The sequence below is a fragment of the Dipodomys merriami genome, unplaced genomic scaffold, assembly GCF_024711535.1.
Source record: "Dipodomys merriami isolate MVZ:Mamm:240054 unplaced genomic scaffold, mDipMer1.0.p SCAF_4, whole genome shotgun sequence".
NCBI classification, from domain to species: Eukaryota; Metazoa; Chordata; class Mammalia; order Rodentia; family Heteromyidae; genus Dipodomys; species Dipodomys merriami.
The window spans coordinates 38664363-38736451 of record NW_027205603.1 but is presented as its reverse complement, the minus strand read 5'-3'; the positions used below and the strand labels follow the sequence as shown (position 1 = coordinate 38736451).

The following is a 72089-nucleotide window of genomic DNA, read 5'->3' as shown; positions in this document are numbered from 1 at the left end:
AAGAACAAAATGTCATAGTGAAGTTTTTATGGAGAAATGTAGGTTATGACATAATTATTATAATTAATGTTAAAATTGAGCTATAATTCATCATGATTGACCATAGTACTTCTAGGTTGTGATAGATTTACTCCCAGGAATGGGCAGATAGCTGTGGTTGGATGTTGTTGTGAGTGTGTGTGGTGTAGTGTATATTTTTTTTAGATCCATCTCTGAACTATGGTAGTGAAGCTTCTCTAGGGTTGTGTTTTCTCCTAGACAAGAATCTCAGAATAATGTCTTGCTTTGTGTACAATTTTTCCTATGTTTATTATGAGCACAACTCCTTGGAAAGTGAGGACTGTCTGTAAAGCAGCCCTATATTTTAAGCAATGAACTGCCAAAAGCTAGAGAGCAAGGACTGACATTCTGCTCTTTGTAGTAGGAGAAAGAGTGACTTTGTGTATCTACCCAGCAAGAAACACAGCTGTAAAAATCTTCTTCCAGTCTGTGGGCTTTCTATTTATCTTGTTAGCTTTCTATTTATCTTGTACTTTGCCATGTAGAAACTCTTCAGTATGATGCAACTGATTTATCCAGTCTTTCTTTGATTGGTTGTGATTCTGGATCTTTTCTTAGGCGGTTTCAACCTGTGCTAGGAGCTCTAGTGTTTCCCCTACCCCTTCCTGCAATGGGGTCTGGCCTTACCTTAAGGTCTTTGATTCATTTAGAATTGATTCTGGTGCAGGGATCTAGCTTCTCTTTCTACATAACCTTTACAATAACAATAAAAAAATTAAAAAAGAAAGCAGCACAGTTGTGGTTCTCATGGTTTACAACAGACAGCAGCCAGGATTCCACAACTCTTTTTGCCTCACCTTTGGACAGTAAGTTTCAACCTCTGTAGGAGACACACAAATATCCTCTAAATCCTTTCCAGTAAGCCCAGGCTTGAGGTTAACAGTGTGGGGATGTTGGATTCTCTGCTATTTTAAATAATTTCATGGAAAATCTAATGCAGTAAGACACTAGTTTAGCAAGGTTATTACCCTCATCAAATGATAGCATTTCTTTCCTATTATTTGCTACTGATTTCTTGCCCTTAAAACTCCTCTCCCTTCATTGACTGCAAATGATTCTTCAAAATGACACTTTGTGGTTGGGCAAAGATGGGATTGGAGAAAGCGTAATCCCTAATCAGGGTCTTGTCAGGGCTGATAGGAGTATGCATCTTTCTTCCTTCTTCTGCTTGCTGGAGCCTTAGACAAAGACAGACAGACACACGCATGCACATGTGCGTGTGCACGCACGTGCACACACACACACACACACACACACACACACACACACACATATACTTACACACATTTATAGGAAGGCCAGCATAAGAAACACCTCCTTAACTCCATCCTGGGAGTTTGTTTCACACAGAGACCTTGGGACTGGATGGAGTCTACTAGGAGCCTGCACACAGTTACAGCTCTGACAGCCATGTCTGCTCTTTGCAACCACATGGAGGCCTGATATACTTAATTCTTGGTCACTAACCAATTGTGGATGGCAGATACTTAAAACAGAACTCTAAGAATGCTCAGGTAGTGGCTCAGAGTCATTTGTAAGGTTGAGGAATGGATACAGATTTCTTGGACTGTGTGTGGTCCTGGCTTGAAACGAGAGACTGCTTGTTCAATGCTCTTCTCCTCTTTCTCGTCCAGGACAATGTTCAGGTAGCCAGGAGCATCTCCTAGTCTCCTTTTCAAATGAGAATCTATTTGGCTAAGTTGCAGGCAATGAGATATGAGCTATTTTATAGCTTGAACTGGTAGATAAGATCTTATAATGATAGTACAAAACCAGTTAGCCGTTTTCTGTTTTAGGATTTTGCTTTCCCCTTTGGATTATTAGTACTTCATTAACCTTTGACTCTGGAAGGATCTGGAAACATGACAGTTTCAGTCTTAAAAAGGGAATGAGGCTCCTCTGATCACATATAAATTATCAAGTAGCTGAGCAGGATTTGAACTCATGTTTTTTCTAACCTTGAGTTAAACTGTTATGATGGGTCTCAGGACTTTTCTTTGCTAGGGCTGTCAAGTGGGTTTTAAAGCTGATTTATTTTAAGGGTCTGGGAAAAGGGAATTGCCACTGGTTGAATGCTTAAGTTGTGGCTTTCTGCATACTTTTGACATGCATTTTTAGTTAATAGTTTATTTACATCTACAAGATAGAAGTTCTTATTTCTGTTTTTCTTACCCATTTTAAAGCTGACAGAACTGAGTCTGGAAGAGCTTAAGTGCTTTATTGATAGTCAAACTGCTCAAGCATAGGTTGTCCAGTCATTTTTTTAAATGCTCTTAACCATTCTTTTTCCTTTCCCACTTTTACAAACAAGATAACTCTTTTTAAAAATATAATTATATAACATGCCAGTGTATAGATGCATCTCAGTATATTCAGCTTCCTTCCCATTGTGCCACACAAACAATGCTTTAACTCTTTTTTTAAACTTCACTCTGATTTTTAGGAACTAGTACATGGCTTTCTATAGGTTATTTTCCAAAAGGTGGGTTTGGGCCAAAGGATTTGAATATATTTAATCATAAGCTACAGGTAGATAATATGTTTTTAAAATCTACTTGTGGTAAAATATACCCAATAAAATCTGTCAGATTATATTTTTATCAAGGTTGTTGACATTCAGTTTCTGTCTCTGGTATAGGAGGAGGGCTTGTTCACTTCCTCACTGGCACAGCAGATTGCTGTGTTTGTAGGCTTCATCAACTTGATAGATGGACATGGGTACCTGGCTGTTGCTTTAATCTGATTTCCTAAGCTCCTGGTGAGTGTGAGCTCCAAATCAACTGTTGGTTGGCCATTTATATTCTTTGCCAAAAATTTCTGTGTTTTGATCTGAAAGATTCAATGTCTTGAGTAAAAAGAATAAATTTCCATTTAGGATTTGGGCACTTGAACAAGTAGACAGCATATGAATGTGTAGTATAGGATTCAAATGGGACTTCTATGGCCTTCTCTTTATGCTTTGGAGATAATTTTGCTTATAAATTATCCTCTATCAGTAGGTGCTTTAAAAGTAAAGGAAAAATTGGTGAGACAAAGGACAAAGGGCGAACCAATGCAACAGGGATACTCACAAGACGATATGTTGGAAATGAACTTTACAACTTGTTGGGGGGGGCATTGGGGGAAGTAAATTTGGAGAAACATGAGGGAGGGAGTAATAATGTTTGACAAAAAATGTACTCATTACCTTATGTATGTAACTGTAACCCCTTTGTACATTATCTTGACAATAAAATTAAACTAAAAAAAATAAAGGAAGCTACCTTCCATGTAGGTTTGGGAACTTTAGAAAGAATAGACAAAAAAAACCCCAGGCAATTTTGAGTTGCCAGTGAGCCATTGTGTACAGTGTGTGGTCTGCATGAAGCTGATGCCATCTTCATTCTGGAATATTCTCCATTCTGCATTTCCAGATACTTTCTGTGTAGTATTGCTAAGAACCTTTCAGAGCTACACCAGCAGGTGATGGCTTTCTATTTTTGTAGATGTGAAGGCTTGGGTCCCCTTTGCCACAGGGAGATGGCTCTCCAGTAGCCAGAGCTGAAGCTGCTGTCTCTCCTTTTGCAGTCCTGCCTGCCTGAGGACTGCTAGAAGAGAATGCCCCTGTGAAGTTAAATGAACTGAGTTTTTAATGAAGTTCTGGTTGACAAACTAGAAGAAAATTGGGCCAAACTAAACAGTCATTCCCAGGAGATGTGCATGCCTTGCAAGACCAAAGCAGGGCCACTGCCTCCTCTTCTGCACATCTGTCTTGGGATTACAGATTCGGGTTTGTGAGGAGGGTCTTGTGTCTTTGGGAAGCCCCTTACTGCAGAGAAGAATTCCATGAGCCCACCAGTGAGGATTTTTGTTTGCGTGCCCTACCTGTGAACCACATTTTAAAATGCATTTTGAGGTTTGAGCTAATAATGTGAATGACATTCAGTGAGATTGCCAAATGCTGGTAATTTACTCTCATTTTCACATTAATGTGGGCCCACCTGTGATGAATTGGAAACTAAATAAGCACATCAGTTTTAATTAGATATTTCAGAGACTGGATTTAGTTAAACAGCAGTATTCATTCTTATCTATTAAATAGTGCAAGAGTTTAGCACATTCTTCAGAAAAAAGTTTACCTCCCTGCCTCCCACCATTTGTCCTTTGGTTTGTAAATATCTTTTCAGGGCCAAGGTTTGGAATTATATGGTGCCTAGGTTTGTGCAAATATAGAAGAAAAAATTTGCATTTCTGTCTTAAAACATAAACAGAGAGTATGTATTCAGTGATATTAATGAATTGTACTTTCTAACAATATATTTCTATTGTTAGGTTTCTCTTAGCTATTCATTAAAATAATACTATGATAAGAAATGTGAAATTGAGAACCTTTAAAAAGACAAATACTGCCAGGCATAGTGGTTATTACGTATAATCCTAGCTACTCAGGAGACTGATCTGAGACCAGTGGATCAAGGTTCAAAGCCAGCCCAGTCTGAAATGTCTTAGAGACCTTATCTCTAATTAACCAGCAAAGAACTAGGCAAGAGTTTTGGCTCAAATGGTAGAGCACCAGCTGTAAACAAGCAAGCTGAGCAAGAGTATGAGAAGCTCTGAGTTCAAACCATGGTACTGGCATCAAAATAAAATAAAAAGTGTTACAAAGTAATTAAATTGAAAAGACAAATCACATTGCTCTTGCCTGGAAGATGCCATGTTAGGGTACTGATGTACTGTGTTTCTCAAGCACTAGTCCTATAAATCAAGACCCAAGGATGTCACCAAGGGAAGCTGAGTGACTTTATAGCAGAGAAAGGGACCATTTTTCAAAATTAAAGACAAGATACTGTGGGCCTAATAAAGTCAAAATGTTCTCTGATATATTAGAGCCTGAGATCTAATGAAAGAACTGTATAAACATGAGAGCATCTTTGATTAATATTTATGAAGGACAAGTAATTAATAGTAGACAATGAGGTATTTAGAGTTGCAGTCTTTGCCTTGGCTTTAACATTACTTCTGAGGTTGGTCTGTGAATGCTGGGAGGGTAAGGCTGGGTCTCCCATCAGCTCATTCCCAGGGCTCTACACGCTATTATCCATGGGAGTATTTCATGGACATTTGTATCCCTCCTTGGACTGCAGGTACCCGGATCTGAAATATTCTCTCCCTGCAGATTTTCATCATCTGTATCCTGGCTTTCCTTTCACCATGAAGAATCATAGAAGCATTCTACATCATTTTCTCTTTGTTTATTTTTTCTTTTCTTTTCTGATACTGGGGTTTCAACTTGGGGCCTTGTACTTTACAAGAGTTCTATGTATCTTTAGAAAATCAAAGACACTTATAGTACATAGATTACAGTATTAATTAGTCTTTGAAAAAACACAGTACTGGGAAATTAATAAATATAATTTATTAATAGATTCCTAACTATTCATTAAAATAGTATTTTGGTGTATGCGTGTTTAATACTGGGACTTGAACTCAGCACCTGGGCACTGTCCATTAGCCTTTTTGCTTAAGGCTAGAACACTACCACTTGAGCCACAGCTCCACTTCTGGCTCTTTTTGGTGGCTAATTGGAGAAATGAATCTCATGGACTTTACTGCATGAGCTGAATTTGAACCACAATCCTTAGATTTCAGGCTCCTGAATAGCTGAGATTATAGGCATGAACCCCTGGCACCCAGCTTTAAGATAATATTTTTGTATTTGAAGACAAAATAATTTTTCAGATACATTGAAACACCTTAAATAAAGCATTAGAATATTATCATATGTTTTCTTTATTAAAGTATAGACACATTAAAACTGTGTTAGAACTACACATTTAGAAGTGTTCCTTCTTTTAGAAAAAAGTTATAGAATTTGCATCAGAACTTTTTTATATTTTTCTAAAGTTTTGACTAAGAAGTATATTTTATATTCAGCAAACATATTATGAAAATATAGAATTTCTTTAAATAGAACTCTTTTTGGCTGTATTTAAAATGTGATATAATTTCTCAGGAGTCTGTGTATGGAGAGAGCTTAGAGACCCTAAGGGGAGGGAAGGCGGTGGATTGAAGAAAGAAGATGGCTGTGTGCAGAAGGAGGCTTTGTGTTCTTGGCTAGTGGACTGCTTTGACACCTGCCCTGCCAGTTTCCAGATCTCCCTGGACCTTTCCTACAGTAGCCTATTTGATGGAAGAGAAGAGCGCGCATGCGCCGTTCCTGAAGCTTGAAATCAGGGCTGGGCCACTGTCCTTGAGCTTCTTTTGCTCAAGGCTAGCACTCTACCATTTGAGCCACAGTACCATTTCTGGCTTTTTCTGTTTATGTGGTACTGAGGAATCGAACCTAGGGCTTCATACAGGCTAGGCAAGCACTCTACCACTAAGCCACATTTCCAGCCCAATTTCTTAGGTCTTGAATGTTCACAAAGGCCCATGTGTCCAATCTTGCTACTGCTGGGAGAGGATGGGTCTTTTTAGAGGTGAACCCTGCTAATGGTGCAATCCTTGCAGGGGATTGTGGGACATCAGTATCTTGTCTCCCACACCCTAGCCCACGAGGTAAGGAGCTTTGTTCTCCTTGTACTTCTCCCTAGAGTGTGCTGCCTCTCCACAGGTCCCAAAGTGCCAGGGCCACCCAGTCATGGACAGAACCCTCTGATTCTGTGAGCCAAAAGAAAACTTTTCTCTTTACCAGTTGATTATCTCACGTATTTGTTATAGTCATGGGAAGTTGTCTAACAGAGGAACTTAAAAAAAATCTTTTCTACTTCCTAGAGGCTGCAATTTTGGGGGAGGGGGAGAAAAGGAAGTGGGGAGAAGAGGGAGGGACAAGCAGTCGGGAGGAATGAAGAAAATGAACCACTAAAACTTCATGAATGGGCCATGCCTCACCTCTTGAGTAAAGCCAAAGGCTAAAAACGCCAACAGGGGATTTCCAAGAATCTTGAAAGTCTATGGAGACCAGAGGAACAGGTAGCATCAGAAATAGAGGGAACCTGCCTTAGAATGAATGTTAGGGTGAGAGTATGAGGACTGCACTCATTCAGACATAAGAGGGACCCCTTGGTCCTCAAGAGGAGAAGAGTGTTTTGTGAGCGTCAATAAATTTGGTAGATTCCTATGCCAATGTTGCATACCATATGTTATATGAATTCAAAGAAGTATTTCTTGGCTCTCAGTGTGTTCTTTTGAGCTTTATTAATCTAAGAGTTTGATAAAATAACCACTGTTTGTATCTATTCAATAACATTATAAATCTTAACTTCCAAACTCATGGTTTGTAATCAGCTGTTAAAGTCCTTATCCATACTCCTCCACATTCTCTGTACCACCTGCATTCACTCCCCATCTTGTTTCTTTATCCCTGTGGTTTAGCTCTCACAGACAAGTGTACTTATCTCAATTATAACTGGGTATTTAGCTCAGGGAACTCTTAAGCAGCATAAAAACTAAAGGCTGTTTCAGAACTCTGATTAAGAGATGAAATAAAAGGAGAGGAGCAGAAAAGAGAGGAAGGATAGGGAAGGTAAAGGAGGGGACAGGAAGGTAGGAGAAGAGAATTTTTGCTGCAGATGTCCATGACATTTGTCTTGTGGTAAGCATGCTGTAGGACAGTATAGAAAGGGCAGTGACCAAGGTGAGAATTGGCAACTCTACATTATGGTTCCAGTTATGACCAAGACCATGTGGCCTCAATGAAGCATACACGCATTTTATTCATTGTGTTGCTGCTAAACTTTGACTATGTGCCATTACACTGGCCATGGGGGTTGCAAAGATGAATCGGAGTTAGTTTCTCTTTCTTCAAAGGGTTTATAGTTTAGTGAGAGCAAGATAAGCATTCATAGCACCATGTGACCTGTGCTGTGATGGAAGAGGACATACATTTCCAGGGAATTTTAGAAGAGGAAATGAATCATGCATTTTGCTTCAGGCCAGAGACAGAGCATGAATTCTGTGTTAACTTTCCTTTACTGTAGCAAATACTTGAGATCAATCAACTCGAAAGGAGGGAAGATTTATTTTGGCTCACAATTTTAGAGGTTTCAGCCCATGATCACTTGGCATTGTTAATTTGGGCATGGGGCAATATAGTATATCATACAACACCAGCACATTGCAGAGGAAATTTGTCTTCTCGTGGATGGATAGAGGGAGGAAGAGAAAGAGAGAAGGAAGAAGGAAGTGAGGGAGGGAGAGAGCAAAGGAGAGAGAGAGAGAGAAAATGTCCTTAAGAGAACATACATGGGTTGGGGTCCTAATGTCCCATTTATGGGCACAACCCAATGACCTACTAACTTTCTTCCACTAAGCCTCACCTCCTAAAGGCTCTACTATCTCCTGGGATGCTGTGGACTGAAGCCCAAGCCTTTATAATTGCAAGGTACTTAAAATTTCTCCATGTAAAATTTTGTCCATGTCCATTTAGCACTAAAAAAATGAGTAAAATTGAAGCACTGTGTTTTTTAAAATCTTATTTAGTTTAATACATTTAAATTTAATTATCCATATGGTCCATCTTGGTCAACATCACTCTAAAGTCTTGTCACTTCAAGTATGTGCTCAAAATCCAGCAGTGTATGCATCTCCTTGGAGTTTATCAGAACTGTAGAATCTTAGGCCCTACCCTTACTGAATTAGAATCTACACGTTGATAAGACTACAAGTAAGTGTGAGACCCTGAGTTCAAGCCCCATTACTGCCAAAAAGAAAGAGAAAAGAATACTGATATCTACGTTAAAAAACTAAAAATAGACTAAAACTAAAATGTCATTAATGACCAATTAAAGACTTAGTCATTAATTAATTAAAGTGCTGTAAATGTGGTTTATGGACCCGGAGTATCCATGCCATCTGGCCTGCTGTGATTCTGGCCTGCAGATTCTCAGGCCACCTTACCAAGGCTCCCAGGTTATAACTATTCACAGAAATGCTTAAGAAGAACTCTTGTAATGTTCTTGAACTATCTAAGAACAGGGTAGGGAATGTGAAATTTCAGGCAAGTGTATAGTTGGCTTACTTGAGATGAAATTTCAAGGTAAATCATCCAAAATATTAAAAAGTATATCCATTTTAAAACACTGAAACCCTACTTCTCAGAGATTGTGCTTTTGTTGCTTAGTGGTAGGGGATAGAGAACAAGATTTTGGAAGACTTTTCTAGATACAAATAATGTGCGTGCATTATATACATATATATAATGCAGCCAAGGTTGAGACTCATTGATATCGGTAACTGAGGTGGCATAAATATTTTATTAGTATCTAGAATTTGAGAGGCACTATAAGTGTTGCTCTGCAATACATCCTAAGAAAACAATGTAAATAGTTGTACTGCTTATGGAAAAATGTCTGTACATGTTCAATACAGATGTGGGTTTTTCTTCCCAACTATTTTTAATTAGCACTTCATTGAATCTACTGATGTAGAGAGCCAGCTATCCTTTAAGAGACTCAAGGGTCCCAGTGATTTAACTCAAGTCCCAGGGAACTGTGGTCAGTGTATCTAATATAGCCTCTAGCCTCTTTTTGTATGGCCTTTAAGTTAGAATGGGTTTTACAGTTTTGCTTTGTTTTTGAGTCAGTATCATGACTTGAATTTGAAGCCTTGTGTTTTCATTCAGCTTGCTTGTGCCCTCATGGCCAGCCTTCTACCATTTGAGCCATGCCTTCAGATGACAGTAGTTCTTTTTCTGGTTAATTGGAGATGAAGTCTCAAAGAATATCCCCTGTTGTCACTGTATTTGATTTTGGTACCCTGATATTATATATACATTTATTTGACTTAGGGAAGGGAAGGGGAACAACAGAATGGTGAGACAAAGGACAAGAGGGGACCAATGCCACGACAACATTCACAAGACAGTATGTTGGAAATGATCTGTACAACTTGGAGGGCTTTGTGGGGGAGGGGAAGTGGGAGATAATTGAGGGAAGGAGTAACTGTAATGCCTCTGTACATCATCGTGACAATTAAAAAAAAGAATTTTCTGCCCAGTCTGGTTTAAAACCACCCTCCTGAGTAGCTAGTATTACAGACACACGCCACTGTCACCTGGGCTAAGAATTTTTCTTTTTGTCTCTGTTTTGGCACTTGGACCCAGGGCCTGGGCACTGTCTCTGAGCTATTTTTGATCATGGCTAGCACTCTAAGACTTTCAGCCACAGCTCCACTACCAGATTTGAGTAGTTAATTGGAGATAAGAATCTCACAGGCACTTTTCTGCCCCAGCTGGCTTGAACCCCAACCCTCAGATCTCAGCCTCCTGAGTAGCTAAGATTACAGGCATGAGCCACTGGAGCCTGGCTCAAGAAATAATCTTTACAACTTGGGGGGGGGGTAGGGTGGCAGAAGAGGAGGAAAGGTATAGTAGGAGAAAAGGAGGGGGTAACAGTGTTTGACAAGAAATGTACTCATTACCTTGCTCATGTAACTGTAAACCCTCTGAACAGAATCTTTACAATAAAATAAACATTTTTTTTGAGTAAGTTTATTTGTTTTGGTCGGTCGTGGGGCTTGAACTCTGGGCTTGGGTACTGTCCCTCAGCTCTTCAGCTCAAGGTGAATGCTCTACTGCTTGAGCTACAGTGCCACTTCTGGATTTTGAATGGTTTATTGGAGATAAGAGTCTCACAGACTTTCCTTGCCTGGGCTGGCTTTGAACCATGATCCTCAGATCTCAGCCTCCTCAGTAGCTAGGATTACAGGCGTGAGCCACCAGCGCCCGGCTTGAATAAGTTTATTATTTTTATTTTTTATTTTTTTATTGTGAGAATACCATACAGAGGAGTTACAATTACATGGGCAAGATAATGAGTATATTTCTTATCAAGCATTGTTATTTCCTCTTTGTTTCTCCTTCCCCTTCCTTCCCATACCCCCCAACTCCCCCCACCTGATCCCCCCCCTCATCAAAGTTGTGAAGTTCGTTTTTCGACATAACGACTTGTACATCTCATTGTTGCAATGAATCCACCTGTATCCCTAGTTAAACGATTTGTTTTTTAAGTAGTCACTTTTCCTTTTGTGTGGTATTAAAGTTTGAATTCAGGACTGTGAACTTGCTAGGCAGGGTTTATTTTTATTTTTTAAATACAGTGAAAACAGGGGTTATACTATGGGGGAGGAACATACAAAGCAACAAAAAAATCACATGGTACATTATAAATGCATTACAAACAAGAGCAAGAAAGAAAAAAAACACTTGTGTCCCTATCTTGGCGTTCATTTCACTTAACATCATCTTATATGGTCATATGTACATAGCTTTTGGCCTTTTCTGCTTGTCCCAGACATATACTAGTTATTGCAAATAAGGGAAACCATGGGACCTATGTTTCTTTGGGCCTGGCTTACTTCACTTAATATAATTTTTTCCAAGTCTTTCCATTTCCTAACAAATGGGGCAATGTCATTCTTTCTGATGGAGGCATAGAATTCCATTGTGTTCCATTAATCTACTGAGGGGCATCTGGGATGGTTCCATATCTTAGCTATAGTAAATAATGCTGCAATGAATACAGTTGTGCTGGTAGCTTTAGTATGGTCTTGTTTATGATCATTTGGGTAAATGCACAAAAGTGGAATTGCTTGGTCATAGGGGAGCTCTATGTGGAGTCTTTTGAGGAACCTACATACTGCTTTCCCAAGTGGTTGAACAAGTTTATACTCCCACCAACAGTGCAGTAGGGTTCCCTTCTGGCCCCTCTAGCATCTGTTGTTGTTAGATTTCTTTATTATAGCTATTCTAACTGGTGTGAGGTGGTATCTCAATGTTGTTTTGATTTTCATTTCTTTTATGACTAGAGAAGTTGAACATTTCTTCATGTGTCTATTGGCCATCCTTCTTTCCTCTTCAGAGAAGTTTCTCTTTAAGTCTTTAGCCCACTTATTTATTGGGTAGTTGTTTCTTTGAAGATTTGTTGTTGGGGGATTTAATTTTTTGAGTTCAAGTTATATTTTAGATATGAGACCCTTGTCCATTGTATGGCTAGTGAAGGTCTTCTCCCAATCCGTGGGCTTTCTATTGATCTTGCTAGCTATGTCCTTTGCCATGCAGAAGCTCTGCAGTTTCATGCAATCCCATTTGTTCAACCTTTCTTTGATTTGTTGTGTTTCTGGGTCTCTATTAAGAAAATTTCGGGGGCTGGGAAGGTGGCTCAGTGGTAGAGTGCTTGCCTTGCATGCATGAGGCCCTGGGTTCGATTCCTCAGCACCACATAAGCAAAAAGAAAAAAGCCAGAAGTGGTGCTGTGGTTCAAGTGGTAGAGCAGTAGCCTTGAGCTGAAGTGCTGAGGGACAGCGCCCAGGCCCAGAGTTCAGGCCCCACGACCAGACCCCCTCCCCCCTCAAAAAGAGAACATTTCAGTGTGTGGCAAGGAGACCTAGGGTTTCTCCTATTCTTTTTTTTTTTTTTTTTTTTTTTTTGTCGGTCGTGGGGCTTGAACTCTGGGCCTGGGCGCTGTCCTTCAGCTCTTCAGCTCAAGGCGAGCACTCTACCACTTGAGCTACAGCGCCACTTCCGCTTTTCTGGTGGTTTATTGGAGATAGGAGTCTCACAGTCTTTCCTGCCCGGGCTGGCTTTGAACCACGATCCTCAGATCTCAGCTTCCTGAGTAGCTAGGATTACAGGCGTGAGCCACCAGCGCCCGGCTCTCTCCTATTTTTTCCTGTAACGTTTTCAGGATATCTGCTTTTACTTTGAGGTCTTTGATCCATTTGGAGTTGATTGTGGTGCAGGATGATATATAAGGATCCAACTTTCGTTTTTTACAGGTATTTAACCAATTTTACCAACACCATTTACTGAAGAGCCTGTCTTTTTTCCATTCTATTTTTTTACCTCCCTTATCAAAGATTAGGTGGCTGTAGGTCTGTGGGTTCATTTCTGGGTTTTCAATTCAATCCCATTGGTTCTGAGGTCTCTTTTTGTGCCAGTACCAAGCTGTTTTGATTGCTATGACTTTGTAGTAGAGTTTGAAATTTGGTATTGATATTCCTCCAGCAATCTTCTTTCTATTGAGGATCATTTTTGCTATTTGGGGTCTTTTATTGTTCCATATGAATTTTTGGATTGCTTCTTCTAGTTCATTGAAGAATGAGGTTAGAATATTGATGGGTATCACATTGAATTTGTAGATCGCCTTGGGAAGTATTGGCATTTTCACCATGTTAATCCTCCCAGTCCAGGAGCATGGGAGGCTAAGTTCTGCTTTGATTTCCTTTTTCAGGTTTTTAAAGTTTTCATCATAGAGGTCCTTCACTTCTTTAGTTAATTCCTAGGTATTTTGTTTTTGGGGGGCTATTACAAAGGGAGTTACTTTCCTGATTTCAGCTATGCTCTTCTCATTGTTGGCATACAGAAAAGCCATTGATTTTTGAGGGTTAATTTTATACCCTGCTATTTTGCCAAAGTTTCGAATCAGCTAGGCAGGGTTTATCACATGAGCCACACCCCTTTTGAGCTGGCTCCCTTTGCTGTTAGTTTGATTTTCATATAGAGTTTCACTTTTTTGCTGCTTTGAGACTGTAATCCTGTCACCTCTGCCTCCTGAGTGGCTGAGAGTAAGTGTGTGTGCCACCTTGCATGACCAATTTGTTACTCCTTTACTTATAATGTTACCTTTACTTATAATGGTTTATGATCTTAAATTATTGCTAGGTTATGTTTAGTGGTATTGGGGTTTAAACTCGGGATTCATTCATGCTTGCTGGATAGGCACTCTACCACTTGAGGTATACCTCCAGCCCTAGGGTGTGTGTGTGTGTGTGTGTGTGTGTGTGTGTGTGTGTGTGTGTATCATTTAATTTTAAGCTTTAGCAGTCACATGGATCTAAATTAGAGGAGAACAATCTTTTTTTCTATCAAAGACTTTGTCTTCAGCCTATCTTCTGGCATAGAATCCCAGGCTCAGCTTTTTTTCCTTAGTCTTAAGCTACATCACAGTTCCAGATAATATTGGTGATATGAGCATTTTTTAGTTGATTGTTTTGGGGGTCAAAGAAGTTGGTCCTTGGAAAACTCATATGCTTCACTTAAGAAAAGTGATGTAACAGTTTACCCTGAGTAGAATGTATTTTTTGTGGGCTTGTGAATGTGGCTTAGTGATAGAGTGCTTGCCTAGCATGCATAAAACCCTGGGTTCTATTCCTCAGTACCACATACACAGAAAAAGCCAGAAGTGGTGATGTGACTCAATTGGTAGAGTACTAGTCTTGAGCAAAAGAAGCTCAGGGACAGTGCCCAGGCCCTGAGTTCAAGCCCCAGGACTGGCCAAATATATATATAGATTTATGCTATAGATTATCTATGCTACCATAATGCTAGAAACAAAAAATTGCTAGCTTTTTAAGGAAAAAATATTTTTATTAACAAAGAGTATTTAATATCTAATGCAAGAAATTCATAGCAGGTAGTTTCTAATGTGATTCACTAGTTTCATGATGTCTTGAGAACTTTTTTATCTTTTGGGTTGAACGCTTTATCAGGAATATCTAATGGTTATCAGATGACTTGAGAAGTTCCAAGACTCATATACACATAACAATTCTCTCTGGTTTTCTGAATTTTTACATGTAGTTGTTTATTTCCATTCAGGGCTATAATTTCTTTTAGCTAAAAGAATGCTCTCTAGTATATTTAGTAGACTTTTACATTTACTAAGTACTATATATATACATATATATTACTTATGTTCTCCTTCAGTGTATATATATATATATATATATGTATCTATGTATCTATGTATCTATGTATCTATGTATCTATGTATCTATCTATCTATCTATCTATCTATCTATCTATCTATCTATCTATCTATCTATCTATCTATCTATCTATCTATCTATTGGTTCTGGTCGTGGGGCCTGAACTCTGGGCCTGAGTGCTGTCCCTCAGCTCTTCAGCTCAAGGGTAGCACTCTACCACTTGAGCCACAGCGCTGCTTCTGGCTTTTTTTTTCTGCTTATGTGGTGCTGAGGAATTGAATCCAGGGCTTCAAGCATGCAAGGCAAGTGCTCTACCACTGAACCACCTTCCCAGCCCCTTTAGTATATTTTTGTATCACCATTTTTGCTACTGATTAATCATATATTTTCATAATTTTGCTTAAAATGTTTATTTTACCTTCATTTATTGAACAATATTTTTGGAGCATAAAATTCTGGTTTGAAGGAATTTTCCTTTTCTTTAAATATCTCATTCTAGGGTGGGTGCCAGTGGCTCACACCTGTAATCATAGCTATTCAGGAGGATCTGAGGACTGTGATTCAAAGCCAGCCTGAGGAAGGAAAGTCTGTGAAACTCTTATCTCCAATAAAATACTAAAACACCAGAAGTGGCACTGTGGCTCAAGTGGTAGAATGCTAGCCTTGAGCAAAAGCAGCTCTGTGATCGTGCTCAGGCCCTGAGTTTAAGCCTTAGGATCAACACTAAACAAACAAAAGAAGCTGTCATTCCATTGTCATTTTGCTTTTGTAATTTCTGACTAAATGTCTATTGTAAGATTTAGTGTTAGCCTTATGCAGGATTTTCAAGAATTTTCTCCAACTCTTTTCAAGATCTTTCTCTTTCTCTTTGATGTTAAACATTTGGCTAGTATATAATTATATATGTTACTTTTATATGTATACTGTTTGAGGTCTACTGAGTTTCTTGATATCCTTAGAATATTCTAGCAATTATTTTTTCAAATATGTTGTCTGCTTATATCTCTTTCTTATCTTTGAACCACATATGCATTCATGTTAGAACATCTGAGTATGTCTCATATATTTATACTTTTCTCTGTTTATTTTTCCCTTACCTTTGCTTTAATTTACCTGTTTTCTATCACTTTGTCTTTGAGTATTTGAATCTTGTCTCCTGATACATTATGCCTTCCTTTAAAGTCAAAAAGTGAAATTTTAATTTCCAGTATTCTATTTTGGTACATTAATTTAAAATAATTCCAAACTCTTTTGATGTTACAGTTTGCATTCCTAAACCATGGATAACATTTCATCAATGTTATAAGGACTGACTTAATGTCCATGTACCGCTATGACAATTATTTTTACAAAACTAAATAAAAATGCAAGCGAGCCTCTTTAAAGGGTTTTAATTTTTTTTGTGTGTGCATGCTAATGCTGGAGCTTAAACTCAGGGCCTAGAAGCTGTCCCTAGTCTTTTCCCTCAAGGCTAGTGCTAAACCACTTGAGGTATACCTCTACTTCTGACTTTTTGGTGGTTAATTGAAGATAAGAATCTCATGGACTTTCTTTCCCTGACTGGTATTGATCTGTGATCCTCTGATTTCAGCCACTGAGTTGCTATGATTATAAGCAGAGCTTGACAGGATTTTAATTTTATAAATTGCTCTCAGTTTCCTATTAGTGAAAAGTCTCCTATGAAGTATCCAAATCAATACTATTGTTTCCATTATATATCTAACGAAACTGAAGTTGTGAATGCCAGAACAAATGTGACTTTTTCCTGAATGTAAACTTCTTGCTTTCATCTAATACTTCACGCTGCCTTATAGCACATGTGCTATCTGAGGGATTAGGTATAATTATGTCTAGTTACAATGAAAATACAGGGTCTGGGAAGGTGGCTCAGTGGTAGAGTGCTTGCCTTGCATGCATGAGGCCCTGGGTTGGATTTCTCAACACCATATAAGCAGAAAAAGCCAGAAGTGGCTCTGTGGCTCAAGTGCTAGAGCACTTGCCTTGAGCTGAAGAGCTGAGGGACATCACCCAAGCCCAGAGTTCAGGCCCCATGACCGACAAAAAAAATTACATTGTCTTCTAATGGTTATTATACAAACGTGACCGCAGAGCTGGAAGAAATCTCCTCAAGAGTTCATCTAAAGTAATTGTATAAAGGGGTTTCAACTGTTTTTATTTTGGTATCCTGTGTCTTGTATATATGTTTATCTGATTTGGGGAAGGGAATGGGAATAACAAAATGGTGAGACAAACGACAAAGGGTGAACCAACGCAACAGCAATACTCATAAGATACTATGTTGGATATGAACTGTAAACTTGGGGAAGAGAGGGAAAGTGGGATGAAAAACGAGGGAGAGGGTGACAATGTTCAACAAGAAATGTACTTATTACCTTACTTATGTAACTAACCCCTCTGTACATCACCTTTACAATAAAATAAAATTTAAAGAAAGGGGATTCAATCCAATGTCATTTCTTTCATAATTTCTACTACTTACAGAAAAAAAAATTAAAATTTCAGAAACAAAATAAAAAGATCACTGAATCCAAGCCCTCAAAATATTCTAATGTTTGAATCAGATATAACTGCTTAAAATTGTTGCTATCATTCTGGAGCTTGTAAGATAAGGAAACTTTTTAGCCATTTTTAATTTGTCTTTATCTAAAATTATTGGGTTCAGTTTTGAATATATTTTTAATACTATTTACTCCTGAGCAATATTAGGAACAAGTTTTCTCTGACAGTGTCCAATATTTAAAATTTTAGAAAACTATTGGTATTGGCTTCTCAACAAATCTGAACAAAAGCTACTTGAAATCTAACATTCAAAATAGACGGTGACATAGTTGCTTAATAAATTGCTTTGCAAAATAATGTGCTGCATACTCTAACTTTAGTTTTTACTCTAGCTTTATAATGTAATTGAACACTTTGTACCTATGCTTTGATATCTATTTATACTTATATTTTCTCTTATGTAATAAAATCAACACTGATATCAATAAACTAGAGAAAGGGTCTATTGATTCTTTTTATAAATTCAGTAACATTATCACCTAGCTATAAAGAATTCCTTACAGTGAGAGTCAACCCTTCAATATACATATAGATGATAATGTGAATAACATGCTTTACTTGCTGTATAGGGTAACACTTTATGTACAACATTAAAACAGCCCTCTCATTCTAGGCTTTGTACACTTTTGTGGAGTAAAAAAATTAGCATTGATAGTAGTAATAATCCATAAGCATTCATCTTTTTTCTAAGATGGCACTGATGTTGGCTAGTTATCTAAAAAATGGAAATTTGGTTAATTGATGACAAGAAAAGAAAGCATGTGAACAGCTATGATGAACTCATTACCACTGCTGGAGAGATGATCCAAAGAGAAAAGCCTATTGTGAAATACAACAATAATATCATCTTTGGATATATGATACACAATAGCCATACCATAATAACTTCCACTGGGGGCATTTACAATTGGTAAATAGAATGTTTATATATTTCATATGGGGATGAGGAAATGAAGACTTTTATTTTTGGCAGGATTAGTTGCTGTGAGATCCTTAATATCATGGCTACTCCTTGAAGCTAGGTATATATATATATATATCTTATATATACATATAAGAGATAACTGCTGTTGGCTTTGCCTGAGAAATCCGTCTTCATCTTGATCTTGAAGACATTCTCATGAAGTCTCTAAGGTACTTATGGAGTAAGATGTCAGACACAGGTTTGGTCTGAAAGCATAACATTAGGAAAACTTAAAGGCTGGGTGGTGAGAAGAGAATGAGGTATTGTCAGGATTTTACTTTCTCCATATGAACAGGGTACCCCAGGCTCATTTCCTACCTTGCTAAACCGTATCAGTTTCAACACAGTACTTGAAAGAAGCTGTGGATGGGGTATTTCAGCTCAAGGGCAGTTCCAAGTTTTTGGCAGGTTCTCAATAAAAGAGGAAATAATATTAGTTTATTTCATTTTGACTTTTCTTCTCCTTGCATGAGGTCTGTAAACTCCTAGGTTAGAACACCTGACCAAGAGGCAGGCACACAACATTCTGAGAGATGGTTTTCTTAAACATACTATATTCTTCTGTGACCCCAATCTAACCTACAGCTGAGTAGTAGGATGCTGGTTTCTACTGCTGATTGGTATGACAAAGCAGCCTGACAATTCTGCAAGCCAATATAACTAGCAAGTTTTGTTTTGAAGCCAAATTCCTAAATTATAGGAGGCCATAAACTATGGCGTCTACTGCTGTCATTTTCTACTTTTCCCTTTAATGTCTGTTCACCCTCTTTCTTCCCAAAGATCATGTCTTTACTCACTTCTTAAACATAACAATGAATTACCAGAAAAAAAGGTGCTATGGTTCATCTTAGACACAGCTTGGATGGTTGGTTTGGCTTTTGTTTTTAAAGTTTCAGAACAGAAAAACCAACTGAGAATCTACTACTTAACAATGGCTAAATCTAAATGAAAGCATGACAATTTCCACAGCAGATTTACCTTCCTAATTATGCTTAGCGAATGTTTCCACTGACTGATGGAAAGAGATAGCACCTGGGAGAATGCCAAATGGCAGAAAGAAGTATGATCTGAGATTAAGTATGTCCAAGGATAAAGTCCTGAGTAGATAAGAGGCAACACATTTTTTTTAAAAAAAGAGTTGAGGATCCTTTAACTCTGTTTACTTCCCACTTGATTTTGAAAAAAAAATTGGCTAAAATACAAACATTGCACTTTACCCTGATGCTGACAGAAATAAAGATATTTTCTATGCCTCCCTAGAGGTATAGAAAAGGAAAAGTATTTTCAAATGCTCCTAGTACCAAAATATTTTGGGGGCATCTCCTGGTTCCTACCTTATATAGTTCTCATTGCTTCTCACCTTTCTATTTCAGTTTCTTTATTCCTAACAGCACATTCATGATTGCTGAGGTCACTAGGCCAATCTTGACAGCAGACAAGAACAGCTATAGGAACTTTGAGCCTTATCTTGGGGCCCCAGCATGTTATAATGTATCCTAGCTAGACACAGAGCAAGATAGAGAAGATGGGTTGAATTTGGTGACCTAGAATTAGACTCACAGGGCAACGGGAGAGATTCAATCAGAGGCAGGTAGCCACTGCAACTTTTAGGGGAAAAGAATGGAGATCAGCCATTCTTCCTGAACATATTTTGTAAAAGCATTTACAATCACTAAAACAATGTCAGAGGAAGCAGCGTAAATTGATTAAAATCCAGTGATTAGACCATGAGATGTAGAAAAATAGTCTAGTTTTAGCATCTTTCTGTGCATATATTCTCATACTTAAAAATGGCATAGACCCTACTCCCAAACTTGTTTCTCCTAGTATTTGAACCTGGCTGTATCTCTGGATGAAGTCTGGTGTGGAATGAAAACACATGACCTAGAAACTCTGCATACAGACAACAGGCTGTAGCTGTTGCATAGGAAAAACAAGGTGGAAACAAGGGAATATAGCAGAAAGCAACTAGAGTATTTTTAGCACTTTGATTTTACCAAAATTGTTCCAAACTGGGAACCCAGTCTTCCCTCTCAAGTTTGGAATTGTTTCATAGTTGTCATGCAGTTAACTTGCTAGTTTCAAACATGTATACAGTTAATTTCTGACCAAACCCAGGCAACTATTTCAGGAATTCTCCCTGACACTCTTAATCCAGCTTCCCTGTCTGTCACCTGGACTATAGGAAGAGCCTTCTTTCTGGTTTCCTCTCTTCATTCTATCTGTCTTTCCACAGGCATGTGGGTCTTCTTTAAAAGCTACATGTTTCTTACACCCTATGGATTTCCTCTGTGTCCTCAGGATTCTTTACTTTAACTAATAAGCCTCATATCTTGCCCCTGTTCCTATCTTCACACTGCACCACAGTGGCAATAGCATTTCCCCTTTTCCAAACTCAACACATCCTAGTATTATTCTACTCTTTGTTCTGTCCCAGGTAATGTTGAGATAGGATTTTCACTCATTGGATGAACCTATCTGAAGCATTAGCTGCAAGGGGTGGGGGTGGGGAAGGGGGTGGGGGTGGAGAAGGGGGTGAGGGTGGGGAAAGCTTGTTTCATTGGTCTCAAAAGTCCTCTACATATGTGATATTTTGTTGGTTAACTCCATGTTTTAACTCCATGTTTTAAAAAGTTCATGTAAATTGTGGGGAAAGTTCTCAGTCAGTGCACTTATTAGTATAGCTCCACCTTATTGAGACAGTCTAACTGGGTAGCTTCTTAAAGTAAAAGTATTTATTTAAAGAGAGAAAAATTAGTCTTGAAGGAGAACAAGAATAAAATCTAAATGAATAATATAGTATTAACAGTTATAGCTCTTAAAATCATGTTTCTACAAATATCTTCCCATTTTATGTTGTGGTTATTTTTTCGGATAAAGAGTCCTAAGTATCCAATTAAAACCAATTTCCTACTAGTTTATCTTAAGAAATATGTGTAAGAAAGAAATGGAATGATCCAGAATGCAATTTTTGAGGCAAAAATCATGCCTCTGATCTCAGTGGGGTTGTGATATGCTCTCAGTGGAACTTAGTGCTCCTGGTTTTTCAATTACAACTTTGAATCATATTCCTTGATTAGTAACAAGCAATCAATCATAATTAATTAGATAAAATGTTCAACCGTTAAAATCATTACCATTAATTAAAATAATTATCTCTATTTTGGCTGCACTTCATTACCATTTCAGGGAAACACATTGCTGAACTGTCTCACTACTCTCAGTGAATTCAAGGCAGGCGATAGATGATCTATGCACTACTTTAAAAATAACAACTTAAGTCAAGTTTTGGACTTCTTTTGTGATGGATCTGTGGAAATTAACTTATAATATATTGTTAGACTTTATGAATGAAGTACATGGGCTGATAAGGGAGGACTTTTGAAAGAATACATACCTTGGGAGGAAATGTTTATTTAGTCACCTAAAATGAACTTTGGGAGACCTGGGGCAGAGTTAGGGTTATTAGGGGAAGCTATGGGGCATAATCCTTTAAGTTTCTTTGGTACATACATTCCTCCCCCCAATTTGTGGTCTTTTATTTTTTTTCAAAGGAGGAAATAACTATTAAGCCTCCCTTCTTAAATGTTTTATAGCATAAGTTTGCTAACAAGCTTGCAATTTGATGATCTTGTGTTATTACTGTAATACAGCATGTTTGTATGTCTTGTACCTCCATAGGTTGTATACTTTGCAATGATATTCCCTTGTGTCCTTGGACTCCAGGGTATGTAAAACTCCAAGCACCTCACAGGAGCTCAATAAGTATTTGCTGAACAAACAAATCATTCCTTAGAGAGTGTTCTACATGTATTGGATGTTATTTCGAAGAAAAACAAAAGGCAAAAAAAGCCTAACAAATCAAAGCAAAGCAAACTGCAACATAGCTCTCAACTACAGGAAATATGAAACTTTATTCTAATATTGAAGCAAAATTCCATTTGTTAGTCCTTCATTATTCTTTTTGAAAAATTGCTTTTTAAACACACTGTACAGAGGGGTTACAGTTACACGAGTAAGGTAATGAGTACATTTCTTGTCAAGCATTGTTACCCCCTCCAGTCCTTGATTATGTTAATGTCAAAAAATTCATGTTCTTTCTTAAATTTTGTTGTATGCTTAACCATCAGGTGATTTTCCAATAGCTAATATTTGTGATCTCTTTCTTTCTTTCCTTCTTTCTTTCTTTCTTTCTTTCTTTCTTTCTTTCTTTCTTTCTTTCTTTCTTTCTTTCTTCCTTCCTTCCTTCCTTCCTTCCTTCCTTCCTTCCTTCCTTCCTTTCCTCCCTTCCCTCCCTCCCTTCCTTTCTTTCCTCCCTTCCCTCCCTCCCTTCCTTTCTTTCCTCCCTTCCCTCCCTCCCTTCCTCCCTTTCTCTCTCCCTCCCTCTTTCTTTCTTTCCTTTCTTTCTTTCTTTCTTTCTTTCTTTCTTTCTTTCTTTCTTTCTTTCTTTCTTTCTTTCTTTCCTTCTTTCCTTCTTTCCTTCTTTCCTTCTTTCCTTCTTTCTTTCTTTCTTTCTTTCTTTCTTTCTTTCTTTCTTTCTTTCTTTCTTTCTTTCTTTCTGCTTGAACTCTGGGCCTGAGCTCTGTTCCTGAGCTCTTCAGCTCAAGGTTATCACTCTACCACTTGAGCCACAGTGCCACTTCCAGTTTTCTGGAGGTTAATTGGAGATGAGAGTCTCATGGACTTTCCTGCCTGGGGTGACTTTGAACTTCAATCCTCAGATCTCAACCTCCTTAGTAGTGAGGATTATAGGCCTGAGCCATCAAAGCCCAGCTTATTTGTGATTTCTTTTAATTTTTCAGTAAAGTTATAACATATATTTCAGTTTGTTTTCTGCCCTTTTTAGTATTTGGAAAATGTGATCACAGAGTTTGGTTTATAAAATCAAAGCCTTATGCAGCATATTCTTTAGACCGTTATTTTTTGTAGTTGTTACTGAAGGTGTTGCCTTGTCTTTTCTCTTTCTGCTTTGCAGTATCTTGTCATATATAACGTGGGTCGGGGAGGAGGATGGGAAGGGATGGGAAGGGAAACAAAGAGGAGTCAACAATGCTTGATAAGAAATGTACTCGTTATCTTGCCCATGTAATTGTAACCCCTCTGTATGGTATTCTCACAATAAAAAAAAAAACATTATCTGGCCTTGTGTTTTCTCTAAAACTTAATTTGGTCAACTTGTAGTGAATGAAATTGACATGGGAAGTCCTCTTACCACTCTAGATAGGGCTTCATCACCATCAAGGAAAACTCAAATCAAGATTCCAGAAAGCATCTGGCATGAGGGACCCAATAATGTTAAATGGTACTTGCAGCTGTGTGTTCCATGAAAAATGCCAGATCTTACAATGCCAAATCTTACTTTCTTAGAATTCCAATATAGGATTGAGGAATCAGGTTATGAATTTTATATACAGTATTAGAATTTGAACACAGCTTTTTGTGTAAGTTATAGCTCTGTGCTCAACTGACACAGTGGTAGAATGGAGTCACATTTAGAATTAAGATACTTTTAGTGCTAGGATGTGAGCCATAATTAATCCACAACTTGGTCCTGAGATGATTGTAAAATATGTCATGTTAAAAATGACATATCACAAAGACAAAAACAAAAGTAAACAAATGGGACAATATCAAACCCTAAATAAATGAAATCAAAGATTCAGAGACAACCTATAGAATGGGAAAAGCTATTTTTAGACATCAGACAAAGTGTTTTGTCCAAGATATATAAAGAATTTTAATGTCTCAATAGCAAAACAAATAAAAGTGAGCAATAGCTCTAAATTGACATTTCTTATAAACAGAGCCGGGTATGGTGATATGCTTTTGTAGTCCAGATACTTGGAAGGCCTACATGGGAAGGTTGTAGTATGAGACCAGATCTGAGGTAGGCAGATTGGCCCCAGGCAAAAAAGCAAGACCCTATCTGCAAATAACCAAAGCAAAAGAAAATATGAGGCATGGCACAAGTGGTATGGCACCTGCCAAGCAAGTATGAGGCCCTGTGCTCAAAACCTAGTACTTCCAACCCATACAAAGAAAGAAATAGCCCCAGATATAGCTAACCAGCACATGAAAACAATAATCAACATCAGCAGGAAAGTGCAAATTAAAATCACAATGAGATTCCATCTAAACCCAGGAAAAGTGGTTATCATGAAGACAAAAGGTAACAAGTACTGGTGAAGATATAGAGATATAAAACCCCAGCACTCTGTGGCTAGGAATGTAAGAAAAGCCATGATGGAGAACAGTATAGCATTTCTCAAAAAAAATTACAATAAAGCTATCATATGATCTAGTTACCCCAGTCCTGGACATAAATCGAAAGGAAATGAAATCATGTTGGAAGCAGCCTCTACACTGCCATGTCCACAGTATTCACAGCAGCTGAAAAATTGCAACAATGTATGGGTCTGTTAAATGATGGATGGATAAAGAAATAAGGTACATATATATACACAATGGAATACTATTTAGTCACAAAAAGGAATCAGATCCTGGCATTTGCAACAACATGGATGGAACTGGAGATAATTACATTAAGTAAAATAAACCAGGCACAGGGAAAACAAATGCTGCATGATCTCACTCATATGGAATCTAGAAGCATTAATAGAAGTTTAAAGTAGAGTGCTAGTTATCAAAGACAAGGAAGAATAGAGGTGAAGTAGGGATGTGAAAAAAAACAGTCATCTGTTACTGAGTTATAGTTAGATAGGAGACATTCTGGTTAGGCATAATTTACAATATACAATGATGTACATTTCAAAAAGGTAGAAGATTTAGAATGTTTTCACCACATACAAATAATAAATGAGGAGATAAATATACTTAATCTGTTTTTAAAAACCTACTCAAAATTGTACGTATATGAAAATATAACATACAACTTTGGCCAGGGGGAAGAGGAGGGAGAGGGGGGAGCAGGGGTGGGGGAAGATGGGAAGGGATGGGAAGGGGAAACAAAGGAGGAGGCAACAATGCTTGATAAGAAATGTACTCATTACCTTGCCCATGTAATTGTAATCCCTCTGTATGGCATTTTCACAATAAAAAAGAAAATATAACATGATTCTATACTAATATGCACCAATGTTATGTTTTTATGTACCAATTAAAAATAAACTGATTTGAAAAAGGAAAAAAATATGTTCTATTCTACAACTCCATGTGTACCATGGCTTGACACCTGATGGTTGCCTAGGAAAGAATATTAGCTTTAAAAGAATAATACAGTAACTCATTAATTGGTAATTCTGCATAACTTCAAAAAACCCCAGATCTTCACCACAAGTGTGAGTTTTCTGACAAAAGTTGTAGGGAAAGGCTTTGCCAAACTTGTAGCTCACCATGATAGACAGTCCACAGACTTTATGGCCCTGCTTAAAAGATTTCATGCATATGTAACATTAAAAAAAAAGATACTTGAGCTAGGTGTGGGTAGCTCATGTCTGTTATTCTAGCTACTCAGGAAGCTGAGATCTGAGGATCTTGGTTCAAAGCCAGCCCACCAGGAAAGTCCCTGAGACTCTTACCCCTACATAACCACCAAAACCAGTAGTGGACCTGTGGCTCAAATGGCCATACACTAGCTTTGAGCAAAGAAAGCTCAGGGACAGTGCACAGGTCCTGCATTCAAATCTCAGAATTAGCATGCACACATACAAAATCTCCTTGAGAAAATTAAAGATTTTGTTAAGTAGCATAACAGTCAAAGTTATCAAGTCTCCCAAATGCAAAGGCAAGTAGAGCAGGTGACTTGGAGAACAGCAATATCCCTGGAAGTTAGAATTAATGGTCTACAAACCAGAGTCACTTTGTTCTTGAGTCTCATCCAGATGCACCTAGCTTTACAAGAATAACATAGTAACTCATTAATTGATAATTTTGTATAACTTCAAAAAAACCCCAGATCTTCACAAGTGTGAGTTTTCTGACAACCTCCTAACATCTCAAAGTTGTAGGGAAAAGCTTTGTCAAGCTCATAGCTCACCATGATAGCACAAAGAAATACCCAGTAGGGCCTGGGAACAGCATCTGTCATTAGAAACTTTTCACTTGGTTTTGCTAAAATCAGTCTTTTGTCTTTGTTCTTTGTATCTTCCTTGCAGATAACTCCAGCATTTATCCTTTTGAACACAGCCACAGCCAATGCATCAAATTCCCTGTCTGTGACAAGGTAGGACACATTGTTACTATGTCTTCCAGCTCCATTCTTACCCCATCTGCTACCCACTGGGACAGAAAATTTCAGTGACTAATGTGAATTGATACTATTAAATTATAACAAATGGAGAGATGCTAATGATAAAATAAAAGCCATGGACTTTACATGGTGCCTTTCTTTTATTGCACATTAATCTGTGTGGGTGGGGTGCAGTTCCTTGTAGAAAGCTCTTTAGAAAGTCTGCTATGAGGAAACAACTTTTTGGAACTGGAAGAGATGGATTCCAACCTTTAAATTATGTCTTTATTTTTCTATTACGTGATCTTGGGTGAGTCTTAAGTCCTTCTTAGCCTTGGAGTTGCTTATTTATACAGTGACAATAATATCACTATGGAGAGGACACAGGATACTTTTATATAAACATAGTTTGGTGTCTGACATAAAGTAAGTCCCAAATCACCTTTTGGACTTTGTAACAGAAAAGTTGGTGTTTTCATTGTTCCAATTTCTATAATCTCACCAAACTACCTGCTAATGGGTACCTACACTTAGCTAAGGTCTGTGTTCAAAGGTATAAATGCAGAAAACGAGCAAGATGAGGTTGGTGAAAGCTTGCTAAGTTTTGCCAGAGAGAAGTGCAAGAAATGGTGAAAATAGAGATGCGAGGAGTCAGGGCTTCAGGGCCTCATAGATGGGAACTCATAGGTGAAAGTTAGATCAGGTCTTGGTCTGTTGGGACCACTATACTAATTAACATAGGTTGAGTTACTTAAACAGCAAACATTCTCATGTTCTGGAGCCTGGAAGCCCAAGGTTAAAGTACCAGCAGATTCAGTATCCAGATGGGTCCTCTTTGCCTTGTATCCACATACTGTGGACAGCGAAGAGACGGGGGAGCTTTTTTCTTCTTAGAAGGACACCAATCCCATCATGGGGCTCTACCTCCTAATTTTATCCTGTTAGGGCTTTGACCTATGAATTGTTAGAGGATATAAACATCTAGTCCACAGGAGATTAGACTTTATAGAAATGAGTTGTCAAGAAGACACAAGGTACAAGAGCAAAGGCAAGGAGAGAGATCAGATTGTCACCCTTGGGGGACTGTAGGTGCTAAGGAGGTCTGTTACAGAGGGTAACATGAGCCCATGAGCCTCGGATGGCCAGTGTGGTGGAGAACAGAATGTAAATTATGCACGATTAGATATAAGAAGTGTGTGTGTGTGTGTGTGTGTGTGTGTGTGTGTGTGTGTGTGTGTGTGTGTGTGTGTGTGTTAGAGAGGATGAGTTAGCATAGACTTATACATGTTTTCACTGTATCTGCTGTTGGTATAATTTGGAGAGGGAAAGAGAAAAAACAAATTGTTAAAATAGGGATACAGATTGACCCATTGCAACAATGAGATATACAAGACACTATGTTGAAAAACAAACGTTACAATTTAGGTGGGGTGAGGGGGGACGGGATGGTAGGGGAAAAACGAGGAGGCAAGAATGCTGGATAAGAAATGTACTCATTACCCTGCTCATGTAGCTGTAACCCCTCTGTACAGTATTTTCCCAATAAAAAACTTATTTAAAAAAAAGAACTATCCTTCAAGGTTCTGTTCTCTGCCTCTCATCCTACTTGTGGGAGGAGGGAAATTTCTAAATTGTCTAAATAACAATCCTCATCCACATGGTAGGAGCTTCTAAGGACAGAAGATACCTCAACACAACAAATCAATTTGGAAGTGTTTTATAAATGTAACATAATCATTATAATTCTTTTCTTAAGTCTGTTTTATCTTATATTGAATGGAGAACATGGAAAGCTCAGCTGCATCCGAGACATGGGCCAGCAGGATTGTCCAGAGCTGAGGTAGTTTGAGGAGGGGCGACCTAGCTGTCCTGTCCTGCTTTGGGGGGGATTCTATTTGGCTGGCTCACTTTTCAGAGTTGTGTAGTCTCAGACATGGCAGCCTATAGATGAACACTATCTGTTAAGTGGTTGAGACAGGGAAAATTGCTCAAGAGCCTTATGAAAAGGAAAACCCATACTGACATGTCTTGCAATTGGAAACACGTGAGAGGTGCAAGGATTCTTTTGAAATGTTTATGATGGTAGCCAGTAATTTATGCAATGGGCATCTCAACCCATGCACTGGGATGTATAGGAAGCTTAGAAGTATCACTCTGTGTGTGTGTGTGTGTGTGTGTGTGTGTGTGTGTGTGTGTGTGTGTGTGTGTGTGAGCGCGCGCACGTGTATGTGGCAATGTGGCAGCTCTTCAGAGACAAGTGTTTCAAACGTCACAATCAAGGGCAGGGGAGCTAATCTAGATCCCTCCTTTTCTGTGACATGGTTATTTAACTCATTCTTTGATTCTGTGACATATTCCATTATCTTTACAGTGCATTCCATTTTATTTATGTTTTGCTTAATTTAGCCCTAAGCACTTTCTGTTGCTTATAATCCACAGAAGTGTAATTAGTTCAGGGCTGTGTGGGAGAGGGTTGGAGGGCTCACAGCTCAGACCATGGCTCCATGGTTTCACTTACATTTGCCCTAGGCCTGGATCTATGTGGTTGATCAGAAACAGGGACTTCTACAATGAGATTCACATGGAATTGTGTCTAAGCATGTGATTTTAATATAGGATTTAAAGAAAAATTCAGAATACTCAATCTAAAAGTGACCCACTGAATTTAGCAAATTCCCTCATAAGTGTATTACTGTCATAGAGACATGTGATAGACTTGATTCTGTCTGAAGTAAATCATAACAAAAATACTATAAATTTTTGTTACCTTGGTTTTACTTTGAATTTACAGTGGCTTAAACAAAGGAGTAGACAAGTGGAGTGAAAAGCTGGATATATAAAAACCATGAACCCCAAGATAGGGACACAAGTGGTTTTTTCTTTCTTGCTACTGTTTCTAATGTGATTTTTTGTTGCTTTGTATGTCTCTCCCCCATGGTATAACCCCTGTTTTCACTAGATTTGATGTTGGTATAATTTGGGGAGGGGAAGGGAAAAAACAAAATGTTTAAATAAGGATACAGGTTGACCCATTGCAACAATGAGATGTAGAAGACACTATGTTGAAAAATGAACTTTACAATTTATAGGGGGGGATGGGGGTTGGAGAGGTGGGGGTGGGAGTGTAGAAGGGATGGTAGGGGGAAAACAAAGGAGGAGGCAATAATGCTTGATAGGAAATGTACTCATTACCTTGCTCATGTAACTGTAACCCATCTGTACAGTATTTTCACAATAAAAACCTTATTAAAAATAAGCAAAAGCCATGCAAACAACTGCTTTCCCTTTCTTTTCCTTTCCTTTCCTTACATAGCTTCTTTCTCTTTAGAAATTATTCATTATGTAAGCATAATGATGAGATTACTTTGTCATTCTTACTATGTTTTGTTTCAGAAGAGATAAAATATTTCAGAAAACTCTGCATAGCTTCTGTTATTTTTATTTTTTCTTTTGAAAAATTAAAACTCTTCATATTTGTTTAAAAAATTGGAAAATAGAAGCTGAAAGAAAAAAATGAAACCAATACATTGGTGCAGACCTCCAGCTGGGATTAAACAGGATGAAAAATCAGTCTAAAATATTTCCAGAGAAATCTTAGTTTCTGCCTCTCTTCTCTATGTGGAACTGGAGATTAACCAAGCTATGTTTCTAGCCCAGAAATTTCTTCATAAAAATTTAATCTTTTGGTGAAACTTACTGTTTTTCCTGAAACTTTCAAATGTTATTTACCTCTGGCCAGACACAGAAGATTCTTTTTATTTTATTTTATTTTTTATTGTGAAAATACCATACAGAGGAGCTACAATTACATGGGCAAGATAATGAGTACATTTCTTAACCAGCATTGTTGCCTCCTCCTTTGTTTCCTCTTCCCATCCTTTCCCATCCCCACCCTTCCCCGCCCAAGTTGTAAAGTACCTTTTTCAACATAACATCTAGTACATCTCATTGTTGGAGTGGGTCCACCTGTATCCCCATTCAAACAATTTGGTTTTTTCCCTTCCCCTCCACAAAGTATACCAACATCAAATACAGTGAAAACAGGGGTTCTACCATGGGGGAGGGATATACAAAGAAATCATCTTATAAATATGTTAGAAACAATCGCAAGAAAGAAAAAAAACATTTGAATCCTTATCTTAGGGTTCATTTGACCTAACATCAACTTATCTGACCGTTTCTGCTTGTCTCAGACATATACTAGTTATTGCAAATAAGGGAAACCATGGGACCTATGTTTCTTTGGGCCTGGATTATTTCACTTAATATACTTTTTTCCAAGTCTTTCCATTTCCTAACAAATAGGGCAATGCCATTCTTTCTGATGGAGGCTTAGAATTCCATTGTGTATATATATATACCACATTTCCTTGATCCATTCATCTACTGAGGGACATTTGGGTTGGTTCCATATCTTAGCTAAGGTAAATAATGCTGCAATAAACATAGTTGTGCTGGTAGCTTTAGTGTAGTCTTGCTTGTAATCATTTCATAGGGGAGTGCTATGTGAAGTCTTTTGAGGAACCTCCATACTACTTTCCAAAATGGTTGAACAAGTTTACACTCTCACCAACAATGCAGTGAGGTTCCCTTCTGTCCACATCCTCTCCAGCATCTGTTGTTATTAGCGTTCTTGATTATAGCCATTCTAACTGGGGTGAGGTGGTATCTCAATGTTGTTTTGATTTGCATGTCTTTTATGGCTACGGTGGTTGAGCATTTCTTCATGTGCCTATTGGCCATCCTTTTTTCCTCTTCAGAGAAGTTTCTCTTTAAGTCTTTAGCCCACTTATTTATTGGACAGTTGTTTCTTTGAGGATTTCTTGTTGGGGAATTTAATTTTTTGAGTTCTAAGTATATTTTAGATATGAGACCCTTATCTGTTGTATGGCTAGTGAAGATCTTCTCCCAATCTGTGGGCTTTCTATTGATCTTGCTAGCTATGTCCTTTGCCATGCAGAAGCTCTGCAATTTCAGGCAGTCCCATTTGTCCAACAATTCTTTGATTTGTTGTATTTCTGGGTTCTTTTAAGAAAATTTCAGCCTGTGCCAAGGAGACCTAGGGTTTCTCCTATTCCATCCTGTAATGTTTTCAGAGTGTCTGCTTTAACACTGAGGTCTTTGATCCATTTGGAGTTGATTCTGGTGCAGGGTGATATATAAGGATCTAGCTTTAGTTTTCTACAACTGATTAACCAATTTTGCCAGCACCATTTACTGAAGAGGCTGTCTTTATTCCGTTCTATTTTTTTTAACTCCCTTATCAAAGATTAGTTGGCTATAGGTCTGTAGGTTCATTTCTAGGTTTTCATTTCTATTCCATTGGTCCTGAGTTCTGTTCTTGTGCCAGTACCAAACTGTTTTGATTACTATGGCTTTATGGTAGAGTTTGAAATTTGGTATTGATATTCCTCCAGCACTGTTCTTTCTGTTAAGAATTGTTTTTGCTATTCGGATTTTTTATTGTTTCATATGATTGTTTGGATTGCCTCTTCTATTTCCTTGATTATTGAGGTTGGAATATTGATAGGTATTGCATTGAATTTGTAGATCACCTTGGGAAGTATTGCCATTTTCACGATGTTGATCCTTCCAATCCAGGAGCATGGGAAGTTTTGCCACTTTCTAAATTCTGTTTTGATTTCCTATTTCAGGTTTTTAAAGTTTTCATCATAGAAGCCCTTCACTTCTTTGGTTAATTCCTAGGTATTTTGTTTTTTGTGGGGCTATTATGAATGGAGTTGCTTTCCAGATTTCAGCTGCGCTCTGCTCATTGTTGGCATACAGAAAAGCCATTGATTTTTGAGGGCTAATTTTATACCCTGCTACTTTGCCAAAGTTTTGAGTCAGATTGAATAATTTGGGAGTAGAGTCCATGGGATTCTTTAAATACAAGATCATATCATCTGCAAAGAGGGAAAATTTTACTTCATCTTTCCCTATTTGGATCCCGTTTATGTTTGCATCTCAGACACAGAAGATTCTATAGATGCTTTCCAGACATTCCCAAGCTGATAGACTCTTTGGATTTAAGTTTGTATAGTGAAAAGTCTGTGTTTGGATGGCTTATATGTAGATTAACTTATGAAAGACCATATGATTTTGTTAATATGTGTCTATATATTTCCAATGAAAATTGAGTCAGGTCATATACTATGTGTAGCTCTGGCTTTCATGTGATAATTGTAGTTCTTTCAAACTATTACTGCTTTTTACTTCCAAATCATTTCTTGTAACTTTGTTTTGCTCTTCTTCAAGTTGGAAGTGATTTCTTCCTGTCTTTTTAGAGAGATTTTAGTAGATATAAGTCTTTTAAATTTTCAAACAAAACTCAAAAGGACTTTTGATTATACCTGTTGAGGATTTTCCCATATATTCTTGCACAGTGGATACTTGGCTGAAGTTACCAGTTCATTCTCTTGGTTTTCTTGAACCTTTATCCTACAACAAACACGTCTTTAATGTTTTCCTACTTGTTGGCAAGTTAGTTTTGAGCTATTTAAGACACCTTCTTTGAAGAATATCATTCTTCCTTTTTGATTTAAGATTCTTAATTCTACTATATAACGCTGAGTCTTAAAACTTCTACTATTTCTGTGAGGAGTGATACCTCATACAGAAAATATTCATGGCATCTGACTTGAGTTTCTCACTTTCTAATTGGTTCCTCTGTCCTTGACCAATGAGATGATTTAAGCCATCTGAATTAGCCTGAAATTATGTTAAAAAAAACATAGTCTTCCTTTTAACTGGAATATATCAGTTTGGAATGAACTCCATGGATTTTAGTGACTGTGTGGGGCTTAAAAAATAGGCAAGTAAGTTCCATGAGCCTAGGGATTGTCTATTTTAATAAGATATTATATCCTAAATACTTAGCATTATGTCAATACATAGCATTAGTTAAATATTTGTTGAATGCATGGATCACATTAAGTAGGCCTGATTCATTTAGAGAAAAGACATTGCAATTTTCAATAAGGTGTATGGTTATATAAGTTCTAGTGTCTGAATCTGAGTGTTGACAGTGGTCATTCCTTCTTGTTTGTGCTCTTTGTTGAACAAAGTGAAGTTTGTGATATGGGCTGTGTATTGCGATATCCTTCTTCAAGCATTTATTTGAAGAGAGGAAAGAAAATTTCCCAAGAGATTGTATCATTTACAAAACTATATGCTGCATGGCGTGAGGTCCAGAGAGACAGTGTTTCTATGTACTAGTAGAAAAGTGCACTGCATGCTGTTGCTAGGCAACATATTGTGCCAGCTTCTCTTGAATGAAGGCCAAGAGAGTCAACAGAAACCAATGGGCTTATGAGAAGAAGTGTTTTCACCCAGAATACCAACTTTTGTGTTCTTTCTTTTTTTTTTTTTTGCCATCACAGATTCCATACATCTTGGCCAGTATTTGGTAGAGCAGGGTTCTGTATGTGACAACAGTTTAACAAACTGTCCCTAAAGCCATTTTGTGAAGTATTGCTCATGGCCAAGTATTAATTATAGGATTTGTGTACAAAATGTAAATTCAAAAAGAAAGAACACATTTCCCTACATGATGTTCCATTTACACCAATATGTAGCCACCCACCTATTTTTTTCCTATTTGAATATTCCATTCCAGTCCTTTTCTCACTTGGCTACATGCTTCATGCAGAGTAGATCTGCTCTAGACAGTATGTTCAAACTCCATTTGTAACTAGAAAATTCTGTCTTTCAGCAGGTGTTCAGGGTGCTGTGGTTTGCCATGGATAACTTAACAAATCCATTATTTTTGTTGCCTGAAAGCATTCCAGTGGAAGAAATGTGGCTATTGCTTTGTTGTGAATTACACCCATAATTTAGAATCACAGGGTAGGAAATGTATCTTGCCTTACATATTATTTTATTTGAATTTTATGCATGGTTTTGAATATATCAGGTATGGATTCACTTAACGTATATCACAGACCTATTATGTGCTACACACTATACATTCACATATGAAAATTTGTGTGTGCATAATGAAATCACACTAACATACACATTTGCAAAGTCTAGTGAAATATAACGGGTTCATTTCCCAGGTTCAGTTTGCTTTGAAGTCAAGCTTATATAGTTACTTATTTTTGTTGTGAATTATGTTGTATGGGATTAACATTGGTCATAGACTTATAGGTTTCTAAGCCCTCAGATATGAAACTTGATAACTCAAGAAGAATTATTCAAGTTTTCTTCACGGGAGGCCCATAGATCTGCATGGACAGCCAATGTGCTCCCCAGGGATTTGCCTTAAAAGAAGCCAAAGAACCACACCTTTGCCCTTCTGAACTCCCTAGATCTTCTGAGACTGTTTCAATGTGGGGCCTGTAAGTGTATATTTTAACCAAAGCTTCTACGTGCATTAAGAGTTCTATATGAAAATTTTTTTACTTTAGAGGAAATATCTAACATATGTGATTAAAGACTAATAGGCCAGATGTCCACTACTCAACTTAAGAAACAGAAAATTACCTGTTGCTGCTGTAGATGCCTTCATAATCATTTGGTCTGTCTTTATTCTGTTCATAACTCTATCACAAATTATGTATAAATCTTTCTACTTTTCTTTATTGCATTCCTCTATTTCTTCTATATAAATATATATAATTCTTTCCTCTATATAAATATGTATAACCTTGAAGAGTATATTGGTAGGTGTTTTTTTTTTTTTGGTCTGGAGTTGACATTTATATAATCTAAATCACATTGTGTGTGATTGTGTGTGTGTGTGTGTGTGTGTGTGTGTGTGTGTGTGTGTAAGGGCTTGAACTCTGGGCCTGAGCACTGTCGCTGAGTTCTTCAGCTCAAGAAAAGCACTCTACCTCTTGATCTACAGCGCCAATTCTGGTTTTCTGGTGGTTAATTGGAGATAAGAATCTCACAGACTTTCCTACCTGGGCTGGATTTGAACCATAAGCCTCAGATCTCAGCCTCCTGAGTAGCTAGGATTACAGGTGTGAGCCACCAGTGCCTGGTTGAATCACATTTTTTAGAATATTTGGTTACCTCATTCCTTTTGATAATATTCCAATATATGGTCAGTTTTTTGTTTGTAAACTGTAGTTTCAAGTATTTGCTCTCACAATCTTTTTTGGGGGGGGGTCTGGTTGTGGGTCCTGAACTCTGGGCCTGGGCGCTGTCCCTCAGCTCTTCAGCTCAAGGCTAGCTCTCTACCACTTGAGCCACAGCACCACTTCCAGCCTTTTTCTTTTTGCTTATGTGGCACTGAGGAATTGAACCCAGGGCCTCATGCATGCAAGGCAAACACTCTACCACTGAGCTACCTTCCCAGCTCCAAGATTGCTCTCACAATCTTGAAGAACACTTTTGTATATATTTCTAGTGGTATAAAAGTTATGCATATAAACTTAAAAGTGTAGTATACACCAGAATATGTACCTAGGTATAAAATTCCTGGGCTACCTATGCAAGTTCAAATTTAGTAAATAGGCAATTTCCTCTCAATGTGTCTATATCAGTTATAAGGAATTCTGTTGGTTTTAGTGTAACTAGATCATCACACATAATTTTCAAGAAAGTATGGAAGAAAAATGGAGGCATAATTCTGGTTAGGTATTCATCTGGTAAATGCCTTTTCAGAGAACTTTGTTCCTACCTGCACTATATTGTCAGAAAAAAGAATTCAGGATTTAATTATCTAGATTGCAGAAGCTACAGATTGAGATTTTCATCTCTACATCTGCTTACCATTTTTGATCTTCAATTTTTTTTGGCCATTAGTCCAAATTTGTTTCTATAGACAAGCCATAAATAGTAAAATTTGCTTATGGCTTTGTGGCAGTAGATTGGGGTTCTAAGCTCTAATTCCCTGAAAATACTGTAAGTCCTCCACAAGTCCATCTTTTAAGTTGAATAATACACTGATTGATGATTAATTTTTACTAGTGTTTTTATTGAAACAGGAATGGTGCCAAATTTCAGTCTAAAACTCTCAGAAATGTCATGGATCTTCATATTCTTTTAATGCTAACTATATTATGGTTTGGATGCACCCTTCAAAGTTCCTCTGTTGGAAACTTAACTTAGAATTCAACAGTATTGAGAAGTGAAAGTCTTTGAGAACTGGTTATTATTGTAAGTGTTTATGTAGAAAAGCAAATGTGGCTGGCGCTGGTGGCTCATGCTTGTAATCCTAGCTATTCAGGAGGCTGAGATCTGAGGATCAAGGTTCAAATCCAGCCTAGGGAGGAAAGTCTGTGAGATTCTTATCTCCAATTAACCAGCAGAAAACAGGAACTGGAGCTGTGGCTCAAATAGTAGAGCACTTGCCTTGAGCTGAAGAGCTAAGGGATAGAACCCAGGCCCAGAGTTCAGAGTTAAAGCCCCAGGAATGGCCAAAAAAAAAAAAAAAAAAAAAGAAAGGAAGGAAAAGAAAAGCAAATGTGGTTTCTTTTTGCTCTCTTTCCCTCCTGTGCTCTCTTGCCCTTTTGCTTTCTACTATGTGAGGATGCAGCAAAAGTTCTTTGTCAGATGTCAGCCCTGTGATCTTGAAATTCCCAGCCTCCAAAAATATATGAAATAAGTCTGGGAAGGTAGCTCAGTGGTAGAGTGCTTGCCTTGCACGCATGAGGCCCTGGGTGTGATTCCTCAGCACCACATATGCAGATAAAGCTGGAAGTGGTGCTGTGGCTCAAGTGGTAGAGTGCTAGCCTTGAGCTGAAGAGCTGAGGGACAGCACTCAGGCCCAGAGCTCAGGCTCCATGACTGGCAGAGAAGGTCATTCCAAACATTTTCTACCTCTTTTCCACAAGATACTTGCTTGGTTGATAGAAGGACCACAGGTGTGAGAATAGAACAAGAACTCTTTTACTTAAGGCTCCTCAGGAAGCACAAGCCAGGCAAAGGAGCAAGGCCAGAAAGTGTTTCATCTGAATTGTCATTTAGGAAATGGAATTAGACGTTGATCAAGTTGCATTGTACTCCTAACCTGACATGTTGACTTGAAACTCCTTTGTACAACTACCTAAAGAATAAAAAATGTTAATTATTAAAAGAAAATGAGACTATCTCCAGCAAAGGAAAGGAAGATCTAATTTCAGAGGAATGTACAACCCTGTTTTAGTGATTTTAATCACTGTTTTAGTTATTTTTATTTCTTAATAGCCTCCTGGACTAGAGGTGTGGTTCACCTTGTAGATCATCTACCTAGCAATCACGAGTCCAAGTTCAAACTCCAGTACCACAAAAAAAATTAAAGGAAAGAATAGCCTCCTTATGGTTCTTTCATATTGCCTTATATACAAATACATATGCACATACACATTAATGTGTCCGTGTGTGTGTGTGCAATTGTGCACATGTGCATGCTGTCCTGGATTTGGTCCTATAAACAAATAAATTGTAGATCGTATATTGCCAATAACATGCTACATTCTTCAGCTTGAATTTGGTGGATTTTCTTGGATGAGATATATGGTATTTAGGGATCCCAGGGACTCTCAAAACTAGGAGACAAGGGTAGAAAGGATCTTGATTGGTCCTTTGTAGGCTTTTATATGTTACTAGGAAATATAAATATGTCTAGTAATATATAACAAAATGACAGGCTGGATGGAAAAATCCTGTTTATATTAAGCAGGGAAAAGGCTACAATTTATGAAGCTCTAAATGAGTCATCAAGGTTTCTCTTTATGGGGGAAGATAATATTAACAGCTGTTCTATTGGATTCCATTTGCTCAATTCAATAGGCCTCTTCTAATGGTTTATTTATTTAATGTTTTACATCATGTAAATATTTTGGTCTGATTGTAATATGCATTTGGATTTCACATTTCAGGTTTATGCTTTTGTGATGAGGTGGTTTTTGGATGTTATTTTTTGATCCAAGGAAATTGTGGACGCAGAGCAAAATGGTGTTTAAGAACAAAGGGTTGATAGAACAAGTATTGATGAGGATCAAAGTCCTATTGAATTTTTCTTTTCTCAATAAGAACACCTCTTCTTCTTGCCTCTTTGACTTCCACAATTGAACAATTGCACGATGTCCTTCTTTGCTACCCTCTCACTTTTCTCATTATTCCTTTTCAGCTTCTTTCAGAAACTTTCATTTTAGTCAGTGCAGATGTGATTTTGCTCTGGTCACAAAGATTTCAGTGGCTGAAGAGAGCAAACATTTCCTTCTGGCTCCAGCCACACGTCTTGATGGGTTGGCAGGATGCTCTGCTCCACATAGTTGCTGAGGCCCCAAGCTCAGGGAGGTTCCCTTGCCTGGTAACTGCATGATTAGAACACCTGGGCCCTCCTCAATTGTGATGTTAGGAAAATGAGTCTGAAGGAGCATCTGAGGGCCTTTTATCCATAACCTCATCTTGGAAACAACTCATGCCTTTTGTGGTTGACCTTTTGAGGAATGTTTGATGAGTAGGTACTGGGGCTTGGGCAAGCTCTCTGCCACTTAAATCATGCCTCCGGCCCCCTTTTGCTTTGGTTATTTTTTCTTGTTAAAATTATGTGAAGTTCTACAAAGAAGTTGCCATTCAACAAAGCAGTTTGTGAATACAACATATCTTGGTCAATGGTTTGGTTATTTTGGGGGGTAGGTTCTCAAATTATGCCAAGGCAGCCTGTACCACGATCCTCCTACCTGTGCTTCACCAAGTCATTAGGGATTACAGGCACATGCCGCCATATCAAGCCATTGGCTAGTTAGAATACATTTTCTCAAACTTCTTTTTGCAACAAAAAAAATCGCCTTATAAATACATTAGAAACAATAGCAAGAAAGATAAAACCACTTGTGTCCTTATCTTGGAGTTCATTTCTCCTAACATCATCTTATCTGACCTTTTCTGCTTGTCTCAGACACATACTAGTTATTGAAAATAACCCCTGTTTTCACTGTATTTGATGTTGGTATAATTTGGAGAAGGGAAGGAAAAAAACAAATTGTTTAAACAGGGCTACAGGTGGACCCATTGCAACAATGAGATGTACAAGATGTTATGTCAAAAAATGAACTTTACAACTTTGGTGGGGGAGGTGGGGATAGGGGAAGGTGTACTCATAGTTGTGCAGATGGGAAGGCAGGGATGGTAGGGGAAAAACAAAGGAGGAGACAACAATGCTTGATAAGAAATGTACTCATTACCTGGCTTATGTAACTGTAACCCCTCTGTATGGTATTTTCACAATAAAAAACAAAACAAAAACCTTCTTTTTGCCCAGGCTGAACTTGAACTCCAATGGCCTAACCCTTACCTCTCAAGTATCTAGAATTACAGTCTTGAACCACTGTACCTGGCTATCTTGATTCATTTTAAGCATGATTCCCATACAAGATCTCATTTGAGAAAAAGGAACCATGTTAAAAAGGGTATGAATTCCATGCATTTAGATGATCTGTTTGTTTTAGATTCTAGAATCTTAGGATTCTGGAAAAGTTGGCCATGAACAAAAAAGACATATTGAATATTAATGAGCAATCTGTTTTTCATTCTCTTTGAAAATGAATTCAGGCTAAAAAATAACTTTGGCACAAATGTACACTTAATTTAGGGAGAAAATGTTGGGTTAAGTACAATATCAGATTTTCAGTTTTGGTCATTCTCTAATCACTGCTTTTCATTTCTGTAGAGTTTTTTGTTGGGCAGATTTCCTGATATGCATATAATGCTCTCCATTAGCAAATTTATGAGTTTTTCTTTACATCTAAGGAAAAGATATGTAATAGTTTAATTAAATCTTCCCCTCCTTACTCTATCATGGAGTTTCTTGACCATACATTTTCCTGTTTGCTGCTGTCCATGAGATGATACAAATGACAGAAAAGAGAGATACTGCGTGGGCTGTACAAATGCCTGAATATAAATTAATCTTAAATTAATCTGGGAAAACATTAAATTAAACTAATATTTAATGAAATTTAGCTTTGGGGAAGTAAATTGTGATTTGCTTCTGCATTTCAATGCAGGCAGCTGCAGAAATGTATGTAGGGCCTGGGTAATTAGACACTGCATCAATAGCTACATTGTTTTAGAATGCCATAGGTTAGGATTTCTACTTAGTATTTCTTATTTTTGGGGTGACAAACAAAGCTGTTTTTTATCCTATGACATGTATTAATCTTTGCCCTGCTTTCATGCAAGTCACCTTGTACCTACATTTCATTCTTTTGACCATTCATTCATCAAATATCGGCTAAGTGCCCTCCTCTGTGCTGGATGGGAGAAAGTTGCATTGACAAGTTTGGGAGACACTTGCCCCTACAGTGTGATACTGTGGTGTTGTGGTGAACTATTCTGATAAACACTTCCACGATCAGAACATGATGGATGTAGAGGTGTCTTGGAGTCCGTTTCCATGGCTTTCTTTCTTGGCTTAGTGTTTAAATCAGTCAAGGTCAAACAGAGGTGTACTTTATCTGATTCTTACTTCGGAGAATTGGTCTTTGTTAGAATTCTCTCCTCAGGAAGGTCTATGTTATGGTTTGAATATCTAAGATGCCTTATAAGTTGAGTGGTTGGTCTGCAGCTATTATGAGAAGTTCAGCAGAAGCCTGCAGAAGGTGAGGCTGAACGGGTATAAGTAGTTCACTGGGGGTTGGTTCTTGGGGGTTAGCTCTTGTTCCAGACCCCTTCCTGTCACTTGCTTTGCTTTCTGGCCCCCATGAAGAGATCAGTCTCTGTCTCACACTCCTGCCTCCAGGATGGAATCAAATACATGCTGCCAAGTGACAGGGGCTGAGGCCTCTGAGCAAAAATGATTCTTTTAAGTTGTTCTCTCAGGAATTTTGGTCCCAACCATGCAGAAGTAACTAACATAGACCTCTCCTAACCAAAATTTAGTTGGAGAATGTTGAGATTGATATTCTCTCACACATATACGCATACATGTGTGTATATGTACACACATATGAAGAGGGTTTCTCTGTGATGAAGGATAGCTCTGAATAAGATTCCTGGGCAGTGACAAGGGTTTGTGGGATTTGAATTTCCCATGGGCCTCAGAGAAGAGGCTTTGTTATCAGTTTGCCCAGATATAGGACACATGGGGGAAAGAAAGGAGGAGGCTTAAAAGATGTCAGCAACAAGAATTAAAAATAGAGTCAGACTTCTCAAGACTGTAGCTAATCAACTCCTCTGACAGCAAGTTTTGCTTTGGGTTCTAAACCATTGCTTGTATGTGACTAGGCAGGGAGTCCATATATGAATATGTACCATGCCCTTCATTTCAACTCAATTTTAATAAAGCTCAATGTCAATGAGTTTTCCTCATTGTGTAAGCGCGACTCAGGAGAACTTGTATAGAGGGTCTTGAATAATATGGTTCTCAGAGCTGAGGATAAAACAAGATGAGGCAGTCTGCTGCAAACACTTCAGGTGGTCCTTTGTCTTGCTTGATTATGAAAGCTTTAACAGCAGGCCTTTTGATAGAACTGTGTAGCAGATAACTTAAAAGTGAGTTGATGACAACATGTAGAGTATTTCATTATGTTGACTGGGGGTAAATGCTTACATTATTCATCACAAAGCAGATAGTGATGTTTATGACATGCTGTGAAGATTAAGGGGTCTAGCTAGTATTACTCGGTCTTAAGTTATTGTGAATAAACCTGTTTTCCTTGTTTTCTTTGCTTTTCCTCCCTTTTCCCCCTCCCTCCTTTTCCCTTCCTTCCCTCCTTCTTTCTCTCCTTCTCTATTAAGTAAAGTGATGAAAGAAGGGGAGTTCTAGACTGTTGTGTCTGAGTTTGACATTTTGTTTTGTAAATTTTTCTGCCTTCCACTATGACAAAACTTCAGATGTGGATTGCTGAATTCAAATATCCTTAGGAAAGTTTCTTTGGTCAACTTTCCTTGTCTTGTATCAGTGCTCTGGATATGAACCTGTTTTGGAAACAAGCCTGCTATATAGTCCAGGTCCAACTGGCATGCAAGATGCTGTCTGTTCAGGAGAAAATGAGGTGCAAATCAGGGAAGAATAAGGGATGGAAATATTTGGGGAAAACATTGGCCATGTTTGAAAAGGTGAGCATATTCTCTTCCAAATTGTTCAATTAACCCTGAAAAAAATCAGAGGGGTATTTGTCTTGTGAAAAATGGAAACAAAATCACAAAGTACATAACGGCAGATCATATTGCCAAGGTTACTATCATTCCTAATTTTGAAATTAGGAACACCATGTCCTAGTGGCATGGCATTTAAAGGTTTGTGTGGAGGCCTCACTGTTCTCCTTGATATAAGTGTCTTTTTTCCCAGCTGGCCAAGAATCATGGTGTATACTTGTAATTCCAACTAATAGGCAGCTCAAGGCAGGAAGATATCAAGTTCAAGGCCCGACCAGGCAAAGTTACTACTATCTCAAAAACAAAATACAAACACAAAGATTGAGGACCTAGCTCAAGTGATTAAGCGTCTGCTTAACAAGTTAATGAAATTGAATTCCCAGTACTTCCAAATTTGTTTTTGCAGATAGACTTATTATGTGACAAAGAGAGGCCAACCAGAGCCTAGAACAAGCAAAGCAAGTAGACTAATTCTCTGCCTTCTGCCAAATGAGAAAGAGAAAGGGAAAGGCACCGTGGGCAGGAATTTTCCAACTTTGTTGAAATATCAACAGTGTTGGGTCTTATTCAAGATCAGGCCAGGTCTCTACATTTAAAGGTTGGCCTTGCACAGATTTCTTCATTAATCCTGATTACCACCTGGCAGAGACATGCCATATTATTTCTCTTACCACCTCACCATCAGTACTATTTGGGCCTATTCTCATCAACACATGATTCCTTTTCTTTTGCAGTGAATAGCATGGTGAATACCATGCTTCCTTGTGCATTTGTTTTTATCAGAAATAAGATGTCATCCTTGTTTTCACTGTATTTGATGTTGGTATAATTTGAGGAAGGGAAGGGAAACAACAAATTGTTTAAATAGGGATACAGATTGACCCATTGCAACAATGAGATATACAAGACATTTTGTTGAAAACGAACTTTACAATTTAGGTGGGGGGTGGGGTAGGGATTGGGGGGGATGGAGGGAGAGAGGGGAGTATAATTGAGGAGATGGCAAGGAAAGGATGGTAGAGGAAACAGGAGGAGGTAACAATGCTTGATAAGACATGTGCTCATTATCTTGCTCATGTAACTGTAACCCCTCTGTACAATATTTTCACAATAAAAAACTTATTTAAAACAAATTGTTTAAATAGGGATACAGGTGTACCCATTGCAACAATGAAATGTACAAGACGTTATGTTGAAAAATGAACTCTACAACTTTGGCGTTGGGGGCGGTGGGCGAACAGGGGTGGTGGTGGGGGGAAGATTAGAAGGGATGGTAAGGGGAAACAAAGGAGGAGGCCACAGTGCTTGATAAGAAATGTACTCATTACCTTGATAGTGTAATTGTAACCCCTCTGTATGGTATTTTCACAATTAAAAAAAGTAATTTGCAAATCAACTATATATATAATAAAGTTATATTTTCACAAACATTTTTTAAAAAGATGTACATAGAATTAAAAAAAAGAAATAAGGTGTCTTCCTGTTGGTAAGCTTAGCTGCTTTTAGCTTTTAGCCTATTGAGATTCAAGGAATCACAGCTTTGCAAATGTGGAAGATAAACCTCCCTAGTTCACTGCAATGATACATGTTTTGAACACCTGCTGCATGTAAGACAGACTCTGGCGATAGTTTGTTCATGTGTCTGGGCTATTCTACGCTTACATTTGTCCCAATTGGAACACATTCCCAAAAGCATTTTCTGTGTTATAAGTAGACAGCACAGGGCCACATTGTCCTGGAAATGCTTGGGTTCCATGAAGAACAGTGAGGAAAGTGGCTCATTGCTCACAGGTAACCATCTCTGACCAACAGGGAACAGGAACAAGTATATGAGGGCCCCTTCCTTTCTCCTCTAGGCAAGAGTTTCAGGTGCCTTTCATGGGCCCTGAAATCTTCAGCAGGATATAGCCCAGTAGCTCAAGGCAGAGTCCTAAAGCACTTTGCATTGCCTTTTTGTCCTTCTCTGTCCCATTTTGACTGGCCATAATAGTTTGTCCTAAATTATGTTTGCAAGGTAATCTAGATTAATGCTTCTTATGTACTCTTTCCAGAGAGAGACCACTAAAAAGCCTCTGTTCATGAAGGAAGAAGTTAAGGTTGTACCATGCTTCTTGAAAGCTTTAGTGCTATATGGTCCCAAGGACTTCCACACTCATGTGTGTGTGTGTGTGTGTGTGTGTGTGTGTGTGTGTGTGTGTGTGTGTGAGAGAGAGAGAGAGAGAGAGAGAGAGAGAGAGAGAGAGAGAGAGAGAGAGAGAGAGAGAGAGAGAGAGAGAGAGAGAGAGAGAGAGAGAGAGAGAGTGTGTGTGTTAGGTATTGAGTTTAAGTCCTAAGCTTGTTCCTAAGCTGTGCTTAAGGCTAGTGCTCTACTACTTGGGCCACAGTTCTACTTCTAGTTTTTTGGTGGTCAATTAGGTATAAGAATTTATATTAAGTGAAGTAAGCCAGGCCCAAAGAAACATAGGTCCATGGTTTCCCTTATTTGCAATAACTAGTATATGTCTGAGTCAAGCAGAAAAGGTCAAATAAGGTGATGTTAGGGAAATGAACCCTAAGATATTTATTCAAATGTTTTTCTTTCATGTGATTGTTTCTAACACATTTATAGATTATTTCTTTGTTGCTTTGTATGTCCCTCCCCCACAGTATAACCCCTGCTTTCACTGGATTTCATGTCAGTATAACTTGTGGAGGGGAAGGGGAAAAACAATTCGTTTAAGTAGGGATACAGGTGGACCCATTGCAACAATGAGATGTACAAGTTGTTATGCCGAAAATGAACTTTACAACTTTGGTGTGGGGGGGGGAAAGAGATGGGAAGGGGAAACAAAGGAGGAGGCTACAATGCTTGATAAGAAATGTACTCATTATCTTGCCCATGTAATTGTAACTCCTCTGTACAGTATTTTCACAATAAAAAAAAAGAATTTCAAGGACTTTCCTGCCCATGTTAGCTTTAAATCATGATCCTCAGATCTCAGCCTCTTGAGTAGTTAGGATTACAGGTATGAGCTACTGGTGCCCAGCTACTTCCACACTCTCAAATATCATTCTGTCTTTGACAAACTGAGGGAGAAGATGAACATGCCCCTCTCTCCCACTTCTTGTGCAAAAACAAAATTTAAGATGACAGGAATGTCAGACATATACAAAGACTCCCTTTAGGGATGTCTATAGGTCAAGTGTGAAAGTATTTATCATTATCCCATTTAGTGTCCAATTTCCCAGGTGACCACAACCTGACATTTACAAAGTAGAACTTTGCTTACATTGCACCAGCAGATATGGCTGCCAAAGAAGCTCACATGTCTCTGGACTGGTGAGTGTTTCAGCCTGTACTGACTAACACCTCACTTTCCTTGAAATATTCTGTGCATTATGAGGGCATGACTTTCTGAGTATGAAAGTTTTCCAAGCAGCTCTGTTTTCCTGACAGACTAAAGAACTTATTGGGGCTATAATGCAAGGCAGGCTGTGATCACTGTCATGTCAAGAACACTGCAGTCGGAGAAGGCAGCATGATTTCATGGCTAATGATTCACTCCCTAATATCAATGTGGGCCGCAGTGAGGATAACCAAGTTGAGCTGTCTTAGATCAAATGATTCAATTAAGCCAGCTGTCCCTATTTGTCATGGCTCAACTCGCTTTCAAATTACCTTTCCAAAGTGCATACGTGCCTTAGCATAGAAGTTAACAGCTCAACTGTTTTACAAAAAAAGGAGATACTTAGCCATGATTAGAAAGAAGTGACTTTTCTTTCCTTTTTTCCCCACCAATCTGCACAGGCTCTCTGGGTTCTCCCGTCTGTTCTTCTTGGAAGTGTGCATTGGCCCCACTGACCCTCACCATCCTGTCAGTATTATCAGTGGAGTTTGTCTCAGAAGCCTTCTGGGGCAACTGATGGCAAGAGACAAATGGTAAATTCTGAAAAGGAAGCATTGGTCCAGACATCTCTAAGTTGCTAAAAAAAAAAAAAAGTAGTGCCAAGGTTAAGATGTTTTTCTGACCAACTTCCAATCCCTTCATTGACTGTTGAGTAAATTTTGGATTAGAGGGGCTGGGAAGGTGGCTCAGTGGTAGAGTGCTTGACTTGCATGCATGAGGCCCTGAGTTCGATTCCTCAGCATCACATAAGCAGAAAAAGCCAGAAGTGGTGCTGTGGCTCAAGTGGTAGAGTATGAGCCTTGAGCTGAAGAGCTGAGGGACAGTGCCCAGACCCAGAGTTTAAGTCCCACGACAAACAACAACAACAAAAAATGGATTAGAAAGCAAAGACTCAGAAGTATAAAATGTTAAAGTTCTTGAGATCAAGGAATTGTTGAAGAAAAGGTGATTTTTAAAAACTATTTCAGATGCTATTTATTGCAAAATAGCCCTGGTCCAGGAACAAGTTCCCCAAACTATACGAAGAGGTTTAATTAGCAGATGAAAATATCTGTTAGGCCAGAGCCAACAGCAGTTTGTGTGTGTGTGTGTGTGTGTGTGTGTGTGTGTGTGTGTGTGTGTGTGTGTGTGTGTGTGTGTGTGTGTGTGTGTGTGCGTGCACGCACACACACTGTCCTGGAGCTTGAATTAGGACTTGGGCACTAACAACCTACTGCTTCAGATACCACTCTACTTCTGGCTGTTTGGTGGTTAAATAAGTATAAGAGTCTCAGAGACTTATTTTGACAGGGCTGGTTTTAAACCACAATCCTCAGATCTCGGCCTCCTGAGTAGGATTATAGGTGGCAGCCATTGGTACCCAGTGGCATTTTAACAAAATTTGAGATGGAAAGAGCCCCTATGGTGTCTATAGATAAAAGGGGTTGGATTATGCAGTATTAGAAAAGCTTTTTAGGCTACAAAGATAGTTCATAAAGAGAAGTAGTTATTGTTCCTAGATTGATTTAGGCTTTTTAAGCAGGATATATTGGTGCCTATGTTTGTGGTAGGAATTAATTTAAGATTTTAAAATACATTCAGGAATATAAAATGGACTTTTATTGTTTTGTTCTTTGATGATAGCTTGTTTATTGTTCTTTCTTAGCGTCCATTTTCCAGTCCTTGTAATTAGACTTAAGACATCTATGAAATTTTCTCTTGTTAGAAGGGAATTGGTGGGGCTGGGGATACAGCACAGTGGTAGATCATGTGCTCAGCATGCATGAAACCTACCTTTAAAGCCCATCACAAAAGACAGGAAGGAAGGAAAGGATGAAAGAAGAGAAGAGAGAGAGGGAAGAAGGTAGAAAGGAAGGGTGAGTGATAGGAAGGAAGGAAAGAAGGAGAGAGAGAGGAAATTGTGAGATTTTGATTAACAAACAAAGCTATTTTAAGGTTCAGTACTGTAACTGACCATGATTGAGAAGGAAGAAGTGTTTCTGTGTGAGATATTTGAGCTACTGCTCACATATTACCCTAGAAGAAAAATGGCCTCTTGCCTCCAACAGTCTGAATAAAGTAATGAGTGAGGGAACATGATTCCTGTTCCTTGTGTAAGTGGCACTGCACTGAGCTTGGGAGAAATACAGTAAAATCTAGGAGCCTGATTTCTGCCCTAGAGGAACATTGTAACCAGTGACCCTGAAATTTTGTGCTCATTTGGAAATCATCAATGTCAGAGAAAAATAGCCAGGCACAGTGACATACAGCAGAAACTCCAGCTACTTGATAGGTATAAATTGGGAGGATCACAGTTTAAGGCCAGTTTGGCCAAAAACATAATGAGCCCTTACCTCAATAAGTTAGTTGTGATGATGTGCACCTGTGATCTCAGCTACACAGGAGAAAAGAGAAGGATTGAGGTCTTGCTTGGGGCAAAAACACAAGACCCCACCTGAAAAATAAACAAGGCTGGATTCATGACTCAAGTGGTAGAGTGCCTATCTAGTAATTTATACACATACACATATGTATATATACTCACATATACACATACATACATATACATATATATATATACACACAGAGAAAAAGAGAGAAGGAAGTGACGGAGAGAGAGAGAGAATTGAAGTAAGGTCTGGAATAATGGAATGACTCTAACAGGTAAAGAAACAGAAGGTTTAGTCTAAAGGGGGAAAAGACAAAGAAACATATACAGACACATTGATCCTTTGAATGAGATGGCATCTGACTGCTTGAATGGATGGATCTGACTGCTTGAAATCTAAAGGTATGAGTATGAGGAGAGGCCAGTGAGGGACTGCCTTGTAAATGGTGTGATAATGGTTACTTTTGTTATTTACGTATATTTATTTTGTCAGTTGCAGGGCTTTCTGTTATTATTATTATTATTATTGTGAAAATACCATAATTACATGGGCAAGATAGTGAGTACATTTCTTATCAAGCATTGTTGCTTTCTCCTTTGTTTCCCCATACCATCCCTTCCCCTTTCCACCCCTCCCACCCCCACACCTCCCTAGCACCTCCCCCACCCCCCTGCCAAAGTTGTAAAGTTCATTTTTCAATATAACTTCTTATACATCTCATTGTTGTAATGAGCCCACTTGTAACCTTATTGAAACAGTTTGTTTTTTCCTTTCCCCTCCACAAATTATATCAACATCAAATACAGTGAAAGCAGGGCTTACACCCTGGGGGAGGTACATACAAAGCAACAAAGAAATCATCTTATAAATATGTTGGAAACAGTCACAAGAAAGAAAAAAAAACATTTGAATACTTACCTTGGGGTTCATTTCACCTAACCTCAACTTGTCTGACAGTTTCGATTTGTCTCAGACATATACTAGTTACTGCAAATAAGGGAAACCATGGGATCTATGGTTCTTTGGGCCTGGCTTACTTCACTTAATATAATTTTTTCCAAGTCTTTCCATTTCCTAACAAATGGGGCAATCTCATTCTTTCTGATGGAGGCATAGAATTCCATTGGGTATATATACCACATTTTCTTGATCCATTCATCTACTGAGGGGCATCTGGGTTGGTTCCATATCTTAGCTATGGTAAATAGTGCTGCAATAAACATAGTTGTGCTGGTAGCTTTAGTATGCCCTTGTTTGTGCGCATTTGAGTAAATGCCCAAAAGTGGGATTGCTGGGTCATAGCGGAACTCTATGTGGAGTCTTTTGAGGAACCTCCATACTACTTTCCAAAGTGGTGGAACAAATTTACACTCCCACCAACAATGCAGTAAGGTTCCCTTCTGTCCACATTCCCTCCAGAATCTGTTGTTATTAGAGTTCTTGATTATAGCTATTCTAACTGGTGTGAGATGGTATCTCAATGTTGTTTTGATTTGCATTTCTTTTATGGCTAGGGAAGTTTAGCATTTCTTCATGTGTCTATTGACTCCAAATGGATCAAAGACCTTGGAGCCAAAGCAGACACTGATAACATTACAAAATGGAATAGGAGAAACTCTAGGTCTCCTTGGCACAGGCCAAAATTTTCTTAATAGAGACCCAGAAACACAACAAATCAAAGAAAGGTTGGACAAATGGGAATGCATGAAATTTCAGAGCTTCTGCATGGCAAAGGACATAGCTAGCAAGATCAATGGAAAGCCCACGGATTGGTAGAAGATCTTCACTGCCAAATAAATAAGTGGGCTAAAGACTTAAAGAGAAACTTCTCTGAAGAGGAAAGGAGGATGGCCAATAGACACATGAAGAGTTGCAGGGCTTTCTTGAACTCAGGGCCTGGGTGCTGTCCCTGAGCCTCTTCATGCTCAAGGCTAGCACTCTACCATTTTGAGTCACAGCGTTACTTCAGGTTTTTTAGTGGTTAATTGGAGATGAGCCTCATTGGAACTTTTTCTCCTGGGCTGGCTTCCAACCATGATCCTCAGATCTCAGCCTCCTGAGTAGCGAAGATTATAAGCATGAGCTACAGTGCCTAACTTATTTTTACATCTTTTCATGTGTTTTCCCACCTTTTCTTATCACCATGGATTAGTTGTACAAGCCAGTTTCCTTTTGACCAGTTCACTTTTGGCATACAATGTGCCTTTAATCACACTCACCTCCTCTATCACTCTGCCTATCCCTTCTCCCTTCTTTTCCAAACCAGCTTCTCTACCCTTCACTGTTTTTCCACTTGTGAGCATAAAGCATTCTGACTGTATCCCCCCTCTGCCACTCTTCTTTCCCTGTCTCTTCAAGTATTGAATCTTCAGTGTCTTCAGATATAAAATGAGGAGTCTCGGCCTAGATGAGTTGACCAAGGTTCTTTCCATCTCTGACTCCTGTAAAACACTTCCTCCCAATGGACCCCACTTAAATCCCCTCTGTCCTGCTCTCAAGCTCATTCTGAGAAGGAAACACAAGCTTTTGAAGGAGGATGGGTCTTTGCTGTTCACTCTGTCCTTTTGTTGCCTACAGTTTCCCCTCACCAGCAACCTTTCTACTAATTTCCATGTTCCCCTAACTAGGGGAACACCTGCCTGGGGATATAATTAGCCTAATTCCCTCCTGCTGGGGGGGGTGACTATAAGCACTTGATGCTGTGCTGGTCTGGCATACCAAATTCTAAAATAACACTCAGCCCTGGGCTCTAGCCTCTCCAACAAGGCACTGCCAGGTGACCTCCTTACCCCTCCTCCTCTGTCCTCCTTTCCAGCCTCACTGAAGCCTGGAGGTTCTGCCTCCTGGGTCCAGCTTGGCACCTCCTGAACTGATGGCAGCAGCGAAAGGTTCTGCAGGGTTAAGGAGGCCAGCCTAACATGGCATGGCACAGGGCCTCACTGAGACCTTCTTGCCTAGAGAGTTTTGTTCTTTCTTTGTGGCATAATGATTCAGACAAGTAAAAATACCAAGATGGAGCCAAGTGACTGCTCAGGAACCCGAAGCTGAAATGGGGAGACTTTGTTTTCAATCAGGGTGTTCAACTCATTTCCATTTGTCCCTGTCCCCAAGTAGCTCTGGTCTGGCTTGACTCACACGGCTGAGTCATCACTAGATTGTCACTGCTTCTGCTTTATGTATACAGCCTGTGGAAGTTATTGGAAAAGGGACACATTCTCCTCAAATTCCTGACAATCTTATTTCCCATCTTTATGTTGTTCTGGTAGTCTTTTATGTCCTGAGCCTAAAAATCAAGCATCTCCTAGAGGAGAGAATGCATAGGAGCCATGGAATTGATCAGCAGTGATGAAGTGAGCCTGGCTCAGCCCCTCTGGCCATGGCTGTCTGCAGCTCTCTTGTGTGTAACAGGGTCCCCTCAAAATCCCTCTCTCCACTGGAAAGGCAGAATGTCAGAGCTATTTTGTGGTTCAAGTCCACTCATGTCAAATCAAAGTGTCCACCTTCTTGTCTTCTTGGATTCTGCTCAAGGGCTGCAGAAAGCCTTTCCCGACCCCTTGTCCTCACGGGCCTGGGCACAGGGCTCTTAACACTTGTTTTGGCAGAACTGCAGACTTTTCTTATGATGGCTGTAATCCCTGGCCCCTAATGTTTGCTCACCTGTCTGTTACTTCTAGAGTTTGAGCTTGGAGATTTTTTTTTTATCACTATTATACCTCTGGACTGTCCTCCTGGAGTATTTAACAGCCAGTCTTCTCTCTATTAGTGCTTACTGAGTGAATGAAGAAGTGAATGAGAATTTGTTATACTGTTGGAGGGAGTGTAAACTTGTTCAACCTCTCTGGAAAGCAGTATGGAGGTTCCTCAAAAGACTCCACATAGAGCTCCCCTATGACCCAGCAATCCCACTTTTGGGCATTTACTCAAATGATCACAAACAAGACCATACTAAAGCTACCAGCACAACTATGTTTATCGCAGCATTATTTACCATAACTAAGATATGGAACCAACTTGGATGTCTCTCAGTAGATGAATGGATCAAGAAAATATGGTATATATACACAAGGGAATTCTATGCCTCCATCAGAAAGAATGACACCACCCCATTTGTTACAAAATGGAACAACTTGGAAAAAAATCATATTAAGTGAAGTAAGCCAGACCCAAAGAAACATAGGTCCCCTGGTTTCCATTATTTGCAATAATTAGAATACATCTAGGATAATCTTAGCAGATGAGCAGAATAGCTCAATAGCTACATACATAAGACCATATAAGATGATGCTGAATGAAATGAAATCCAAGACATGGACCCAGGAGGTTTTTCTTTTTTTGTTGTTTTTAATGTACTATGTGATTTCTTTTTTCTTTTGTATGTTCTTCTCCCTGTGGTATATCCTCTGTTGTCACTGTATTTGATTTTGGTACCCTGGTATTATATATATGTTTATCTGACTTAGGAAAGGTCATGGGAGCATCAGAATGGTGAGACAAAGGACAAGGTGGGAACAATGCAACTGCAATATACATAAGACAATATGTTGGAAATGATCTGTATAACTTAAAGTGGGAGAAAAATGAGGGAAGGGGTAACAAGCTGGACAAGAAATGTACTTATTACCTTACTTATATAACTGTATCCACTCTGTACATCACCTTTACAATAAAAAAAGAGAGAAAAGAAACAATCTGATAAGATTATCCTAGACATTTACTGATTATTGCAAATAAGGGAAACCATGGGACCTACATTTCTTTGGGTCTGGCTTATTTCACTTAATGTGATTTTTTCCCCCTGTCCTTCTAACATATGGGGAAGTGTTATTCTTTCTAATGGCATAGAAAGAAGCGTAGAATTCATATCTATCCATCTATCTATCTGTCTGTCTGTCTTTCTGTCTATCACATTTTCTTGAGGCATCTGAGTTGGTTCTGTTGTACATGGACTCGGGACACCTGAAAGACCACCAGAGACCATGGCCAATGCAAACAGCAAAAGAGTCGTTTATTTGCAAGCTCGAGCTTGGTCCTCCGCGCACTTGGTAACCGGTGATGCTAAGAGGCCCCGAGCACAAAATCAGCACAGCTTTTATAGCATTTAACAAACAAGTTTAGAAAATTTCCACACAAGCAGTTACATGATTGGTTAACATTTTATAAAGATTGCATAGTCTTTTTTTTTTTTTTTTTTTTTTTGTCGGTCGTGGGGCTTGAACTCTGGGCCTGGGCGCTGTCCCTCAGCTCTTCAGCTCAAGGCGAGCGCTCTACCACTTGAGCTACAGCGCCACTTCCGGTTTTCTGATGGTTTATTGGAGATAGGAGTCTCACGGTCTTTCCTGCCCGGGCTGGCTTTGAACCGCGATCCTCAGATCTCAGCCTCCTGAGTAGCTAGGATTACAGGCGTGAGCCACCAGCGCCCGGCTGCATAGTCATTTTTTATTGGCCCATGTACAGTGGTTTGAATCCACCCTAACCGCACTGCCCTTTTTCTGAACTATTGGTCCACGTTTGACGGTTTGATGGTTGTAAAACCATTATGTTCTGTTCCTGGAACACTGGGACAATTGTTCTGTTTCTTAAGGGTGGCAGGGTTTGTGGCAACCTGCGTTTTTCCCAAGAACTGTTTTTCTCTCTATCAGGGTTACTCTGAGGGCAGCCTAGCACAAGATGGTGGGATTAATCTCAAAATAGAGTTACTTTGGCTCTTCAGTTCCATGTCTTAGGTATGGTAAATAATGCTGCAATAAACATAGTTGTGTTTGTAGCTTTAGTATAGCCTTGTTTGTGATCATTTGGGTAAATGCCCAGAAATAGTATTGCTGGGGAGCTCTATGTGTAGTCTTTTGAGGAATCTCCATACTGCTTTGTATGTCTAGGATAGTCTTATTGGATTAGTAGAAAAGCTCAAAAACTATGTACCTATGACCATATAAGATGATGCTAAGTGAAATGAACCCCAAGATATGGACAAAAGACGTTTTCCTTTGTTGTTGTTTTTAAAGTGCTATGTGATTTTTTTTTTATGTTTCTTTTGTATGTTCTTCCTCCTATGCTATATCCCTGTTGTCACTGTATTTGATTTTGGTACCTTGCATTTTGTATATGCATTTGTCTAATTTGGGGAGGGGACAGGGCATAGCAAAATGTTGAAACAAGGACACAGGATGATCCATTGTAACAATGATACTCACAAGACACTATGTTGGAAATGAACTTCACAACTTCGGGGATTGGGGGAGAGGGGGGGAGATGGAGAAGGGAAGGGATAGTAGGAGAAAAACAAAGGAGGGGGTAACAATGCTTGACAAGAAATGTACTCCTTACCTTACTCATGTAACTATAACCCCTCTATACGGCATCTTTACAAGAAAATAAAATAATAAAAAAAAAGAAGTGAATGAGTTCTTTGTATTTAGTTGTGAACTTGAAAACTGCACCCAAGCCTGGGTGAGGATGTGCTATTCAATAACACTGCTTTCTGGTGCCTGAAGAACTCCAAACAGCTTTGATTCAAAATGTTGGCAAAATAGACTGCCTCCACTATTTTGACTTTTTCAGAAATGAATTGATGAGGTAATTCATTTTGAAGCAATGCCACAGAAATATACCATGCTGTGCTTTTGAGACTGAAGTGCATTGGGGAAGTTGTGCTACTGGTTTAAGTCCTTGTCAGAGTTCAAAGGACTTTGTATTGGAGTCTTATTCTGGAGACTACAGACCTGATAAGGGGCTTCTTGTCTGGAGGTTACTTTCTTTTCCTTTCGGACTCCAGGAAGAGAATTGGCACATGAAAAGATGTAATCTATTGTAAGGAAGCAGGCAGCCAAGCCATCCTGGGATATTGTAACAGGCCTTTTCAAAACATTTATGAATATCTGCTAGAATTGCTTAAATGCTTGATTGCAAAGCCTAAGTGACAAGTCTCTGTGGTTCTTGTATACTAAACTACAATCCTTACACTTGAGATGCCCAATTGAGAAAGAATCAGACTTTTCTGCATATTTAAGCATTTTATTTGTGCAGCTCTATGCTGCTAGCATTTGTTATCCAGTGAACCTGTGGCATGGTTTGTTCCAAGCCAAGGGCTGGCTTTTTCCTGGGTAGTCATGCACTCTTAATGTCTTTGTTGTCTTACTCTTGCATATTTAGTTACATATATAAACATAACTACATTTAAAACAATTTCCCCCTCCCAGCAAAGGCATGGAGGGTAGTGTTTAGGTTGTGTGCCCCATGTTTTCTCCCTTCTACATTGATAAATCTTCTGAGACCCTAGCACTTTTTCTCGCATGCTTGCATGTGACCCTGAGTTCTCTGCATGACACTTTAGATAGCCACTGTCAATCACGAGAGATAAAGCCTCCATCTCTGAATTCAGTAATGTCATGTTATACCTTCATTAAATAAAACAACTGAAATGACTTTAGTTGTAACTCATCATTGAAAACTTCTATTAAGAGCCCTATGATAAAATTTCTAGGCTTTGCGGACTATATAGCCTCTGTTGTATTGTCTTCCTTGTTTTTAATTGTGTGTTTAAAACAACTAAAACTATAAAAACTTCTTAGGCTGGGATATAGTGGGCAATGCCTGCAATCCTAGCTACTCAGGAGGCTATCAGAAGATCAAGGTTTAAAGACAGCCTGGAAAGAAAAGTCTTTGAAACGTCATCTCCAATGAGCAGAATCACCCTCCCCTTCCCAAAAAGCAAACAAGCTGTAGGTGTGGCTCAAATGGTAGAGTGCCATCATGAACAAGAAAGCTTAGGAAGAGCAAGAGACCCTGTGTCAAAGCCATGATATGGCACAAAAACAAACAGAACTACAAAAACAACTTAAACAAAACAAAAAGTAGGCTGCAGGCTATATTTGGCCACTGGGCATGGTTTCCTGGACCATAATTTAGATTATTGTGATCATTGTGTCCTTTAAAAAATAGTTGGCTCCATGCATAGATAGACTCAATTAATTGCTGATTGAAAATATTCAGAGGAAAAAAAATTCACATTTATACTGAATATACAGGCATTTTTCTTGTCATTATTCCATTAGCAATATAACTATTTCCATATCATTTACCTTCATTAGGTAATAAGTATAGAAATGACTTAAAATTATATAGGAAGATATGTGCAGTTTATATGCAAACATTGCCAAGTAAAGGCTTTGAATGCATGTCAATTTTGGATACTGAGGACAATTGCATATAAAGACAATGGCAGTGTTTCCCAAGGAAATCTTTAGTAGATAAATGTTATTCTGAGATGTACATAGAGTAACTATTTTATATGCATAGCTATATAAAGTTATGAATGTTTAACATTTATAATTCATGCTATTTTGGGTACCCCAAAACACAGTGCCTGTCTGGGCACCAGTGGCTCATGCCTGTAATCCTAGCTACTCAGGAGGCTAAGATCTGAGGATCACAGTTCAAAGCCAGCCCGAGGAGGAAAGTCCATGAAACTCTTATCTCCAATAAACCACCAGAAAATTGGAAATGGTGTTGTGGCTCAAGTGGTAGAGCACTAGCCTTAAGCTGAAGAGTTGAGGGATAGAGGCCAGGTCCAGAGTTCAAGCCCTATGACTGACCCAAAACCCCCCCAAAAACCCAGGTGCTCGCTTTGGCAGCACATTTACTAAAATTGGAATGATACAGAGAAGATTAGCATGGCCCCTGCACAAGGATGACATGCAAATGCGTGAAGCGTTCCATATTTTTTTTTATTGTAGCATTATTTGCCATAGCTAAGATATGGAACCAACCCAGATGCCCCTCAGTAGATGAATGGATCAAGAAAATGTGATATGTGTGTGTGTGTGTGTGTGTGTGTGTGTGTGTGTGTGTGTGTGTGAATTCTATGCCTTCATATGAAAGAATGACATTGCTCCATTTGTTAGGAAATGGAAAGACTTGGAAAAAATTATATTAAGTGAAGCAAGCCAGGCCCAAAGAAAGATAGGTCCCATGGTTTCCCTTATCTGCAATAACTAGTATATGTTTAGGACAAGCAGAAAAGGTCAAAAGCTATGTATATATGATCATATAAGATGATGTTAAGTGAAATGAACCCCAAGACAGGAACATAAGTGTTTTTTTCTTTCTTGCTGTTGTTTTTAACATACTTATAATGTACTATGTGATTTTTTTTGTTTCTTTTGCATGTTCTTCCCCCATGGTATAACCCCTGCTTTTACTGTATATGAATCCAGTGCCCTGCATCTAGTATATATACTTTTCTAATTTGGGGAGGGGAAGGGAAAAAACAAATGCTTAAATAGGGATACAGGTTGGCCTGTTGTAACAATGAGATGTATAAGACACTATGTTAAAAAACGAACTTTACAACTTGAGAGGGGGAGGGAGGGAGGAGTAGAAAAGGTGGGAAGGAAAAGGATTGTAGGGGAAAAACAAAGGAGGAGGTAACAATGCACACTAGGAAATGTACTCATTACCTTACTCATGTAACTGTAACCTTGCTGTACAATATTTTTACAATAAATAAGATATTTAAAAAAAACAAAATAAGGGCTGGGAAGGTAGCTCAGTGGTAGAGCTCTTGCCTTGCATGCATGAGGCCCTGGGTTCGATTCCTCAGCACCACATAAGCAAAAAGAAAAAAGCCAGAAGTGCTACTGTGGCTCAAGTGGTAGAGCGCAAGCCTTGAGCTGAAGAGCTGAGGGACAGCACCCAGGCCCAGAGTTCAGGCCCCACGACCGGACCCAAAATAAAATAAAATAAAATAAAATAAACAAAAAATAAAAATAAAAAAACAAAAAACAATGCCCTGTAAATAGAAGATGAATTTTATTTTCTTACTGGCTTATGTAGCTTTTAGTTTAGGAAGTGCATACTCATCTTCAGATGACTTATTGGCTACAAGTTACATTCCTGTTTTATTATATTTTATTTTCTTGAACCTGCTGAATTTGGATGTTGGTTATGGCTATCCATGAACATCTGCTGTGGAGAGATGACTTGTATCCTAGAAAAACCTGGATTTGTTTGTGAATCATGAACTTTTTGGAAATTGCATTTGTACAAGAGGAAGTGATGGTACCTTCATGGACCTACTCATTGCTTTTCTCCTAGCTGCCATGAAACTTTATAAACTCACTGCACACACCTCTAGTGTTGCTCAGTTGATACAACTGACCTTTATTTTCTTAAAAGAGCTTTGATTCCATTTTTTTCAAGTCTATAGGAACTGGAAACTTCAAGCTCAGGGCTGTGTTTTTAAGCTTGTCTTTTTGCCCTTTGAAGCAAGCTACTTTACAGATGTCTATGGGCAAAGTGAAGACCTCAGACATGAAGGAAAACATCAGTGAAAAAAGCCAGATAGATCCACGTTGATCTGGAGAGTTCTAGAAAAAAGAATAAACTCAGAGCGCTCATTCTGGAACATAATACCATTATAACTAGACTCATTACTTAAAATAATTTTCAGGAATCAAAAATTGGCAACTTGCCTTACGTTGTCAACTTGTGAATCTTAGAAACATATTGGATTATTATTGTCTGTCTTCACTGAAGCATATGCCTTGTTAGGTGTGGAGTGTCTATGAAGGTAGGCAAAACCTGTCTGGGCTCCTGTTTATAGTATTAGGGCCTTGCAGAACAAAATTCAGGAATTTCAAATAGATCCAATGTATCCCTTTTCTTGCATTCTTTTTCTTTCTGCATTCTGCTTCTTTGTAGGAATATAGAATATGGCCAAATACAATTGAAAATTAAAGTATTTGTTACAATTGAGGACCAGTTATCTTTGCCTTGTCTCCCTATAATATTATATCACAGCAATGTAGATGTAACTCTATCACTTAGAGTACACGGGTAGAGTTTCATTGGAATCAGAAGTTCATGGCAAAGTGAATGCTCAGCCAGGATTGTTGATTCAATGAGAAGCACAGAGTTTGAGTCCTGCCTCCATTCTTTACTAGTTGTATGGTTTAATTTTTTTTTTTGTTCTAAACTTGTCTATAAAATTGGGCAAATAAATACTACCTAATTTATAGAGTATTTGTTCCAATTAAATGAGACACTATATTTGCTAGAAAGTACTTATACTATGCACAGTTACATAAATGTTAATTAATTTAATTTAAATATATATTGGCGATATTTCTTCCCTCTGGCTTCTTGCCTGGCAACTCTTCCAGGCTCCAGAGATCCATGCTGGCTGTCTCCATAAGACATCCGTGCAGATGAAGCATGTGGTAGCGGCTGACTTCTCCATTTCCATCTGGATGTTTTTGGCATTGTGCAGACATTGTTGAAGCATGCTGAAATCATATGGTAAGTGAATATATTTTTTAAAAAAATCCTCACACTGTATTAGTAGTACATGGTTAATACTTGCCATGTAGATTCTTGTCCTCTAGGAACTTACCTTCCATGGCTTCCTGTGCCATCGAATATTACATGTCATGCACATGGGCAAATGAAGCTTGAGCTTTAGAAATGCCCCTCTTTTGATCTCAAAGAGGCAAGTATCCCCACATATCTTGTCAGAGAGCCATTTGGAAAAAAGTCCATATGCCAAATATTTCAAAAATTTTAAAATCCATAAGGTAGAGAATATTCTGCAATCAAGAAATTGCTATTTGTGGGCTGGGAAGGTGGCTCAGTGGTAGAGCACTTGCCTTGCATGCTTGAGGCCCTGGGTTCGATTCCTCAGCACCACATAAGCAAAAAGAAAAAAGCCAGAAGTGGCGCTGTGGCTCAAGTGGTAGAGCGCTAGCCTTGAGCTGAAGAGCTGAGGGACAGAGCCCAGGCCCAGAGTTCAGGCCCACAACTGGACCAAAAAAAAAAAAAGAAATTGCTATTTGTTTATTAACATTTCAATTGTATAAAGAGGTTTCATTGTGATATTTGTGTGCATGATTATAATGTGCTTTGATTGAATAAGAAGTTGCTATTTAGATGTCATAATATTGCATAGTGCATATGAAAAAGTTGAACGAAGACAGTCTTTACAATGAGGCCACTAAAAAATATAGAATCTAATGAGAGAATGGGGTAGCAAGTTAAGCTCAGAGTTGGGGAATCTAACCCAGTTAAAGACACAGAGCTCTTTTTATTTTTACTGAGAAATAAAGTCATCTGCTCAGAAACAGACAAGTCTAGGGGCACACCTTCATTATTTGAGGTCTTACATAGAATCAAGTTGAGCTGACTTTAAATAGTAACTTAGAAGGTGACTATCAGTCCCAAGTCAGGAACACAAGAACTTCGAATGAGAATGACAGGTCTCAGTCTCCACTGGAGTGGTGACAAGAAGATAGAAAAGAGCAATGCCTGGTCCAGAGGGGCCAGTGTGCCTCCTGTTTTGTCTTTCCATCAATTTCCCTATTTCCAGTGCACCATTCCCTTACATCCTTTCATTGCATTAAGAGAAAAAGTCCTTTCTATTTTTATTACTGTAGCTACCAAGCCTTGTGTAGACATAGTTTGGAACTGAGAGGCTCTGGGTTTTGTTTGGTGTTAGTTACCAACTAGCAGTGTGGCCCTAGGTCCCAGTGTAAAGAAGAAATCGGACAAGATGGCTTCTGGTATTCTTTTTGATTTGTATTTCTGTACCACAAGTATATAGGTAGGTAGTATGACTTTGTGTTGTTTATGTCTATGTTCTCAATCTTATTACCTTAACACGTCTATAAGACAGCCAATTAAGGTTTTTTTTTTTTAAATTTACTGCTTATTTACTACCTCCCATAAGATATATAAGCTAAACTAGTAGTTTTGTTTCCTTTATCTGGAAGTAACAATTAGAATGGTACCTTGTGAGAATGCCATGTAGTACACAAGGATATTAAGTATAGTTTCCTCTCACTATTCACTATTTTTATGCTCTATAAAGCTCCTAGAGTAAATACAAGGTTAGGCTCCCCTTCAAGCCTTTGGTCATCTTTTTTTGTTAACTAATCCATGCACAACCTGTGTTCTGTATATTTCTGGTTAAGTGCATATTTCTTAACATAATTAATCGCTGTTTCACTAACATTGAGGTCACAGCCAGCAGCCTCTTAGCTTGTGCCTGAAAAAAAAGTTTACCTAACTTGTATTTTCTCTCACATATTTCAACTTCTTGCATTTAGGAACTCTAGCTAGTACTTTAGCACTATGCTCAGAAATTGTTTTAAACATTGGAACTATCAGTGTAAATCTCACAAATACAAAAAACCCATGGCACCAAGTACACCCTGGAAATAACACGTGCTCCCATATGTTACTTCCACTCACATTCTACTCTCCCAAAAAGCAGCCCAGAAAATGTCTTTTTATGGACCAGTCATGTGCCCAGGCAAAAGTTTCAAATGGATCTTTATGGTGAAATAACTATCCAGAAATAATACTGTGTCATGTTAGCTTCATTTAATTAGGCCATTTGTTTTAAAGCCGTGAGATAGCAATAAGAACAATGCTGGTCACATAGCAGAGATCAGGACAGTCTTAATGTGGTGACAACTCTTTCTTAGGACTTACTTTGGATATTTAAACCCAAAGAAACCCCCATCAGACACCTGACATGATAATTATACAGAATGTTCATTTTGGTCAAGTATCAAAATTGTGAAATTACTTGGCAGTGTTTAGCTCACATATATTTTCTGTCACATAGTAACAAACTGATTTTGTATCCATTTATTATAAAAACTGGTATCTGAGGAAAGCATTGTCAAATCTCAGAATGATGGTGGTAGAGGAAAGAAAGACAGACAAAAGAGGAAAACAAATGACATAGAGGACAGTCAGAAAAATTACAATGAGGCCATTTCTTAGTGATGGGAGGGCTTGAGTCTTCCATGAGGGGATGAGGCAGCCTTGTAGATGGGCAGTCTTTTTATAAGTGTCTCTGGGGAAAGACTTGGGGAAGCTTCCTAATTCAATTATCATTATTATTTTGTGTTCTTGATATAATAGAAGTTTAAAGATATTTCATGGAGGAGGGTAATTCTTTTAGCTAGGTGTTATGGACCTGGGTTGAATGTAAACTATTGTAGCCTCAGTTTCCTCACATGTAGATTGGGGCTAATGATAGCTCCTACCAATGAAAGTTTTGTGAAGAGTAAATGAATTATTCACATCAAGGACTAGCACTATATCTGATGTGTAATAAGTCCTAGTGAGAAATAAGAAGGGCAAGAAAAGAAGAAGGATTTGAAAGGATGCTATGTGATTTGAAGGATAGGGGAAAAGTGCATATAGTGATTTGGAAAATTGTAATCTGGAGAGTAGATAAGATGAATGACGGGAGGGAATGACAGAAGGGAAAGCCAGGGGTAGGAAAGCTTAGAGGATGTTCTAAGAACAGAATCACGTCTCTCTTTCTTCTTCTGTAAAGCATATAGAGTAGTGGTGAAATATAAGGCTGGAAGAATAAGAGTGGCCCAACCATGAAGACCCAGGAAGGACAAGCGGAATTCTCTCTTCCTGCTTGGTAGAAAATAGAAATCACTGTTATTGTTGTTTTAATCCATGTGATTGGGCTGTTTAAAAAGACCAATTCCTATGATGTATATTAAGGTAGTTTCAGTGAAGGAAGTGTTGAATGAACATTTTCTCATTTATCCTGTTTAGTGAAGATTTTGACTAGTCTATTTAGTCAAGATTTCCACTTGTGGATACACCAACTTTGTATTCAGCTTCCATGCTTGGATGGGTCAGTATAGATTAGTGCACAAATCAGAAACCACTTCATGCAGCTTCATGCAGAAAGGATTTAACATAAGAATAAAAAGCTCATGAAATGATCGGAAGGATAGAGCAGTGAGTATTAGAAAAACTGTCCCTGTAGACAAGAGGTCAAAAGTACTACAAGCATAGAGCCTTCTACCCAGAGCCCCTGAGTTTAACGTTATGCTTGGAGTGCCTGTAAGTTTCTATCAAAATCTTCCATTTACCTTCTGCCAACACCCACATATCTTGTGCTACTTTTAAACATCAGACTAGTTCTCCCAGAGGGAAAATATAACTATAACCCCCGTAGGCAATATAGCTCCAACATTCCAAACTTGACACAGTGAGAGAAAATAGTGTTAAATTGCTAATAGAGAGGCTGGGTGCTGTTACTCATTCCTGGAACATCTGATATTTGGGAGGCAGAGATCAGGAGGACAGCAGTTTGAGGCCAACTGAGCCCCAAAATTGGTAAGATCTCTATCTCATTAAGTAGAATGTGGTGTCATGTGTCTGTGGCAGGAAGCACAGTTGGAGGATAACAAACCTAACCAGGAAAAAGTGGGAGACTATTATCAGAAAAATAATAGAAAACAAAAAAGACTGGAGGTATAGCTTCATGGTGGTAGGTCCTGAGTTCAATCCCTCTAGTACTACCAAAAGAAATAATAATAAAAACAAGTAAGTAAATAAATTGCTGATGGATGATGTGATACCTATGGGAAGAGAATTTCTTTACTGTATTGTTGGACATGCTAATCTCTAGTTATAATGAATGATTTACTTGCAGAGCATGAACCCTAATCTTATCCTAGACAACACAAATGATTACTAAAATATAGTATTAGTTAATAATAAATAACTCATATATTCTGATCCAAAAGGTCTTATTAGAGACAGAACTAATGATAAACATATTGAAAGAAAATACTACCACATTTTAGTTCAAGTGAAGTCTTACCAGTGTTAACTACACTAAAAAACAGACACGTTTTGATGTTTCTTGTGAAACACTTTTCAATTCTATACTATAGACAAGAAATAAGGTGTTATCCCGGTTGCCCAGAAAATGCAGCAAACAATGACCTAGGTTAGTCAGCTCTGTATCCTAGTGTTAAAACAGCTGAGATAACTCAACTTAAAAATGGAAGATTTATTTTGACCTATGGTTTCAGTCTGTGATTGTCACCATTGCTTTGAGCTTAAGTGACATCATGAACAATGTGTGGTGGGAAAGGTCTGATCACTTCATGAAAACCAGGAAAATGAGGACAGAAAGGGGCTAGGATACCAAAATCCCCTTCAGGGCACATCTCCAATGACTCAACCCTTTTCTACTTGAACCACTATCTATCTAAGAGCATCACTATCTAATAGCATCCTAAACTGAAGATCAAACATTTAGCTTGGGTCTTTGGGGAATGTTTAAGGTCTAAATTCTAACATGGTGTTATTCCCAGAATAACAATGTAAGTGAGTTGGAACAAAGTTGCAATACAAATACCCATTCAGTGATATTTATCCAAAGTAACCAATTTAAGAAAAAGGAAACACTTTTCACCCAAAGCTTTGTTATTGCTTCTTGCCTGCCTTCCTTTGCTCTCTTGCCCACTGTCAAAAGTGTTTCTAGCAAGTTTAAGGGCAGCTTGACCATTGTGATTTCTGAATGATACCATGGGACATGATAGCATTATTTTATATCTTATCCAATGCCAAGGTACAGATAGATAATCCTCTCTCACTCAACCCTCTAAAAGAGGAATATCTTCTGATAACCAAGCATGCATAAATACCTGACACTTTATGCACATATATTTCTATTGTTGAAGTTTCTGGCAATAGTTTCAAACATCTAGCTTCCTTGGTAGATTTTGTAAAGCATGTGCTGAGGACACGCTGTCAGGTAATTTTCACTGGAGATCTAAGCTCCAGAATAAAAGAGATTTGCTAAGTCTCCATTCATAGATGACTTAACTTGGGAAGCTTGTTTCTTGATGGGTAATGCTTATCTTAATCAAACCTGAAAACATTTGGCCAAACGCATTCATAGCTGCAACTCAATATTATTAAATGTCATTCCAAGGAATGGATTGAATCTAAAGGGAGATTTTAATTAAAGAGCAAGCGTTATACTTACTAATTAGCTCTTCCTTGTTTATCTTCTTCCATGAAGCAGATTTCTTGTCAGAGTTGAAAATGTCTCCATAACTGGCTTTCTCTCTCCATATGGCTGCCTCTAAAACTGTCCATGGGACTTCAAAAAAGGAAGCTGGGAATGAAAGAGGCTGGTTAGAGTGTTGGTATTTCTGCTTCAGATACCATGTAGAAGAGCCTTCCCTCTTCCTCATAACTAACTGGTTGTTCTTTAAACAAATGAAGATACTTTAAGTCACATGTGAATAATGATGGCTGGAGTTGAATCTATTTTATGAGGAACAATATATTCATATCCTTTTTGTTTTCTCTATTAATAACAAAATTCTCCTTTTCTTCTCATACTAGCAAGAAATTTACTTTTTGTCTCTTACAATTTTTCTTGAGTCTGAATTGTCCAGGTGTCCTAGGAATTGACTTTTCAAGAAGTGACATGTGTTTCCTAATAACAAGAGAGGCGAGAACGGGGAATTTTTATCAGCACATCAGTAGGTTCTAGTTCTAGATGGTTCTTGAGTTTAGGCTGCTGAAAGCCAATGCTGCCTCGTGTAGTCTCTTTTTTCAGGCCTTCCTGGTTTTCATGTTAAAGGCTTCAATGTGTATCTGACATGCTCTGCCACATTTCTAAAGTATGAACATCATGTCACTGTTTGGAAACTCCCTCTTTACCCATAAACTTCAGGTTCTTGCCTTTGTTCTAGATTCTCAATCTAGACTTTGTTCTAGATTCTCAAGTCCTTGCATAGAATGTCTTTTTTTTGAGACCCTAGTTCTCTTTCCTACTACAAAGCCTCAGCCAGAATATTTTCATGACAGAAGTGCAATACTACTGAATCTAAGAAAAGAGGTTATTCTGGTGCATAATATGTGCATGTCTTAAATACCACAGTGAAATCTCTTCATAGAATTTTAAAATGAATGGCAGGATGATAAAGTGGACTCTGTTGCTGGGGAGGCATCAGCAGGAGGGAGGAGGCTGGAAAGGGTGGATAACAGTGAATAGAGTCAAAGATTTTTTGGCATATATGAACTAGAGCAATGAAACCCACTTAAATTATTGCATTAGAAGAGAGGACACAAAGAAGAGTGATAAGAGGGGGTGAGTTTGATTGGCATACAGTGAGTGCAAGAGTGGAAATTTCACAATGAAATCTGCCTTGTGTAACTAATGTCTGCCAAAAAGCAGTCTGTAAATGAGACAATATTAAAAATGACAATGGCTGAGAATGTTTCCTAATGTATAGACATTAACTCACCCCTTCTACAAATATTAAAAATACAAATATACTTTAAGATACAAAGACATCCTCATAAATATAAAACCCCAAGAATAAAGACAAGAGTACAAAAGTAGCCAGAGAGATAAGACAGATCCTCTGGAATGAAGGAAAGGTGAACTGTGGGCAGATGGTTTTTAGTAACAGTTTATCGGAGATAAGAGTCTCACAGAATTTCCTGCCTGGGCACTGCCATTGTGACTATGGTCAAGGCTAGTGCTCTAACATTTGATCCACAGCCCTGCTTCTACTTCTTTTGGTGAAAAATCAGACATAAGGGTCTCACAGACTTTCCTACCTTGGCTGACTTTGAACCTTGATCCTAAGGTCTCAATCTACTAGGATTACAGATATGAACCATTGGCACCTGTCTTCTCTCTCCTTTTTTTTTTTTTAACAGTTTTTTCTCATTACACTATTTTCATACACCCCCTCTCCCCACACATTCCATCAACCATACCTTTCTGTACTTTTCCTGCTGTTTTTCTCCCAAACAGTCCCTGTTTTATAATAATCATATCATTTCTATTATAATTTTTAGATCTAGAGTCCAAATATGAATGTAAACAGGAACCATTTCACTTTCTAAGCCTGGCTTCTGTTTAACATAATGATCTTTGCTTCCATACTTTTTCTTGAAAATAACATAATTTAATTATTTACTGCTAAATAACACCCCATTGTACATATGTACCATATTCTCTTTATCCAGCCATCAGTTGTTGGGCACATAGGCTGATTCCGCAACTTGGCTATTGCAATGAGGACTGCTACACATGAATGACATCTTTATTGACTTCCAGTCAAACCTTCTAGAAACAAGAGATTGTGATCTTTATTCTGGTAGTGCATAATGCACCAGTAGATTATAACACCATAATAGGTTGTACACTAGCTGTACGGGGATGTGACTCATGACATATTATGAACTGCAATATCTGGTACATACTGAAATGCATTCTTTTTTTGTATTCTTTCTGGTTTGGTTATGCTACATGTGGCTTTCTACCTTTACCTGATGTTTATTACTGATGGTACAACACAGGAACAAATTGGAAATTTCCGTCAGGCTCATATTTTTTCTTATGATATCAACTATCTTGAAACAAATTTATATTTCCAAAATAAGTGTCACACCTGAATTGATTGGGTGAGATAATGTAAAATCATGTACGGTTTTGGCATTGAGGTAGAGGAAAATATTTTCTAGGTAAAACACAAGAAGAAAGACTATAAAACATGGATGAATTTGACTCTACTAAATAATATTAATAGTAATAATAACTTCTTTACATGAAGCAAAAATAATAACAAAATAAAGTAAAAAATAAGCTACTGGCTGAGTTGGAGAAATTATAATGCTTGCATTTATAAAGAACTTGTATAAATCAAATAAGATGAAGGCAAACAATTCAAAGAAAAATAAGCAATGATACTCTTTATCCTCCTACTAATTAGGGAACTAAAATTAAATAAATAATGAACACTTGCATACCAGTTTAGCAAAATTAAAATTTGTTGCTAAGAAAGTGGGAAACAAACTTTTGTAATAGATGGGAAAAGTAAGAATTGGCATAATTACTTTGAAGAAAATTTGCTGGTCAAGTCAAAGTAAAGATGTTCAGTGCTTAAGACTTGGCAGTTTTACTTTCTAGGGACAATCCTAAATAAAATTTGGCATATCTACAATAGGCATATAAGAGTCAGGAATCCTAAACAGGGCTGTTTATAATAGCAAAATATGGACACCAATAGCTAACTCTTGTGATCCTAGCTACTCAGAGAGAGGATCACAGTTCAAGGTTGACCTAGACAGAGAAGTTCACTAGTTTCCATTTCTAAAATAACCAGCAAAAATCAGGCCTAAATGCATGGCTCAAGTAGTAGAACTTCAACAAAGAAAGCAAGTTGACTGAGCAAGAGGCCCTAAGTTCAAACCCCAGAAATGTGGAATAGCAAAAGTAATTAACATTTGTGACCTATTTCTGTAGATGTCAGCATAAGTAAATTTCAAAAAGTAACATGATGGATGCAAGAAAATATAAATGTGTACGGCCTGATATTGTTTACAGAAGTTTTTGAAGAGACAAAACAGTAAGGTGTACATCTTTATGAATACACACATGTGTGTTATAAACATTTGCAAGGCAGTGATGTGCACTTGTTTTAAGATAGTGGTTCCCTTGATGGAGAAAGCCAGAGCATGTGACAGGGGAGCTGGCTATGTCCCCGATTTTTCATAGCTTATTTTTGGAGAAGAGAGTCACTTGATGCAAATATGGCAAAATGGTACCAGCTACTTAGATGAACCCATGATTGTGTGTTCTATATTGTTTTCTGTTTGAAGTTTACTCAACCAATATATAATGGGTGCCTTATTCAGTGAATTTTCCCAAATGGAATAAGTATATAAAATAATGAATGGAAAGAAGGTTGAGAGTGACAAATAGACATACACCTAGAACCATCTCCTTGTGAAATGTTTGGGTTTCCTGGGTTCTGAATGGAAGTCTCACAGGATATGGAACAAGTCTCCTATCCCATTTCTGCACACGGAGCTAAAACCTCAACTCAACACCTTAATCTGGGTAGAGAGAGATAAACTGAGGAAGCCACTTTTTCTACCTAAATTGTGCGTGCAGGTTTTCTTTCTTGAGGATGGGCCAGCAGAGTGCTTGTGGAACGAGGAGTGGGCTGGACTTTGGGGGCCCATGGATGACAGAATGTAAAGACAGATGCTTTGGAAAAATACCCCTGATTTGGAAAATGGAAAGGCTTTGGGACGCAGGATAGCAGGAGGGTTGTTTTGAAGCCAGGAAGCTATAAATTTGGTAACATAAAGACAACACTGCCTCAAAATTCAGAAAATTGGCCCTCCCTAATAGAGGAAAGAGTGAGATGGCCTCTGACCATGAGTTCATCTCTGTTGGCCTTAACCCTCTCACAGCTGGACATGAGGATTCTCATAAACAGCACAGCCCAGACAGGGATGCTGTGGTGCCAAGGGGTTAACAGGCACTTTGTGCAAAGTTTTAATATTCCACAAATGAAATGTGCATGTGAAATGGGGGAAAAAAGAGGAAAAGATTATATTTGTCAGCTGGGCTGCCATATGTTGTTCTGGCCGGAGTGCAGCGAAAATGGTGACAATTCTTTCCTGAATGAGAATCTCTGTCAACTCCTGATTTCATGCCTTTTCTTTGGACAAATAGGAGCTGTCCTCATGACCACACAGAGTCTAAGGTTTTCATTTTGCAGGGCAACCTACATCTTCTCTTAAAAGACAGAACACTGGCATTGCTCGCCAATTGTGGAGGACAAAACAGATATAAAATTTGTCTATATCTATGTTTTCTTCTTTTTTAGATTCAATTGGTCCTTAGGGTAAAAACCATTCTCTGAAAGAGAAGCTGAATAACAAATGAGGAGGATGTTAGACTGGCAGGTTTGTTGATTCTCGGCAAAGCCAACATCAGCCTTGCTGAATTGATTTTGTCACCAAGAAGATCTTTCTTATTTATGTTTGTTGGTTTACAATGCCAATGTTAGTAAGAAAATAATGTTCAAATCTATGTGTTGTAAGAATAATAAGATATGATCTTTGTGTATGAAAGATTGTTGATTTTTAATCCTATCTTTCTGTCTCTACATTTGAAAGTTCTGCATTGGAAATTTTACTTTTGAGTTAAAGAAGGTTACACGAATTCATGTTTACTGATTGTGAAATGAATGCAATTTAGAAATGCAGAAAATTAAAAAAACAGATATGATCCATAATCTAAAGATAATATTAAAAGAGTTGGCTTAATTTCTTCATACTCCATACTCTCTATATTATTTCTCTATAAATGAGCATATGAATATGATTTTACGAAGGTGACAACAAATTAATATGCTATAAATGTATTTTTGTACTATTACTGAGGCTTGGGCTCTGTATTTATACTCTTATTTGGGTTTTCCCTGCTTACAAATGTCATTGTACAGTGTAAGTCGGGCTTCCACTTCTGATGGCTAATTGGAGATGAGTCTTGTGGATTTGCCTGCTTAGGCTGAATTCAAGCCATTATTCTCAGATCACAGCCTCCTGAGTACTTAGGATTAAATGTTGAACCACTGGAACCCAATTTTTTGTTTAATTTTTTGTGAGTGTGCTGGTAGTGGGGTTTGGACTCAGGGTCTTGCTCAGCTTTTTCATTCACAGTGGGCATTCTACCATTTGAACCATACCTTTAGTCCAGCTTTTATTTGAAATAGATTCTAATGGACTTTTCTTCCCAGGCTGGCTTCTAACTGCAATCCTCACTATGATCCTCCAATCTCAGCCTCTTGAGTAACTAGGATCACAGATGTAAGCCATCAGCATCCAGCTGTCCACTTTAAAAAAATCTGCTTTCTGGAGGGGGTAACAATGCTCAAGAGGAAGTGTACTCATTACCTCACTCATGTATCTGTAACCCTCTGTATAGTATCTTTACAATAAAAAAATTAAAAAAAATCTGCTTTCAATCTGTCATGCAAATAAGGTGAGAGATTCCTTCATTTTGTAAACTTCCTTTGGGTGATATTTGTGTGAATACAGCAATATATGCAGGCAGTTGGATAGGCCCCTGCCAGTGCCAGTCTCTTAGGATTGGTCCCCACCCTTAGGCACTTGTCACTTTTCCAGTGCATGAGGTAAGAGCTTCAAGGAGGTATTTCCACACTTATTTCCTATTACCACTTCTTTTCTATGAGAATATAGGCAATATGCACATGCATGTTGATTCCAATTATGGAAAGTTAATTTTCCATTCAACTACATATACCATACTTACACTTTATCTATAGAGAAAAAAACTCATCAAAAAGTAATAGGAGCTAATTCTGGACATTTAAAAATATTTTCTGTGCTTCTTGAGTCAAGATTATAACAATGATAATGTTTTAGTAGGTTGTTATACTCTTGGACTTATATCATACACTCAAATCCTACTTCCTAATCTATCATTTAGTGTTGTCAACATTTATGGCCTTTTATGGTGATTTTGATGATTTTTATTAAACATTTGCTAATAAGCAGATCATATCTGATGTTTTTTTTTAATCCAGTCATGGGGCCTGAACTCTGGTCTGGGCACTGTCCTTCAGCTCTTCAGCTCAAGGTTAGCGCTCTACCACTGGAGCCACAGTGCCACTTTCAGCTTTTTCTGCTTATGTGGTGCTGAGGAATCGAACCCAGGGTCTCATGCATGCAAGGCAAGCACTCTACCACTGAGCCACCTTCCCAGCCCTGCAGACCATATTTGAATTTTAGATATAATTTATATTTGAAATGAAACTTGTGAACTTAACCCCCACCTTCACATTATGTTTCAGTGTTTTTGACTTTTAAGGTTTAAGTTATGCTTCTTTTATTCACTAGAATGTAAGTCCCATGACAGCAGGAAGTTTTGTATCCTCCAAATTCAATAGTGTATCTATATAGGGCACTCTGTAAATAGTTTTGAATGAATAAATGAACAAAAGAAAGACTTAATAGATAGAAAATGGATTTGTTAACAGAAAGTAGAGGAGGAAAATATTGATAGAGCCTATGATAGCAGCTTAGAAACTCAGCACTTTCCAGTGTCTCTACAACTTTGAGCTTTGTGGCTTTGGGGAAGAAGGTGTAATGAAGAAAGACAATGTTTTTCATTAGTGTGTACTGTTCACAGTTATTTCTTTTGT

General features: G+C 38.3%; 1 non-coding gene across 1 annotated transcript; it reads left to right on the top strand.

Annotated features, from left to right (window-relative positions):
- The first annotated feature begins 56884 nt into the window (after window positions 1-56884).
- On the top strand, window positions 56885-56991 carry LOC138806409 (U6 spliceosomal RNA). Its single transcript, XR_011365852.1, has one exon. It is a non-coding gene; the product is annotated as a U6 spliceosomal RNA (small nuclear RNA).
- The last annotated feature ends 15098 nt before the right edge of the window (window positions 56992-72089 follow it).